Genomic DNA, 70932 nt, shown 5'->3' on the forward strand with positions numbered 1-70932 from the left:
TTGGCCTTTTTTACGAGGACTATGTTGGCGAGCCAGTCCAGGTAGGAGACCTCCCGGATGAAGCCGGCTCCGAGGAGTTTGTCCACCTCCTCGGCCGCAGCCCGTTGTCGTTCTGGGGCGGAGCCCCTTTTCTTCTGCTTCACAGGTCTGCTAGTTGGCTTCACCTGGAGCCAATGGACCATGACCTCAGGGTCAATTCCTAGCACGTCCGCGGGCGACCAGGCGAAGACGTCAGCGTTGTCCCGCAGGAAGCTGACGAGGTGGTTCCTCTCGCAGGCGCCAAGGCCGGAGCCGACCTGCACAGTTAGCTCAGGAAAATTTTCTCGTAGTGGAACTTGAACAAGAAGCTCACCGGGCTCCACTTGCTTCTTCCAAGGGGTGTCCCTCGCTTCGAGGGTTTCTATGGGTAATGAGGGGCCCGTTGGCTGAATCGTTGCCCCGTTGGTTGCTTTACTCCGTGGGCCGCCATGTAGCATTGCTTGGCAACCAGCTGGTCTCCACGGACCTCGCCTACTCCTTGGCCGGTGGGGAACCGCATGAGCAGATGGCGGGTTGAAACTACGGCTCGAAGGGCGTTTAGCCCTGGGCGCCCAAGGATGGCGTTGTAGACCGAGGGCAGACGGACCACCAAGAAGTCCGTCCTCACAGTGCTCTCCCGGGGAGCGATGCCAACTGTGACAAGGAAGCTAGCCTCACCTTCAACTGGGACTGAATCCCCAGTGAACCTAACCAGTGGGGCATTAATTCTCCGGAGATGTCCTTCTGGCAACCCCATTTTTTGGTAGGCATGATAATACAAAACGTTGGCTGAACTTCCATTGTCAACTAGGACACGCTTTACATCAAACCTATTTACAATCATAGAGATGACCACAGCATCATCATGAGGGGTCTTGACCCCTTCTAAGTCCTCGTCCGAGAACGAGATGACTTCATCAGTGCGTGGGCGCTTCGGGGGTGCTCCCTGGGCGGCCGTTCCCGCCGAGGCCCTCCCAATCATGTTGATGGTGCCGGCAATGGGTCTGTTGTCGTCCGGATTCTCGGACGGTATGGTATTCTCCGCCGGCCTCCTTTCCTCATGTCGGTTCCTCACGAACCGGTTGAGTACTCCCCGACGGATGAGTGCTTCTATCTCGTCCCGGAGCTGGAAGCAGTCCTCCGTGTCATGCCCACGGTCTCGATGGAAGCGACAGTACTTCCTGGGATTACGGGGAACTCCCATGTCTCGCATGGGAGGCGGGGGTCGAAAGAAGTCCCGACCCTCGATCTCCATCAGGATCTCGGCCCGGGGAGCATTGACAGGTGTGTAGTTCTTGTACCTCCCTGGGTACGTCCGAGGCCGTGGCGGGGACCTCGGTCGAGGAGGGGTCCTCCGCTGAGGCCGTTCCTGCTGCCGTGGTGGGCTCCTCAACCGGGGGAGATTCTTCTCTCGGCAGGGCGATTGGCTCCTTTGTCGGCCGCGTTCCTCGTGGTGCTTTTTCTGCTTCTTTGAGGCGGGCTCAATCGCTCCCCGCCTGGAGGCAACCGCTTCCTCGGCCTTGGCATACTTCCGGGCTCGGGCCAGCATCTCGGTGAAGTCGGCCGGAAAGCTCTTCTCGATGGAGAAGAGGAATCGGTAAGAGCGAGCCCCAGTCTTCAGAGCCGACATGGCTATTGACTGGTCCAGCTCGCGGACTTCCCACGTGGCGGCAGTGAAGCGGTCCAAGTACTCCTTGAGAGATTCCCCTCCTTCTGTTTGATGTCCAAGAGGGAATCCGACGTCCGTCGTTGGCGCCGGCTGGCAGCAAAATTGGTGGCGAACTGCCTGCCGAGTTGCTCAAAAGAGGATACCGTGTTCGGCTTCAGTCCAGAAAACCAAAGCCGAGCGGTCCCTCGGAGGGTTGCTGGGAAGGCCTTACAAAGTATGGCCTCCAAGGACCCTTGTAGGGCCATGAGGGCCCGATAGCTCTCCAAGTGGTCGAGAGGGTCGGTGATTCCGCTGTAGGGCTCCACCTGAGGCATTTTGAACCTCGCGGGAACCGGCTCGTCCTCGATCTGGCGGGAGAAGGGGGACTTGGTAGTGAACTCAAAGTCTTCCTCTTGCCTCGCCTTCTTGCTGTGGAGCGCCGCAATCTGGCGCTCCAGATGCTCAACCTTTCGGTCGAGCTCCCCCGCCCACGGAATTGTTGCCGTGATCTGCGCCGGTTCGCGGTGGTCTGGGGCTGACTCAGCCTCAGAAAGTTGGGGTCTCCTGTCGAAATCTTCCCCCAGTGGCTCCCTCCGGGGAGAAGTCCGTTCTTCGTTGTTGGCTCTGGAGGAGCCATGCAGATTTTGGCTTGGGAAGACCGGGCCGTTGGGGGGACACTCCGGCGGGACCTGAGTCCGCGGGGGGAGCGTTGGTAAAGCTTCCTCGCGTCGTAGGCCCTGAACGGCGGCGACCAGGGCCTGGACTTGCTGTACCAAGGCATTGAACTGTTCCGGCTGGACCTGAGGAACTGGGTCAGCCGGAGTTGGAGAATTCTGGACGGAGCGTCCAGGACTTTGCGGGGGACGCCGGGAGATGTTGGAGGCTCCCTTGCTTCTCAACTTCATGATCGCTACTCGGGCCCTTCCTCTAGTGCCAACTGTTGCTGGAAATTGGACCCGGGGGCAATCTTCGGTTGAGGGAGAGGGAGCAGCGGGTCACCACGGCGGGGCGGCGACCAGTCGGCGGGCGGCGTCCTCCGTTTGGGGTGGTCGGAGAGAGGGATCAGCAGGTTCTTATGGCGGGGCAGCGATCCGTCGGTGGGCGGCGTCCTCCGTCTGGGGTGCCTGCAGACAAGCCGGTGGCCGGGTTTTCCGGCGCCGGCCCTACCCGGCCGCCGGCCCTCCGATGCTCAAGTCAGAAGGGGGGCCAAGTGTGTAAGGAGGAGAAGAACAGTGTTTGTAGGGTGCGTAATTTTTCCAAAAAACCCCCCCACCTGAGGGGCCAAGGTTCCCTTTTATAGGCGGGGGTCGGTTTACCTATGATGTAACGGGGCGAGGCCGTAGTACGGCTCGGCATGTTGTTCAGGTCGGCGCACGATCAGGTGAATCATTGCGTTGATGTCGGCGGTGAGGTCGTCGTACGACCTGGGCTTGCACGCTATCAGACGAATTATTGCATTGGTGTCGGAGGTATGGCCGAGATCAGAGACTTATCATGGTTGACTAGACTCTGCTGGGCTAACTTGCCGTGGAGAGCTGAGAGTCCGTAGATGACAGGAGCCATGCGCATTAAATGTGGAGTAAGCCGGAGATCCGCATTAATTGTGGAGTAAGCCGGAGATCCGTATTAATTGTTGAGTGAACTGGAGGTTTACAGTAGCCATGCGCAATAAATGCCGGGGGGGGGGGGGGGGGGCGTCAGAGTATGGTCCTCGGCCGGACCTCAGAGGGGCATGGCCGTAGTAGGTGGCTGATAAGGGTAGACTTTGAACATCAGGGTTTTCCTAGGTCGGAGGTCTCGAGGTCGGATGTCTTGAGGTCGGGCGTTCCGAGGTCGGACGCCGACTTCGGCTGTCCAGGGTCGGCGATTGTGCGGCTTCTCGGGGGCATTCGTGTCATTGGGGGGGAAAAGTCTTATTCCCCCAAATATGCATGCAAGAAGAAAATCATGAGGTACGAAATACAAAATACAACGCAAACAGGGGAGGCTCAGAATAAAACATTGTCACATAGGTGCACTGGTTGCACCATAAGTGTCGTGCCAATCTGCACCCAACCGATGCTGGCATGTCATCATAGTCAAACTCTAGGGTTGCAATGGTTGCCCAAAGGCTATCCAAGTTACAACCCAAACCTAAGTAGAGCGTTAAAAAAAAATTTCATGCTCAGAGTGATCGACATAAATTTCATATATGCTATAGTATAACATTAGACACCATAACAATAAAAAAAAATAGTGCATTCATCAAAATCACCGTGGCATCAAGTCGATTGCCATAATAAATTGCTTTTTTTATTTTTATGCTAAGGCGGGTGGATTATACCAGACGAGTACGGATGCACCCAATAAAATCGAAAAACAAAATAACTCGGAGTGTCGGGGGCAACTCTCCATCTCCAGCCCACAGGGTACTACCGGAGTGACTGGCTATATAAGCAGCCACCCAGTCTGCAACCCCATTAGCTTCACAGAAAACATGCTTGGCCTAAAAGGCTCCTCCATTCCTCACCATTGCCCAGATATCTCGAAGCAAAGGGTGGGCGCAACCATTACCCCTTGGCCCTTCCGGATCCAACTCATGACTGTGGCCGAGTCCCCCTCCAAGACGATGGAACTGGCCCGTAAAACGCACCAAGAGGACGAAGGTCCGCCCAAGCGGCCCTCGGCTCTGCACCCGGAACCAATATGTCGAAGAGCTGACTGCCCCCTGCAGCTACGACCCTAGCAGACGGATCCCGAATAATAAAATCCGCGCCGCCCCTCGTACCTCTGTCCAAGATAGACCCATCGAAGTTGACTTTGAGAAAACTTAGGGGTGAGGCTCTCAGGTGAAAAACACCATACGGGATGCTGCCGAAGCAGAATGGGAATCCCAGATGTCCTGAGCTATCAAGGTCCCTTCGATAGGTATGATGTGACGGAGCTCCACCGTCTGCACATGGAAACTCTCCACCACAAGTCTCGGCGACATACTGCGTTCACTAAAGGTTTGAGCTTTCCTAGCTAGCCAAATCTGGTAGGACATGCAAATCGTTCGAGCCGCCTCCTGGCAAAGCAGTGGGGACTCCAAACATCGGCACATAGTCTGTAAAAACTGGTCCCTCCGGCCCCAAACCTCCTGCAAGATCCCTGCCACTCACTAAGTCGCCCTAGCCCATGTGCACTGAAACAAGGCATGGTCCACCGTCTCGTCCACACCACAATTTCCACATACCAAAGAAATCTTCAGTCCTCGACTACTAAGTACTGCTCTTGTCGGAAGACGGTCCCAGACCATCTTTCAGAGGAACAGTGCTATCCTCGGGTGGTGTCCCAAGCGCCAGATCCACGCACAGTCTGGCCCAGGCTCATACTGCCGCCAGAGAATGCGGGAGAGGTCTTCCACCCTGACACTAGTCCTGGTAGAGGTGCTCCAAACCCACACATTTGGACCTACGCACCCAAATAACAGGGGAGATCGGACCCTCTCCGCTAGATGCCCTTGAAAAGCTGAACCAACCTAGTCTCGTCCCATGCAGCCCCCCCGGGGATAAGGAGATCACAAATATGTAGGCCCTCTGCAACCTCGATACTAACCATAGTCGGCCAATGCCGCAAGGGGAGGGCATCTACCCATAGGTCCCCAGCCACATTAATACTACGCCCATCACCTATCAGCCATCTAGTGCGGACCAACGCAATAAGTAGGTACCTTGCAATCTCTCGCCACAGGAAGGAGCATCTCCTCTCTCGAGCCAGTGCCTCAGAGCCCACCCGCCTATAGTGGGCTGCTATGGTCCGACTCTAGATCCCCTACGGCTCCAAAAGGAATTGGACTGCATGCCGAGCAATGAGCACCTTCCGTTTCTCCAGAAGAGACAGAACTCCAAGGCCACCCTCACTGACTGGGAGGCAGATGCTCTCCCATGCCACCAAGTGCACCCGCTGACCGCCTCCATGCAAGCTCCATAAGAAGCCTTGAAGTAGCCACTCAATCTTCAGTAGCACTTTTCTCGGTACCACCATGTTTGCCATGAGATAGATGGGCATAGAGCCAAGTACGAATTTGATCAGCGTCAATCTACCCATCATAGATAGAGACGTTGCCTGCCATCCCTCCAGCCTACTCTTGACCCGTTGCACTAGCCCACACTACAGTAAAAGGGAGAAACGCCGACGATTAATTGCCGACGCTATGGAAAAGCGTCGGTAAATTCTTCTCCCGCGCTAGATTTTACCGACGCTTTTAATGAGCGTGGGTAAAATGAGGGATTAGACGACGCTTTTAAGCGTCGTCGTAGCCAAACGACGCTTTAAAGCATGGTTGTTGATGGGTAAAACGACGCTTATAAGCGTCGCCGAAGGCACCTTAAGGCCCACCGTCCCGCAGACTTGCCCTAGCTACTCCCGAGCCCCCTCTTTCTCCTCCTCTCCGGTGCTAAAGCCACCGAACCCAGCGGCCTTCGTCTTCCTCCTCTCGGCGTTTCCCTTCCTCTAGGATTCACAAGCAGCGATCTCAAACCCTTAACCCCCTTCTTTCTCTCTCCCCTCTTTCCCCGATCCCTTTTTGTCATGGCTCTCGTACAGCCATCGCCGCCGCAGATGGAGGTAGCGGCGCGACCGAATCCCGGTGAGCACCTCCAAACGTTCTCCACTTCGATCTGGTGGTTCGATTCTTGTTTTTCTCCTTCCTATCGGCTGTTTCTGATCTCTTCTTCTTTGCTCCGTTTCTTTGTTTACAGAGCTCACTCGTTTTTTTTTTCTGCTTTCTTCAACTTGTAATTGTGTGGTTATTTCCTCTATTATCTGGATATCTGCTTGTATTTTTATTCCCCCTAGAAGTTTCTGTTCGTACGTTGTTCAATGCGCTCAAGATATCTGGCATTTGAAAAATATGTGATAAATGTGTGGTTCTTGTGATTTTGATGAAGTGTTGTTGATGAGAAGTTATCGTGGAAGTGAGCACTGCTGTTTATCGAGTTTAACGCTGCACGATTTGATGACGAACTGAGTGTGAGCGTTCTTTTTTCTTTTGTTCGATGAGGTGGTAGTCGCGTGGTTGTGACCTCTATTATTTGTTTTTTCTTGAGTATGGATGACAATTTTTTAAATAAAGGCATTTTGTGCTTCCCGGTAGTAGTAGAGCTATGTGATCTTTTCACAAGATTGTTTGAAGATTGCCTAGACGTTGTCAAGTGGAACTTTGTCTTAATGAATTCTTGATTGCCTATGAATTTTAAGTTGCTTTACTTCTTCCCTCCTTTTCTCCTGAAAATGTGTCTCTATCATCAGGTTTTCTTCCTTATTCTTCTCTCCTTGTATATCTGCTGTTGCAGTTGTGAAATAATGTATGTTGTATATTTAAATTGGATACTTTGATTTGAGTCTCAGTTGTGCGATTTGGTGCACCCCTTGCCGGTTTGCCAAGGGCAAGGCCACTTTCTTGGGGGGCAGCAGGGTGGACACCCCTACTCCGGGCTTGGACTCGGAGGTTTTTGAGCACTCTCTTTTTCAAGTACGAGGCTTTTTCCGGCCCTAATTTTCAAAGTGAAAGAAAGGCACTTCGTAAAGTCATGTTCATTGCAGGTTTCCACTGCATGCATGTTTGCATGAAATTACAGAAAAATTGGAAAAAGGCGACCCTTTTTTGCCGACGCTATCCACAAGCGTCGGGAAAAAATACCCCCGTCGTCACATATCCTCACGCTTCAAAGAAGCGTCGGTGGCTACATGTGTATAAAGCATTTATGTTGTCCCACCTACACATGTGAAAATTTATGTGTATAAATTGGATATATATACATGTGTATGCATGCATTTATGTTCATAACTCACATGGATGCTCTCAGATAAGCATATAGAGGTGCCATGGATCAGGAAATCACCATATATTGAAAGGTATGCTTAACTGTTCATGTTGATATGATTTTGTCTTGTACAACTCTATTCAGATGAAAATTGAGATTGCTCAAAAATTCAGCCGGTGTCCATCTAATTGTATATAATCATTCCTTTTGTTCTCCCAAAGTTTATTCTGCTTATTAGGTTTATCCCAAGTTTAGAAGCACATATAAATGTATCTAATATCATCTATCATGGAAGAAGCCAATGGTATATAATTATGTTTGGATGAATTTACTTGGTGTTAATTGTCTCTATCTGTATTAGTTCCTTTTTGACAGCCAATCCTTCCCATTAGGAAACAAGATGGAAATCTTGAACTCTTGATTGAATCTTGGGTGAAAATATTTTGAATTTTAATCTCGTTTATAATTTAGATAGTCTGCTAATTAATTATTTAGTTGTGGATTCTGTTGAATAGAAGCTACTGCTGACTTGTTATTCTTCTGCTCAGATTGGTAGATGAGCTTGTTCTTTTGTGCAAAGAATCTGCAGTAAGAAAGAGCCGTGAAGTTATCCGCAATCACATTTTACAATTACTGTTGTTGATTCAGAAGTAAGAAAAAAATGCCCTATTTATTAATTGTTTCATTTTACAAAGCATTTCTTTATACATTTGCTTTATACACATGTGAAAATTTACTTGGGTTCTCATGCTCCAAGTAAATTTCTTGGGTTCTCCTGCTCCAATATACATTTATGACATGACACAAGAAAAGAATATGATATGGCACAAGAAGCCCACTTGTGCCTTTCCCTTCAAAGCAACTGCATTTAATGATAGGAATACACACATACAAATATATATACATACAATATATATATATTGTATGTATATGTGTGTGTATATGTACACATATATTCATAGACATGCATGCATACATAAACACGTACTTTTCATGAGTAAAAAAAAAAAAACCAATATAGCCCATTCACTGGATGTACAGATATATGAATGCTATTTATCAGAGTTATATATGTAGTCTTTTTGGGGGATGAACTATATGTTGTCATCTGCATGAGTGTGGATGAAGCAATGAGCTATATTGGCAGACTGGATAAACTATATGTTCGGTATCTTATAAAAATTTAGCACATAGATCAATCATACATTAGGGTGGAGGGGTAAAAAAACAATTCGCAGAAACCTAATTAACTTTTAAGCAAAATTGGCTTAAATAATTTATAAAGTCATTGTTACGCATTCCACATCCCCCCGAGACACTTTTAAACTCCCACAAAACTCAAACCCAGCATTGATGTTCTTTGTAACGAGCAGAAATATCAATGGTCCTGGGTTCTTAAAAGATAAATTCATAAAAGAAAAAAAAAACACTTGACAGGAAGTATACATCATATGCTAATGCCATCACCAAAGCATGAAGTAACAGAGGACGCTTGGTTAATTTATTAATTTATTTTTTTTAGGAGGTACTCTTTGTCATTTGCTGTCTAATGTTTTTAAGGGAATGCAATGAAATATAGATGATAAGGCTCTAAAGATCAATATAACTGAAAGAAGTACAAGGAATGCAACTTCAATGAAAGCAGATACAGATATGATGCTCCATTTCAAGGGATAGCTATAAATTTGTTTTTTCATCTCAAGCTCGACAAGTATTTTTTGTGCAAGACTCAAAAGATAAAAATTGGTCTCTTGTTATTAAGACGAAACCTAGGGACTTGTATGATATGGGAAAAAGGTTGCAAGAGGAGGACGATGATACTTATACTCAGTGTTTGCCTTATAATATTGTGCCAACTGATGAAGTAAATGCGCCAAGGAGTTTGATTAGGATGGATGTTGAATGAGAATGTAGTTTCATAATGGTAAGTAAAATTTATCATTTAACCAAGTATTATATTCTCTTTTATTAGCCCTTTATTTAGTATAAATTTATTATTTAACCAAATATTGATTCTTTTTTGTGCATTCCAGGTAACAATATGCCTCGAGGGAGACGATTTAGAGATGTGGAGTTCCAGCATTCTCAAGTGGGATCTACTTCTGAGCAGTCCCTGCAGTCCCAGCAGCCATGTGAGCACCAACAGCACGAGTCAGGATCTCAGCACGAGCCTCCTGCTGATTGTCCGGAGGATGAGCTCCGGATCCAGGGTAATTCGATTTAAAGTTCATATTTTATGTTCATATTTGTCTTCAACTTTTTAAGACTTTTTAATTTTAATAGATGGACAAGGGACGGTGAGGACGAGACGGGGACCCACTCAAGCAAAGGATGTGTGGAAGCTTCCTCCGGGTGAGAAGATCATCATCCGATGCAACGAATTGGGGCAGCCCATCAATAGAGCTGGAAGTCTACTATCTAGCTTTTTAGGATCGGTTGCATGCAAGGGTCAGCTGTGTCCACTCAACTATACGAAGTGGAATGACATGCTTCCTTCGTATAAGGTTGAGCTTCTTAGACTTATAGAGGTAATGAATTGAATTTATTCTTTTTAATTCGACACCTCCTGTATATTAATTTGCTTAGTATCATAATTTTATTTTAGATGTTTAATATTATTATAACATTCTGAATCTTGTTGTAGGGTAAGTTTGTACTCCCTCCAGAGAGCCATGATTGGGTGCTAAAGTCCCTCAATCGCAAATGGAAAGAATATAAAGCAAAATTGAAGACGGACTTCAAGCGCGAAGGTATGATAGAGGAGGAGGTTGTTCGTGTGACTCCTCCTGATGTATACCCTCAGCAGTGGAGGGAGCTTGTTCATTACTGGTTTTCTGAAAGAGGACAGGTCACGTATATTGTTTCAATATTTTATATTATATTTATTATTAATATAGATTGCGAATATATACATTAAATCATATTATACTGTGTGCTTTTATTTTGGCAGACATATTCTAATATTGGCAGAGCTGCACGAGCATCTCAAGCAGTTCCTCATACTTCAGGCTCGAAGAGTTATGCAAGACGTAGAAATGAATTTGTAAGTTCTTTTGAAACTATTTGATATTTTACTAACATATAGCACGTATCATGATATATAGTTTGCCAATATACTTTCCGTATGTGTAGATGGTAGAGCATGGAAGGGAGCCTGGTGAGGTAGAGTTTTATAAGATGACCCACACTCACCGAGATGGCAGCTTTGTCCGGGACGAGTCGAGAGATATAGTTGTATGTATTCATTTTTTATTTGTTCAGAATTTTCTTATTAATTTTACTTCTTTTAAAATATTAATATGATTGTTTTTTTTCTTGAGAGAGATATAGGAAAGAGCTACAACTCTTATTTCAGAGCGCGTCGGGAAATGCAAGCCTTTAACGATGCTTTTAAGCGTCGGCCTAAACCGTAGTAACCAACCCTTCTCCCCGGAGTCAGATAGAATAAACGACGCTTAAAAGCGTCGGGAAAAGCTAGAATTTAACGACGCTTTTAAGCGTCGGAGTATATTAAAAGGAACGACGCTTAAAAGCGTCGGCATAGACCAACGACGCTTTTTAAACGCGTCGGGTTAAACCCGACCCACGCCCACCTGCCCGACGTCTGAGCCACGCTTTGCGAAGCGTGGGCTTGGAATTCGCCGACGCTTATAAGCGTCGGTAGAGATAAAAAAAAGCGTCGGGAGTTATTCCTTCTTTTGTAGTGCCAGTGCACTCAGATACCCGCAGTCTCCTACTTGTGATCGGGATACCCTCATGATAAATTGCTTAAACACCCCATGAGATTCATGAATGCTGGCTTGGTTTTATAAGACCATGATATCAAGCAAATCATCATATAGAAGAGGGTAATAAGGAAGAGACGTAGTTGGGTTGAAATTAAGCAACAGCAGTTAGGGAACGGCAAGGTTAGAAGCCAGAAAAGGCTACAGCCACCACCAAGCACCGTTCGATCTAAAGATTATGATGAGCCCCTATCTATACTCACAGCCGAGACTTAAAGCATATTTCCACCACCAATCATTCGTAGGTGAGGTAGTAAGGGAAGATTTCTTGCCAATGACGGTGGGAAGGGAACCAGCTACAAAGATTCCAGCAAGCAAGCATTGGCGAGCATCAAAAAAAAAAAACCAATGCAAAGCCTCGACAACCAACATAACCAGCAGCATTATGCAGGTCACGGCAAATCGGCTAGGATGAAACAGACTACAAGACACCGCTAGGATCAACGGTAGAGAAGAGGGAGAGGAGGGCCATGGTAAAAGAGGACCAGCTAACGGAGCGGCGGATTGGGTGGCCTCGTACATGGTCAATCACTCCGGAGGCACCTTGTGGGTTGGGAAGGGGAAGCTATCTAGTGCGCTCCGGGATATATTATTTTTTGATCATTTTGGTTGTCTCCATACTAAAATTGTATGAATCATCCGCCATAGCAAAAAAAAAAAAAAAGGACCACGCAAATGATCCTAGCTATAGTAAAATGTGGAAGGGGAGTTAACCATCTAGTGGCGTTTTCAGAATGAAAATAGGGGGTGGGAAACTTAATCAACTGGTTAAAATTACTTCACTCTCCCATCCTAGAAATAACTTTAACCATGGTTAGTCTAGTAAAGTGCGTTGACTAGCTCAATTTAACTAGCCAACGAGCAAGCCTGCTTGGCTAGTTAAATAGATAACTAACTCTTGTTTAGGATTTAACCAAAGAACTGTTGGAATATTTCAAAATTCCAAGTCTACCCTTTTTTTGTCTTTTATCTTTTGTCTAGTATACTTTCTTTAGTCCCACATTGGAAAGAGATAAAACTCAAAAGGTCTTTATATAGTATTCAACCTTTTAACTTGGTGAAACAAAGAAAGTAAGTAGCTCGCTCGCACACGAGCCCAATGGTGGTCTAAGGCAAAATTGGCGAATTCGATTCGGAAACATTTAATCGGGCGCGTTGCACTCGATCATCACGCGTAGGGGGGACCCCCCTGCGGGAGGTGGGCTTTTTGCCGTTTAAAAATAAGTAACTTGGTGAAGCAAAAAAAGTAAGTAGCGCACGAGCCCAATGGAAGTCCAAGGCAAAATTGGCAAATCCGATTCGGAAACGTTTAACCGGACGCGTCGCGCTCGATCATCACGCGCAGGGAACCCCCCTGCAGGAGGTGGGCTTGAGTCTGGCTTCTTTTTGCCGTTTAATTTTTTGAATTTAAATTTTATAACTATTTTGTTTTGTCTCTCGGTAAAACGTCTCTTCCTTTCTTTTTAAACCCCATCAGATCCGAGTATTAAGATAAGCAAATCTTATCTTCCTCTCTATATTTTTTGTGTTCCCGAGAGTCTCTCTCAGTTTTCTTTCTGTGTTCTCGAGAGGATACTCTCTCTGTCTTATCTTCCTGAGCGGTTCTGACTGTTCGATAGAGTCACTGCATCTGCGAGTGTATGCTTGGAGTGATCCAGTTGTTGTATCCTGGAGGATAGGCCGCCATTACCTACTACACCGAGATTCATTCTCCGAGGAGCATGATCTATTCTTAAGGACGGTGAAATCATGCCTCAACTGATAAGTTCTTCCTTCTTTCCATCTATTATTATTTTTAACAAGGACCATATGCAGCATTAGAGTACAAGGTACAAAATTTACCCCTCCCCACATTTGTATAGCTCCCATGATTCCTGGCAGTGAATAAGAAAAAAGTTTAGACCATCTTTCCTGGATTTAGTTTGATATACATAATATAGCACTTTTTTTCTTTTTCCTTTCGCGGTATTTGCTGGGGGAGAGAAACTTTAAATAACTTATCTATTTATGAAAACCAGCCTATTAATTTTCTATATACTAATGTTTATTAGAGAATTTGATTTGGATTTGAACCCAATTATATCTTATCCAAATTCCTTATAAATCTAGGGGGCATTCAATATGGGGTGATAATCCGAAGATCAAAGATGATGCGAATGGAGGTGATGAGATCATCATATTTGATGGTATCATGGTGATCTTATATAGCAATGATCCTAAATCGCCCTTACTCTTCAAAACACCGCCTAACCTAACGATGGAAAATCCATCGTTGAGGCCGGATATCCAAAATCACCCAGGGCAATGATAGTGGGTTGAAATTTGAAGAGACAAACGCCCCTCAAGCAGAAAAGGTTAATATATTAAAATACCTAATATATTATACCAATATTATATATATTATGTTATGTTGATATTATATATGTTGTATTTATAATATATTATATTACTAATAATATTATTATTCACTAATAACTTTAAATTATAATATAAAATAAATTATTATACTTTATACTTGTATTACAAATTTATTTAATATATTACGTCTATTTGCCTTGTTTTTCTAATCAAAATAAATATTGGTATTAAAATAATAACATATTATAATTATAAATAAAAATATTGACTCTATAATAATAATTAATATATTTTTATAGGATTAATAATTTATAGAATTAATATATATTTTTTATAAAATATAATAATAATTAATATATTATTAATATATTATAATATATTTTATTTGATTAATAAATATACTTTATGAAATATATTACGAGCAGTTTTAGTATTATATGATCAATGATCTTGGATCCCCATAAAATACCAAATGGGTTACTCGTCAATATTTGGAGTTCTTTAATTACTAAAACATAATATACCAAATGCAGTAATCTTAAATTATCAGAGATCAGATTAGCACGGGATATAAATTACTAGTAATTTAAGATCACCTCGGTGATTCCATTTGGATCATCATATGCGACCCTAATGTCATCGGGTTGAAATATATCCACACATAACTCGATGCTATAGTACCTAGGCATCAATTACAAATAGCATAAGAGTGAGATCTATCAGTCCCTTCCTAGTTGTAGCTTTCTAACTTAGTCTTTATTATATTATTTTCCTCTGCTTTACTGTGTGTTTTGTGATGGTCACCTAGTCCTTTCTCTCGTGTATGATATGATTAGGGCTATAAACAATGTTAGATTTTGGCCGGGTCCATATTGTATCTGCATGTAAATCTGATTAAAAAGTAATGTGTTTAGATTCGAACTAGGATCCATCAAAATGAGTAGGATTTGGACTCACATCTAAACTCGATTAATAATCGGATTGAAGTTCAAAATTGAGTTGTTTTGATGTTTAAGTTGCACATGATTCTAATGGGCCAACTAGTCAAGGTTACTAATTTCCAACTATGAATGAACCCTTATCATAGTGGTTCTCCATATATGGTAAACTTATGGCAGATTGTAATAAGAAAGGAGCACAATATGAAAATTAAATGACTGAATTTGTAAAAAAAAAATCTGATCAATTTTTAAATGGATTTAAATTTTATATTTATGTTTACTTTGACTAGAATATAATTGAAATCTAAGTGTCAAGTTGAATTTTAGAACTGGAATAGTAGTAGGTGAGAGTTAAGAAGAATATGCATGAGAAAAGGGCGCAAACCCAAAGGTAACTCTCTATTTATAGGTTTAATGAAAATAGGGGGAGACTTGCTTTTTATAAAATTCATTTTTAAAATTTTATAACCCATCACCTTTAGCAAAACAGATATCTGGAAAACAACCAAATAACTATTTTGGTCAACAACTCGCTCATTTTGAGTTTTTTATATACTCATTTTAATAAAACTTGATAACCAAACAAATCCAAGTAAATGAATCAGCACATGAAGCAAATTCTCTTTAAATTCCTATATTTGTATATACTTCATATATGGTCTGCGTATATGTATTTGGGTTCAAAAATTGCTACTTCTAAGTTTGATCCTATAAGAAACCAGATCTTATATAGAGAATCCAACTTTGATTTTGAAAATTTAATTTTTATCCATTCCTGATTATTATAAAATAATCAAGGGAGGTTGTTGAGTTTTTTTTGGGTATTATTTACACCCTTATATATGATAAGTCCTAAATAGTAGTTTCTTTAGGATAAAAAAAAAGTCATGGCATGAAAGAACTTTCGGAGCTGGTTATGTTTGAGGCCAAATCTTTGAAGGACACATTTGATTCTGTTTATAAGGGGTTTGACTGCTGAACTTTCGCTCACATCATTGAACTGAGTGCTTTATCCTTATTTTTTAGTGATACTTGACTATCTTTTGAGGGGTTCAACCACTCTTTCCATATGAACGAGGGGTGGTAGGGGTGTAAATGGTCAGCTCGGACCAAGCCATGAGTGATCCCAACCCAATCTAGTTTTTTTTTTTAGATTCTAATATTTTTATCCAAATCTAACTCAAGAAAAGATCAGGTCGAATCAAGTTTGGTCTATAGTTAAAATTTCTGACACAACGAGTCATTCGGGTTAAGTCGGATTAGTATATAACTTGGTCTCAACCCAAAAAATTCGGATCCAGAATAGATTTGAATCGGATCCGAATCGAAATCAGATTGAATTTCTATACTTGGCATTCAACTAACTCATATTTGGAATTAGTCGAGCTACTGCAACAAACATATAGACAATGCTTTAATAATGAATAAAGAACACAGATATCAAAATATTATTCACTCGTGGAAAGGAACAATGCTTAAGCTCCCAATCAGATTATAAATTATCAAACTTCTCTTTTAAAAAAGGTTGTACTGCTTATGACTTTGCATCCTCATCCCAATCATCAGGCTTCACAACATTTAGGTCTGGAATCTTGGGCTTCTCATCCTAGTCCTCAAGTTTCTTATCGCCCGAATCGGAAATAGTCTTGGAAGGAGTAAGGCCCATTTGGGAGAGTTTTTGGAGGGCCAAAGAGTGTGGCCTTTCAAAAGCACTTTTCGATGAAATAGAAGTATTTGGTAAAAATTTTAAAAAGTTGTTTTAGCTTTTCTAGAAAGCTGAAAACAGTTTTTTGAAAGAAGTTCCATTTTGGAGCTTTTCGGAAAAGCACTTTTAGTCTTCGTCGGAAAGCTTTTTTTTTTGACCAAAATACCCGTGATAAAATATAACAATTGCACAAATTGTCCTTTTACAATTACCTTTATTATTGTATTATACTATAAATATAATATTATATTACATTATATTATAATACATTGATATATTATGTTAAATAATTTAATATTATATTAAATTATTATGCTATAGTATACAATATTATATTACTATATTATAATAATATTATATTATATGATAATAATATTATACTATATTATATATTTATGTATTAATACATATTATATTTTACTATGTTCTGTTGTATAATACTATGCAATGTCCTTTATGGTCATTTTATCATACCAAAAGTACTTTCTCAATTTGTTTACCAAACATATGTTAAAGTGGTACAACACTTTAGAAATATGGTTACCAAGCATCAAACAGCTTTTTATAAAAACTCTACTTTAGAAAGCTTTGTTTCTAAAAGCTCTACTTTTAAAAGCTCTATTGCCAACAACTCTGTCAAATAGGGCCTAAGTGCTGGGCCTGCTGATTCAAAATCATTAGCAGACAAGAAGTTTGCTTTTTTTTCTTTTCCTAACCATCAATCAAAATCCTCAAGTCATTATCAGGTTTCAAAATAGCAATATAGAATGAGAGAGTTGGAGGGAGATGGTGCTCAACAAACTTTCTTGGGATTTTCATGCTTAGGGATGAATGCACCTTATTGATGTACCCACATTTGTCAGGTCCAAACAATAATACAAGGAGCCTTATTATCAAACTTTTTTTTTTTTTTTTGGTATATCGGCAGCTTAACTAGTCTCGCGTGAGCATTGTCGTCAGAGTTAAGGAACAAAATACTCTACAGAGGTGGAGGAATAGATACAAAACAGGTCTAGAAAATCTCTCCAGAATGGTAAGCAACAAAGAAGATGAGCAAATCAGCAGCTCGATTCGCCTCTCGAAACATATGCACAACTTGGTAGGTATCGCACTCCTTCAGCAGCCTCCAGACGTCATCTAGAAGCGGGTGTCGGACACTCCCAACCTCTCTTGTAGAAATTATCAAACTTTTTGGGAGTCCATCTAGCATCTTGACGATGTGGGTACTTTTTAGGCCATAATAATTTACCGAGGTTTCGGTCGGATATCACCGTAAATTATGAAATCTAAAATTTTCTAAAAGTCAAACGGGTCGTATCCAAATTTAGTAATCCAAATTTAACCTAAAAAATAGAATAAATTTAATTTTAAAATTCGACCTAGCCCCTTGAATTTTTTAAACCACTCAGATCACGAGTCTAAGCAGGTTGGGTCGGGCGTCGTTTCAGCCTTAACAGTGGGAAAGCCCAGGAAGTTTAGTTTGCGATTTTATTTATTTTTATTTTTTGAAATTGGAAGTGTATTTATTATTCTATTATGAAAGAATACCAAGAAACATAGTCCTTCCTACTCTACTCGGAGTAGGGTGTCATAATTAGCCGTTAATACACATCACGTGCAATGCACGTGATAGACTCCGGAAGGTCGAATTAGACGGGGGCTGGGAGATTGACGTAGCCACCGTCAGGCTATTTTAGAGAAACCGATACCTTCCTTTCGCTGTTCCCTCTCTCTCGTGCGTTCTAGGGCAAACTCGTTCCCTAGTCGATCCACCGGCTCTCCGCCCCGGTTCCGTTTTCTTGCCTCCGCCTCGCCGATCCATTGCCGACATTCTCTCTTCTCTTTTGTAATTCATGGTAAGGTTTCAATTCTCTCTCTCTCTTTTGTCTTCAGTTTTGGTTAAGATCCGGTTTGTTGCGTTATTTTTCTTGTTTTGATTTGATCTTTCTTTTTTTCTTCAATTTCTGGTGGTCGTTTTGGGGTTTTTAGTTTCAGATCAGATTTCTGGGAAAAATTAGACGAGAATAGGTTTCCCAGTTTCTTTCTGTATAAATAAATTTCTCATCTATCTTGACGATCTAATTATATCGTATATCTTGTTTGTTTTATGGTGTTGTTATGGGATCAATGATATTACATTATTGATTGAGCAACTCATTGTTGACAAAGAAATCTCGCACAATTTTTTTTTCTGTTTTCTTTTTGGTTTTTGCAGAGCGCCCGGGGGGGCGGGGGGTTCGGACAATGGTCCTTAGCATCATACTGCTTGGAATCCCATATGTCTAGAAATTTTAATGTCTGCAATTTGAGCTTGTTTGCTACTTGGATATCGTACAAAGCATGCAGGTCCATGAAAGAACTGTATGCTATCAAATTTACAATAAGTTTAATCATGCAGGCGCTTGTTTCTAAAATATTACGTGGCATATGCTTCAGTAATCATTGGTAATAATGCAACTTTTTTAAAAGAAAAAATTGTCGTGCAGGGTTTGTATCGGAGAGATGAGGAAGATTATGAAGAAGAAGAATATGATGAGTATGAGGAGGAGGCTTCTGAACCAGAGGAAGAACATGAACCAGCAGCTCCAAAGCTAACTATGGAGGAACAAGAATTTCTTAAATTGAGGGCGCAACTAAAAGAGAAGATTAGACAAAGGATGAAGAAACAAAGTGCTAATGCCTCCAGTCATTTATCTCAGTCCCAGGGCAAGAAGAGGACAATAGCAAATGACAAGTGAGTGATGCACGTAACCATGCTCATGTGTTCTTTCAGCTTAGCCTTATGAAAAATTTCTTAGTTGTTTTTTGTGATTAAAGATGAATATCCTTTTCCTTTAATGGCTTGCAAAGGTGTTAGAGTGAATACTTAGATTTAGCCCAAGGACTGCGTAAGGTCAGCTACATAGCCATATGTTGATTTGCCTACTTGTCTGTTTTCTTAGCCCTCCATGCTGAATCCTTAGTCATCCTACTGAGCTCTGTAGTTTCAAACACCGCCTTTGCTTAAGGAACTTCTTTGTGATAGATTTTTACATATATGTACCAGTTGCCTGATTTACATTAGAAGTCTTCTTCAGCTTGTTAAATAATTCATCAGGATTCCGCTTGCAGTCATGTTTGTACATGAGAAGGGTGTGCATGTGTATGCCTTTTGGTCGACAGCTCATTATGGTTAACTAATGATTTGATCATTGAATTGTTAGCTTCCTCTTCATTGTCAGGTCTTTCATGCTTGAGAAGTGCTTACTCTACTCTATTAACTTGTATTGCATAGTTGATGGTATCTTTTAAGTCTTTCAGATCTTTTCTTCTAGATATTTATGGGATATTAGTAACAATTCCTTTCCTAATGTCTTTTGAATGTTCCTGTTTACCATGCTTACTTCTTCATATGCTAAATAACTGCCTTATATCTCTGGCCTTTAATAGAGAACCTATCCCATAAATCTTCTAACATAAGGTGTGGGCTTCTAGAGGATTCTTTTAGGTTCCATACTTCAAAAAATGTGTCCCATTATGTAGCTATCTTCAAGGAGGGAATGCACACATGTTTGACTTTACAATTTACATATAATGTTTTTAACTTCAGGGTATCCATTTAAGCTTCTCCACCTTTGGCCTTTGTTGTCCTTTAGCTCATCGGGTAGCTTGTTGCACTTTAAAATATCAAGTTATTTTTCTGATTATGCTTATGTTGATTACAGTGCTTGCATGCAAGACTGTCACAGGTGGCTGCCTAGGCACTTGGGCAGCCCTATTGCCTAGTGTCTGACACCTTCCTTGCCACTAGGCAGCTCTATCTCCAATTTTATTGAACACTTTAAATTTTGGCCATCTTTATGCATATATTTTATGAAGTGTATTCAATATCTAGTAAATTAATGGGTTTTGAAATTTATTTGTCAGAGAACCTTAATACTATGTTAGTTTAAGATTACGTTAATCCATCTTAGGCCTTCCCTCATTTATCTAATGCAACCATTCATCAAGCTGCAATCTCTGTAGTATACACTCTTTTCATCGTGATTGAATGGTTTGGGGTGACCAACAAAAATTGGGAACAGGTTAGGGCTATTATATTTTTTGATAATTTAATTGTTAGTTTCAGGGAATTTTAATCTCCAGGTGCTTGTCATGATAGTGTTTGAAATAAGGTTTTCTATTTTACAATCACATAATACTAACTTCTGACACCTAATACCAATTAAGTATGAGTAAGATGTTTTTGTTAGATTTATTTTAAATCTTTGGTTAAATGTGGTTGTCTTGCCATATCACCTCCTGTTTTCTTCCAGCTGGATGGCATGCCAAGGGTTGTAGTAGCTGGAACCAAATTTGGGAGAATGTTCATGGCACCTCTTTAATCATCAGCATGAATGTGACATCATAAAGGAAATGGATGAATTTTTTTTCTTTACAGATGGAGGGTGATGGCGTGCCCATTGGAAATATTATTGTTGCTCTGATCCTATATTTAAGACCTATAAATGTGTTATTGGTACTTATTTGCCTATGCCAAAACATACATTTTATGCCAAAACTGCATCTTGTGACCAATTGATGTTTATGCACAGGTCATAATTGTCTTGTATGAAGTACTGTAAAAGTTGCATGGCCTTTGGGTTGATTACACAAGAAAAGGATTCTTATTTCTAAAATTAGTATTGAATTAAACTTGAGAATTACACAGTGGATGAAATTTTCTTTAATGGTCAGTGATGCTTGGTTTGCTTTTGCTTATTATTCATCATCCCTGAACTTGGAATTATTTGATATCTGAGAAGAGTTTGCCAATGCATTGCTTTACTATTTATTTTGAGAGCAAACTTTTCTTGCAGATTTGGCTCCTTTTTTGGCCCTTCTCAGCATGTTATTGCTCCAAGAGTCATTGAAGAGAGCCGTTCGATTCGGGAAACCAAGCATATTGTTTCTAAGGTTTCAAGTTCTTCTAGCGTACGTATCGTGGGATAAAAGTTTCAGAGGTTTCGTATTTTATTACTTGTTATTTCAACTGGACAAGTTTAACATTTTTTTTGTTTCTGCAGAAAAAAAGAGATCCGACATCTTCAGAACCAAAGACATATGTACATCACCAGAAACCAACAGTTGTTAATGAGGTATAGAGGACTTGCACCATTACGAGCCTTTTTTTTATAGTGACATTGCCAAGGTATCATATGTATAATAAGATGTTTGTCTTTTTCAGGTAAAAAAGAAAGCACAGACTCTTAAAGACATGCGGGACTATTCCTTTCTACTGTCAGATGATGCTGATCTTCCTCCTGAAAGGGAGAAGCCTCCTCCACTCAGAAATGTTTCTGTTTCAAAGTGTGGTATGTTCTTCTTGTATTTTACAAGCTTCTAGATTTTGACTTGTAAACTATTAGGCATAGTTGTTCTTTTCATAGAAGATACTTATACAGGTTTCTACTCATGTGGAAGATGGTCGGTCAGCCCAAACACCATCAAGCAGGATACCTAGGAGCAAACCTGTGAGGCCAGCCTCTAATGGCAATGAATTGAAGAAAGCTTCCACCAATCGGCATATGCAGATCAAAGTGGGGTCCGTGAAGGAAGCTCATGTGAGCGGAATCAGGCCAGCTTCAACTGAATCTAGAAAAATGCTGGGTCGTGGTGCTGGAAATGGGTCCGTCCAGACTACAAAGGTTACAAGTACAGGAACTAGAGCTTTGCCCGCCAAGATTCATGCTCAAATTATGGGCACAAATAGACCTCCTATGAAGGCTACCAGTGATCCAAGTTTGAAGAACCCGTCATATACAAAGGTGCAATCTTCTGCCCAAAATCATCATCCTGGTCAGAAAAGAGTGTCCCAAGGACCTGATAACTTAATGACAGTACCCAAACTGCCATTGCATTCTTCAAAATCTCAGGTTTGCTTCTATCTCCCAGCACACAGATACATAGACACACAATAATGCATGCATACTTGATATTTTATATAGTTTGTGTACTGATATGCTGTTGTTGATACCTTCATTTCTTACATTGTGTTTTGATCATGAAGCCTTCCAAGCAAATCCTTTCACGTGGCATCCATAATGCCAGTTCAAAGAAAAGGCCTGCAAAAAGAGACTTAGATGAAGAAGAAGATATTGATGATGTTCGTGGGCTTATTAGAAAAATGTTCAGGTTCGGATTCATTTCTGAACTCTTCATAATTGTTTTCATGTACCTTCTTATCATTTAAAACTGTGAATTATTTCTCTAATATCAATCAGGTATTCTCATATATTCATATTCATATCTATTTTTATTTAGCAGATATAGATATGGATACAAATATTAAGAAATACTAAAACTTGTATCCATTTTGTACTAAATGGTTTCAGACATGGTTCGCCGTATTGGCCCGAACCGGGCGTAGGGCATACCATATCGGTTCGGTACTAGTATCCGGTACGGATAGCGTACCGATACTCGATATGCCGAAAAGACCATATCCTATGCCATACCGACATAGTGCTTGTGTGGCACCGGTATGGGGACTAGTATCGAGACGACGAACCTTAGTTTCAGATATGAATGTGGATATCAGTCATATCCATATTTTTTCTTCACTTTTACAGATATAAATCAGATGTTTCAGGCAAAAATCAACAAGGGCAATAGCATTAGAGCTATACTATTATGAAAGATTAGAAAGTTACCTGAGTTGCAAGTATCAACCGAAAACACGACGCGATACTAATGCAAAAAAGATAATATTACCAATTAATGATCATAACGTACTAAATTAATTGTTAAATAGGCCAGGGAATTTAATGATATAACAACAACAAACAGGTGGGGGGGGGGGAGGAAATCCACGAGCAGAATGTAGAGCTACATTAGCAGCTAGAAAGCTGGCTATCCAAAGTGAACTCAGCCTTCTTGTTTTTACAGCAAACCAAAAATCCTTCTGAGCAAAAGAAGTCGATAGATCAAGGGAAAAGACAAATAAAAGAACATAAAGGTTGAACAGAAATCAGACACTTAAGCCCCATATCATGAATCCAAGAAAAAATTCATATAAGATTCATTGTCTTCACCTATCAAAACAAAATAAAAGTTTAGAGCCTTAACCCAGTGCTGCTAATGTAGCAGCTTCAACAGCAACATTCAAAGGGACAGCAGGGTCCAATCATAAGGATATATTAGAATCATTGTTAAGGATGACCAAGAGGTATTCCTTAAACATTTTGAAGCAAGCCTTATGTGATAGCTTCTTTGTGGAGTAGATCTCCACCAAAAGATGATTTATAACATAAATGTAGGGGACATTTTAGTTCTAGAAGTGGGGCTGGTGAGCGTGGCAGTAGTTAGAGCAGTGAGGTCTGGGTGGTTGGCCTTCTTATTGAGAATGAGGGAGAGAGGACTGAAGAGAACAAAGAACAGAGATAGAGGGATTGGAGGAGGTCAAGCTAGGTAGCAATGGTGCTTGGTGTTAGGAGCTTGTCTCTCACCACTTAGGGTAGAAGAAATGAATATGGGGAGTTCAGTGAAAGAGGTGAGAGAGGACTGAACAGAAGAAAGAACAGATATAGAGGGATTGGAGGTGGTCGAGCTAGACAGCAATGGTGCTTGGTGTTAGGGGCCTGTCTCTCACCGCTTAAGGCAGAAGGAATGAATGTGGGGCAAGGTCAAGGTGTGGTAAGGTCAAGGTCGGGGATTTTGGGGCTTGCAGTCTCGATGTGGAAGGAACTAGGTCAGAGGTTGAGAAGAGAAAGGAGAAGACATCAGTACACGAGAGGGTTCAGAGCCCAGGAAAGTTTTTTTTTCTTTTAAATTTACGTAACTTACCAGAGATCTGGATTTTAATCTGGAAATAAACCTAAAATTCTGGATGTGTCTTTATCTGTTACCAAAGTTTTTCAGAAATCTGTATCCAGGTCTCTATCCAAGATAAGTCGGATATGCATTTTCTATATCCAATCTGATCCGCTTTGGATATGGAATGGTGTTGAACTTTATCCTACCCATTTTCTGCAACAGCTGGTTCAGTAATTTAAGGGAATCATCAGGAGAGAATCATTGACAGAACAATGGCTCGAAATAGAAAATTGAAAAATCTTTCACATGTACCAGAATTTCAGGAAGAATAATGGAATTATCACAAATCCGTGCATATGTTTGGAACCTCCTATAAGAATTCGGTTAATCGTTGCCTTTCTGGATGAGATACTGCCATTTAACACATTACTTATTATGGGGATAAGATTTAAGGAACCATAAAATTAAAAGTTGAACAGGAAATCAGCATTTGGGCTTCTTAGCAAATTCAGAAATTCTTTTAAGAATTGTATAATTGCAGCCGACTCTTCCATACTTACATCAGAATTTAGGATGAATTCCTCAAATCCCTCCTATGTTATGGAAAACTAGATATGTTTGGAATCTCTTGTAAGATTCAGTTTGCCGTTATTGTTGTGGATGAAAAACTGCCATTTGACAATTTAATTGTTATAGGGATAAGATTCAAGTTGAGGAACCACATTAATAGGAAATCAGCATTTGGGCTTATAATGACATTTGCATGTCTATTTTGTATGCAGGTATGATCCTAACAAATATGCTGGGAATGATGAGGACGACAGTGACATGGAGGTCGGTTTTGATCGCATCCAGGAGGAAGAATGGATAAGGTATGGATCTTTTCTCGGCCATAAGAACTTTCTTAAAATCTGTCTGAATGGATCTAATTAAAAGAGAACCTTGCAAGGTGAAGTTAGGGGCCTAACCCAGCTATTTGGGATGTCTGTCTTCATTCTGTTATGCCATTTACATTTTTGGAGAAAGACATATAATAAGGTTGACCTGATAAGACAAATCTCAATGCCATGATGCCTTATTTTTGTTTGGTTCAGGCACTGGCAGAACCAGTGGTGAAGTTTAGAGCCATGTGAATATTCTTAGAGAGACTGCAGTTTCCTCGAGCTAAATTTTTGTTTTAGTGCATGCAGTCTATCTGCATTTTGGATAGAAACTCTCATGTTCTGCTATGTAACAATTTAATGAATTCCTGTGTGCAGTTCCAATATTGGTAGAAGGGAGGATGAAGAGCAGCTTCGCCTCATCGAGCAAGAGGAGAGAGAAGAGAGACGGAGGAAGATGATGAGAAAAAAACCGAAGCTACACTAGTAGTAGTGTAAAGTGAAACATTATCTTTTGTGGTTACTCGGTTGCTCAATTCCGTCATTTGGTACTTGTAAAAGTAATGAGGTATCAAAGACCGAATAGCTTTAGTTGGGTTTATAAATTTTCAATTATGAGAAGATCATTCAATTATCCTGTTGTTTTGTCAGTCATTTTTTTGGTTTAGCATCATTTGAATGTTTTGCAAATGTAACTAATCTGCTCTGGGACCGAAACTTTAATGTGTGGCCTTAGTCTGCTGCTTGTGTCCATGGTATGTTGCTCCATGCCCTTGCTATCTGATCAGTGGGTATTCCGGTTTCTGAGCTCCTTTGGATCTGACGACAAATGTACATCCGAGCATGTTAGAAATTTAATCCTCGACTTGATGCACGGTTATACTCAGTATGTCTATTCTGCTGATGCTAGATCCTGGGTCTTTCAACCTCTGAACTTTGTTTGTAATTTACCCTTTTTTTCACCTTCAATGTTTCGAAATAATGAATACAAATCAAAATTAATAAACTCCAGTAAATTTGACATTCCATTCTGTCTTCCATCTTGTTTATTTACCATCTGAAAACGTTTATCTAGCCCAAGAATTCCTCCCAGGCTACGATGAGACCTCCAAATAGAATCCTGTGTTCTGTTATGACGCTCCCTAACTCTTTCAAAGGTGGATGGAGCCACCATTTGGCGTCTAATTTATCTAAAGGGGAAATTAGAGATATAAGGAGAAATCTGTTGCTTTTAAGATAATTGGGACTGCAAACTGGGCTCTGGTCTGGGGATTTTAACCCCCCACATATTTTGGTGGTGGAAATTTTGTGGTATTCAGATTAAGATAATCTGAATGTTTCAGCAACGTCGGCGATATAATGAATACTGGCTGAATGGCAGCTATGAGCATGTTGTGGACCGGGTTTCAGGTCTTTGTTGCTGCCATTCATGGGACATCTGGATTTGAATGTTTGTGATGGTCTCTGAAGTATTTCATTTTCGTCATGGATATGAAGAACACCATTTGTACGCCAACTATTTGTTTTTTTGTTGACACAGCATAGAGTTTAGGCCTCTTTCGCCGTTGGACGCCCTAATCGACTTCTCCGGGACATTGACACGGTAAATTGCAGATCTTGGTATGGACTCGTGACTTGCGTTCAGCCCCCGCCAACCCTGGATTTTATGATCTTGATAAAATTAGCTTTCTCATTCCCTCATTAGGTTGGGCAGTTTGTTTTGTGTGGTCTTTTTTTTTTTTTGGTACATCCAGATAAAAAGATCTTAACTAACAGAAAAACAACAAGATCAATAGCTATTCCAGATTTTATATTGATTTATCTTGAAATCATCTTTCTGTTAAATATTCTTTCTTTAATTACTTACGTGTTTTGACTAATCCAACTGTAGAAAAGGAGATACACTGACATTGAAAGCGTCAGGTTTTTCTTTATCTTATTTCATCAGGTGGCTTCATTTAAACGGCAACAAGGAATCTTCCCCATATCTTTGGACTTGTCAATTTGAAAGAACCGTTCCACCTAATCTGTTGGAGCATTCGGGATAACTTCTGAGTGGCGTGGCATGAAAGTTCCATTGGATTCGAAATATCTCCAGACTTTGATGGATGACTTTTAATCCATGACCTTCCAACCAAAGCAAACTTATAATGCTGACTTTTGCAACCCGATGCCATTTTGCTTGTTAGTGATAAGTACGCATGTGAAAGTGCTTGTTCATTCCCTTCCAGGTCTCAAGAAAAAGCGACTGGGAGCCAATGACACCTCTCCAGTTTCCACCACCGCTGCTCCCTCTCTTTCTTTTTTTTTTTCTAAAACATTTCCATTATCTCTGTAAATTGTCAAGAAATCGATAGAGTTGCACCTGATAGAGGATTTGAGTTAGCAGCTTCCATGCTAAAAAGCATGGGTCTCTCCAAATATGCTTGTCTTGAAACAATTCCCACACCTTAAGAAGGAATACAAACGAAATGACCCAAATGTACAGATGGTCAGTGGACTTCAGTAAATTTCGGGCTTTTCCCAAGTGTTGCCGAAACCTGAGCTTGGTTTGTGAGTTTGTTTCTTTTAGGCAGGGATTATAGTTGGGAACCAAGTGAAACCTTGTTCCAGGAGTAAGAAAGCTGATTTTCTTCTGAACTTTTTTTTTTTTCTTTCTACGATGGACGTTTCACACCATTCTAATGTGAATATATCCAAAAGAGTTAGAAAATAGCAGACCCGAAAAGTCCTCGAAGTCAGCGTCGCATTGGTCCATAGCACCCCACTGGATTCTGAACCTCTACTATGAACTAGAGCTGGGTATTTCACAAAGGTAGACTTATCTGAGACATTCTTCCATATCTGGTCTTGCATAAATGTGCTCATCTTTTTACCGGTCCCGGTGCACCAGCTAATGAGAGTACAAAACTAGTTCAAACTCAATATATACGTATGTACATGCAAACTCCCATGTTAAGTATACGCATAATACTTATGTTCTCTAAGGACTTAAAATATGACCTGGTTGTATTTAGTTTGCACTGGTCCCGGCAGGCCCGGTGAAGGGACTAGTTCAAACTCGACATATACGTGAAACTCCTAAGAGGCTAGTGGTCATATTTAGTCCGAACTAGTCCCGGCAAGCCGGTTGAAGAGACTAGTTCAAACAGCATAATGAGCAAACTTTTACATAATTGTTATGTCATAAAGGGACTTTAATGTAAGTATGCTTATGTCGGGTTCCAACTAGTCCCAGCATGCGCCGTGCCGAGAGTAAAAAATTTGAAAAAAGCAATTTTACAAGAAAACTCCTTAAACTATAATATTACTAATAAATCCTTCTCTTTGGAACTTGCATCAGTACCCAAACCTTAATACTTCGATTGGAAGCGATCCTGCGGGTTTATCCAGCTTCCTTTGTTAATGGGCTCCGGTTCTCTTCTCCTCTTTTAACCTAGGGTTTCTATTTCCCTAACTCCTTATCCTCTTCTGGATGGGGTTTCATATGTTCTTGAAAATGCCAATTAAGACTTCGAAGGGTTTATCTCTTCATTTATTTACATCGCATTAGAAGTTGGAAATTCTTCACACCCATAACATTTTAAGCTCCATATCTTGGAATAGGTATTAGATTTCTCCAAAGATAAAAATAATAAAAACAGCAAAAGTGAAAAAGGAGAGGAAACAAATACATGAAATGGATAATGAGACTTGTGTTGTTTCTTAAGAAAAATCATAGGATCTTTTATCTCTGAAATTAACTTTTACTACAAAATTAGAGAAAGAAAATGTGCTGACTATTATTGAAAGTATAAGCCATTTCTCTCTTCTTTGACTTGGTAGCCTCACTCTAGCAGCACCAATGAAATTTCTTATCTAGTGAAGAATTAACATCCGCAAGCAACACATTTCTTACCTAGTAGATTTTCTGGGAGGAAGAAAAACTTTTTTTTGACTTAGTTAGAAACATCAAGATCAAGATCGCTTTGGGTGAGATTCTACGAAAGTTATCATAACATTAAATCAATGTTGATTTCACTTTCCTTGCATTATTGAGGACAATTATGCACAAGAAAGTGTGTGTTTCTTTTGGGCCACGCAAATCATACTGTTAATTTATTTAATAAGTTTGTTCTTTTTTTATTAAAAAGATAAAGATCCTTTGGTTTTTTTAATCAAGCATGTCTCTCATGTGTAACAAAGCAGAAATACTGATTTGGGGCCAATGATGTTCTTGCAGTACACCGATCTATTACTCTCATGTTAGTGTAGCTTGCAAATAATCTAATCATCATATATTCGAATAAAAGACACACAAAAAGATATGAACTTAAAAATGAATGCATATTGGAACAAGCATAAAAGACGATTAACAAAAAGGCAAACGGACAAGATATATAAACTATCTTATTATTGAAGCACAAAGCCAGTAGATGTTGAATTTTATTACCCGATTAGTGTTGTTATAATCTACCACACCCTCCAATAATCTTTTCGCTTAATATAACTATAAGGACTAGTGCGGGCGTGCGTTTAGTCCTACATCGGTTATTCGCTATGTAGATCTTGAGTACTTATACAGGATCAAAGAATCCAAATAATATCCTTCCAGCTAGCCGTTTTGGATGAGATCCTGAATCGTTACAAATGGTATCAGAGTGAACTCGGCCCATAACCTACACGTAGATTAGGAGGCATTGCAGCACAGGTCAATGGTGGTTGACCATGGGCCTATCGTAGTACATGTGATTAGATTTAAATGGATTTGAACTCTTAACCTGACGAAAACGTCAGGCATAAATGGAGGGGGTATATAAAGACCCGTGCGGATGTGTGTTTAGTTCCATAATCAGTTATTTGTCGAGAAGATCTTAGGCACTTATACAGGATTAAAGAACCCAAATAATACCTTTCGGTTAGCCATTTTGGGCGAAATCCTAGGTTGTCACAATAACAAAGTTGGGAGCACATCGGTAGTAACATAGTGAAAGAATTGTGCATGCCAAACACTTGTTCGAGCTACAGTATATAGAAGATTACAAGTTATGAACTCATGGTCTGTTATATTCGACTTGGTTGAGGCGAATTTTGTATTAACTATTTGGAAATATGAATCTATGCCGCAAAATATTTTTCCCAATTTCAAATGAAGCTATTGGAGATGGACATTTCTAGGACACATATGTTTATCTGAGACTGAAGAGTTACCCATGTTTCTTCTCACGTGCATTCATGCACCCAATGCCAGTGCGAGTGATTAGGGGCATGGCCTCCTTTTGACACTTGAAAGATGCTTCATTAAAATGATAGCAAGAGATATGCTTTCGTATTTAAAGCTCGGGCCTACCATCTATACTAATCCATTCATACTACTTCCTGTCACGATCCGGACCCGGATCCGTGACACGGCCGCCCTATTGCCGACTACTGCTCACAATAGCACGAAGCCTCATATACGAATAACAAGGTAGTCAAGTTTCATATATATAACATTACCAGTATAACTTACTGGGCGATCAAAAGTACAGAGCTTCTATAATATTTTATGTATACAAAAGTATATTTATCCAAAAATGAAACCCTGATGCAGAAAGTGTCTCTTGCCGCTATCACTAATGGTAGTCTGAAAAAAAATATGAATAAATTGGTATGAGTTACACGGTTTAGTAAGTAATCATGCATAATTTTACTGGATCAAGTGTAATACTAAACATTTTTAAGTAGGATTTGAGAAGCTAACATGTGCATCAAATAACAACTTTTCATAATAAAATATTCATACTAAGCCGGTAAATCGGTGTATACAGCAACATATCTTTTCATGAGAATGCATCGTAAAACTTTATGCCGGTAATTTATGCTTAAAATCTACATTCTTAAATTTTTAGCTACAACCGTACTTAACTCTCACGATAAGGATCGTTATGCCTAGATATTCTTACCCATTGGCGGGGCCCATATGCTCAGTTATTCTTACCCACTGGCGGAGGCCATCCATAGCATCTCAGAGTCCATAAGTAGTACTTTTCACAAATCATACTCATAAGTAGAGTGAAAACTCATTGATAGCATCTTAAACAACTAATCTTATGTTCATGCCACAAATACTATTTTTAATGTAATCATAACATTATAATTCATGTAGTGCATAATTTAGAATGCATAAATAACACTTTATAATTTCTATAAACAAAGCATTTTCATGATCTATAAAACAATAAGATTAGGGCAGATTACCTACACTAATTTGTTCAAAATTCCTTCAAATTGGTTAATCGGCTCTTTGATCACCTATCATGTCAAAAAGGACACTTATTTAGTAAGTATCCCCTAATTCTAAATTAATCCGTCATTAAGACCCTACCCAGGGGTTTTGCTTGAATTCGAGTCATATGGGAAACTTACATTGAAATCCTCTTAAAATTTCTTGCTTATTGGACTTTTAGGACGTAGGATTTTTACTTATTTTGCAAGCCTTTAGCCTAATTTCATGTAATTTGAGTCACAAGGCTTCCGAGCTCAATTTTAGGCTAGTCCCAGCTCAATTTAACCCACTATTGGAATGCTTGAGCTTGGTTTAAAATCAAATCGAGCCCACATAGACCAATTTGGTCTTAAATTACAGGACCGGGCCTGGTTCAGAATTAGGTCTAGTCCTTTTTGCGTCAAATTGGTCTTCTGATTAGGTCATCGGGCTCAGTCCAAGGTCTAATTGGGTCTAAGTTTGGTCTAGGGTCAAATATGGGCCCAAAAGAGTATTGGGCCCAGTTGATTTTTGAGCCCAGGTATTATATTCTCCCCCCCTAAATAAATTTCGTCCTTGAAATTAATATACCTCAGTCCTCGAAAAGCTGTGGATAACTTCTGCGCATCTCATCTTCAAGTTTCTAGGTAGCCTCCCTTTTTGAGTGATTGGTCCACTGGACTTTAACATAAGGGATGGTGTGCCTCCGAAAAATCTGTTCTTTTCTATCAACGATATGCAGAGAAACCTCTTCATAAGTCAAATCTTTATTTATTTGCGAAGGTTCGTATCGTATCACACAACATGGCTAGGATCTGAGATGTATCTCCGTGGAAGGGAGACATGAAAGACATCATGTATGCTTGACAACTTTGGGGGTAAGGCTAATTTGTAAGCAACCTAGCCCACTCCGGCAAGAACCCCAAATGGATCAATGTAACGAAGACTCAAATTGCCGTGTCGTCCAAATCTGGTGACACCTTTTGAGGAAGAGACTTTTAAAAAGACAAAGTTTCCCTCCAAAAATTCTAATTCCCTTCTTCCTCTGTTAGCCCAACTTTTCTGCCTATCCTAGGCAACCTAAAGCCTTTGCTTGATCAAAAGCACTTTGTCTTTGGCATTCTGAACCAACTCAGGACCCAGTAACTTCTGTTCCTCGACATCGTCTCAATGCAGAGGTGATCGGTATTTTCTCCTTTATAAAGCTTCATATGGGGCCATCTGGATGCTGGAATAGTAACTGTTATTGCAAGCAAACTCCACCAGAAATATGTGATCATCCCAGCACCCACCTAAGTCAACAGTGCAGGCTCTCAACATGTCCTCCAGGGTCTGGATCGTCCGCTTTGACTGACCATCAGTCTGAGGGTGATAGGATGTACTGAGCCTCAATTCAATATGCATGGCTCTCTGAAAGCTTTCCTAGAATCTAGATACAAATCGAGGGTCGCGATCAAATATGATGCTCACTGGTACTCCATGCAGGCGTACTATTTTGTCGATATATTTATGAGCTAGTATGTCCAATGAAGTACCAACTCTGAAGGATAGAAAGTGAGTTGACTTTGTAAGGCGATCTATAATTACCCACACAACATCATTCTTTCTCACTATTCTCGGGAGCCTGTAACGAAGTCCATAGTGATGTGCTCCCACTTCCATTCTGAAATTTCTAGTGGTTCAAGTAACCCAGCGGGCCTTTGATATTCTTCTTTCACCTGCTGACAAGTCAAGCATCGAGCCACATATTCAGCTATCTCTCTTCATACCATTCCACTAGAAATGTTCTCGTAAATCTTTGTACATTTTGGTACTGATAGGGTGAACAAAAAAACGAGATTGATGAGCTCCTTCTAAGATTTCTTTCTTGAGGTCAACATCAGTTGGAACACATAGCCGGCTACCAAATGTCAGGGTACCATTAGGGTGGATCTGGAGTTTGGGTCACAACCCTTTCTCCACTTCATCTCTAAGCTGACGTATATGTGCATCTAACTGCTGAGCAACCTTTATTCTGTCAATCAGCGTTGGCCGCACTCTCAAAGTGGCCAGTAGACTCCTTGTAGTTTGTGTAACCACTTCAACCCGCATTCTGTCAAGATCCTTTTGAATCTGTGGTTGAGTGGTGAGTAATGCAGTGGAGCCCACTGCTGACTTTCTGCTCAGAGCAACAACCACAACATTGGCCTTCCCTGGATGGTACTTAATGCTAAGGTCATAGTCTCTTCAATAGTTCCAGCCATCTTCTCTGTCTCATATTTAACTTCTTTTGTGTGAATATGTATTTCAGGCTCTTATGATCTGTATATACTTTACAGTGCTCACCATATAAATAGTGTCTCCAAATCTTTAGGACGAAGACCACTGCCGCTAGCTCCAAGTCATGAGTCGGATAATTTTGCTCATAAGGTTTCAGTTGTTTGGAGGAATAGGCCACCACCTTGCCATTTTGCATGAGTACATAGCCTAGCCCATTCTTGGAAACATTACTGTAAATAGTGAATTCTCGACTAGTGGATGACAAAGTTAGAATTGGAGCAGATACCAACCTCTATTTCAGCTCCTGGAATCTTTTCTCGCAATTGTCGTACCAAATAAACAGCTCGTTTCTTAGTTAAACGAGCCAAAAGGGTGGCGATCCAGGAGAATCCTTCCACAACCCGTCGGTAATAATCGGCCAGTCCCAAGAAGCTTCTAATCTCTTTGATGTTGGTCGGACGAGACCAATCCACCATCGCTTCTATCTTCTTGGAATCCACTGCCACTCCATCCTTAGAGATTACATGCCCGAGAAATGCCACATTGCTTAGCCAGAATTCACACTTGTTCAGCTTGGCATACAACCTTTTCTCTCGGAGAGTCTGTAGTACTACTCTCAAGTGGTCTACATGCTCCTCCTTGCTCCTTGAGTAGATCAGTATATCATCAATGAAGACGATCACAAATTGATCCAAATTCTGCTTAAAGACTCTGTTCATTAAGTCCATGAAAGCAGCTGGAGCGTTGGTCAGTCGAAAGGCATAACCAAAAATTCATAGTGCCCGTACCTGGTTCGAAATGCGGTCTTTGGTACGTCATCAGCTTTTATCTTCAATTGGTGATATCCAGACCGCAAGTCTACCTTAGAGAAAACTTAAGCACCTTGCAGCTGATCGAATAGGTCGTTTATCCAGGGCAGACGATATTTGTTCTTTATTGTTACCTTGTTCAATTCCCGGTGATCAACACACAGCCACATACTCCCATCTTTTTTTTCACAAATAGGACAGGAGGTCCCCACATAGACACACTAGGCTGGATAAACTTCTTGTCCAGGAGTTCCTGTAGCTGGATCTTTAAATCCCTCAGCTCGGCAAAGGCCATTCGATAAGGAGCTTTGGAAATAGGTCCTACTCTTGGCGCGAGATCGATGGTAAATTCGACCTCTCGATCAGGGGGTAATTCCGGTAATTCATCTAAAAAAACATCCGGATATTTTCTGACTACTAGTATATCTTCCAGTTTGGTCTCCTCTCGGGTATCCGTTACACATGCTAAATAAGCCTTACACCCTTTCCTTAATGCCTTTACGGCATTCAAGGCAAAAATAAAATGTAATGCTGATTGACATTGCAAGGGTGCTTCACCTTGGAAGAAGAACTCTGGTTCTTCAGGTATCCGAAATACCACTCTTTTACTGTAGAGTTAATTTGAGAGTGGTACTGAGACATCCAATCCATTTCCAAAATAATGTCAAAGTCTTGCATGTCAAGTTGTATAAGATTTATCACTAGCTCTCTTACCCCTATACGAATTATACAATTCTTGTATATAGTGTCAACAATTATTATTTTCTGAAGGGGTGTAGCAACATGCAGTGGTTCTTCTAGTTTCTCAGGTGTGCAGTGTAATTGTCTTAAAAAACTAACTGAAACAAAAAAAATGTGTAAAGCCAGAATCAAACAAAATAGAAGCATCAATCGAGTTGACTGGTAGTGTACCTGTCACCACCCGGTCGCTAGCATTGGCATCCTGATGGGTCAGTGCAAAGACTCGAGGATTGTTCCTTGGCCTCTGGTCCCTAGGTACAAGAGGTCGGAGCTCATTCCTCCTCTTATTCAGGCAGTCGCGTGCCAAGTGTCCAGTCTGCCCGCAACTAAAACATGCCCCTACTCTCCTTAGACAAGGCCCACTATGGGATTTGCCACAGCAGGCACAGACCCTAAACTGCTTCTTCTGAATCAGCGTGCTCCTGAAATTTCTTGGCTTGCCACTCTGTCTCCCAGCTGGTCTAGGTCTCTTCAGGTCAGCCCTTTCCCTATCATATCTTCTCAATTCAGCCTCCACTTTCAGGGCTCTGTCCAAAATATCCCGGTAACTGGTGAATAAATGTGAGGATGTCCGGGACCTGATCCCATATCTCAGCCCTTGTTCGAACTGGTTAGCCTTACTCCTCTCGTCCTCCATGAACTGAGGGCAGAATCGGCCTAGCTCATTGAACTTGTTGGCATAATCCAGAACAGTCATATGTTCGGACTGAGTCAGCGATAAAAACTCATTCTGCTTTGTCTGCTTGACTGAGTCCGGAAAGTACCGAGTATAAAATAACCCTTTAAACTCTCTCCAGGTCATTCTATTGACCTCATATGCTATCTCCATGGAGGACCACCAAAACTCCGCATTTCCCCTCAACATAGGAATAGCTAGTCTAACTTTTACTTCTTCGGGAAATTCGAGTGCCTGATACATCTTCTCCATTTCCCGAATCCAAGTCTCAGCGGTCAAGGGGTCTGATCCACCGTCAAACATCGGTGGGTTCAGCCTACGAAACCTCTCGTAATAGGAAACCATCGGCTGTACAGGTTGGGCAGTCAACTGTATCTGTTGCTGTTGCTGAAGCAACTGTGCCATTAACTGGTACACTCCTGTCAGGTCTGCCTGGGTTGCTACGGAGTGTGGAGTAGTTTATGTAGTTAATTGGCTGCTAGGGTCTGGAGAAGGCGCTCTCATTTCTCTTTCATCCTCCATATTGTTTGCGACTACCTAGCAGTCAAGAATTTAAAATGAGATTAACATAAATTATTTTCTTCAAGTAATATATTTATAACAATCTTAACTACCCATTATCCAAAATTTTTAAGGTTATAATCTTGTTTAACCTAGAGCTCTGATACCACCAAATATCACGACTTAAACCCGAATCTGTGACACGGTCGCGCTATTATCGACTACTGCTCACAATAGCACAAAGCCTCATATACGAATAACCGGGTAGTCAAGTTTCATATGTATAACATTACTAGTATAACTTACTGGGTAATCAAAAGTACAAAATTTCTATAACATTTTATGTAGACAAAAGTATATTTATCCAAAAATAAAACTCTGGTGCAAAAAGTGTCTCTTGCCACTATCACTGACGGTGGCCTGAAAGAAAATATGAATAAATTGGTATGAGCTACACGGCTCAGTAAGTATTCATATATAATCTTACCGGATCAAGTGTAATACTAAACATTTTTAAGTAAGATTTGAGAAGCTAACATGTGCATTAAATAACAACTTTTCATAATAAAATATTCATACTGAGCCCGTAAATCGGTGTATGTACTAACATATCTTTTCATGAGAATGCATCGTAAAACTATATGCCGGTAATTCAGGTTTAAAATCTACACTCTTATATTTTTAGCTACGGCCGTACTTAACTCCTACGACAAGAATCGTTATGCCTAGTTATTCTTACCCACTGGCGGGGGCCATCCATAGCATCTGAGAGCCCATAACTAGTACTTTTTTACAAATCATACTCATAAGTAGAGTGAAAACTCATTAATAGCATCTTAAACAACTAATCTTATGTTCATGCCATAAATACTATTTTTAATATAATCATAACATTATAATTCATGAAGTGCATAATTTAGAATGCATAAATAACACTTTATAATTTCTATAAGCAAAGCATTTTCATGATCTATAAAACAATAAGATTAGGGCAGATTACTTACACTTTAATTCGTTCAAAATTCCTTTAAGCTGGTTAATCGGCTCTTTGATCACCTATCATGTCAAAAAGGACACTTATTTAGTAAGTATCTCCATATTCCTATAATTAATCAGTCATTAAGACCCTACCTAGGGGTTTTGCTTGAATTCGAGTCGTATGGGGAACTTAGATTGAAATCCTCTTAAAATTTCTTGCTTATTGGACTTTTAGGATGTAGGGTTTTTGTTTATTTTGCAAGCCCTTAGCCTAATTTCATATAATTTGAGTCACAAGGCTTCCGAGCTCAATTTTAGGCTAGTCCCAGCTCAACTTAACCCGCTATTAGAATGCTTAAGCTTGGTTTAAAATCAAATCGAGCCCACATAGACCAATTTGGTCTCTAATTACAGGATTGGGCTTGGTTCAGGATTAGGTCTAGTCCTTTCTAGATCAAATTGGTCTTCTGATTGGGTCATTGGGCTCAGTCTAAGGTCTAATTGGGTCTAACTTTGGTTCAGGGTTAATTTAAATTATTTGGGCTTGAATCAGGGCCGACCCGCGACTAATTTGGTCTCTAAACAGTTGATTTGGGCTTGGATTAGGGCCGGCCCGAGTCCACTAAATCCAATTTGATCCATTATTTTAAAATATTTTGGGCTCGGCCCAAAGCCAGCTCGAGTCCAATCAGTGCACAGTCTAATTTAATTGGGTTCAGACCCAATTAAACGTTTACTCAACCTAATTAAATTTTATTTAGCTTAATCAATTTAAATCCCAATCTGATTAAACTCAATTGAATTTAGATCAAATCCAACCCGAACTAATCCAAATCTATTTAATTTCTTTAAATCGGATTGGATTGGTTCGAATTTGAATGCAACCCGTTAACCCAAACCCAACCCGTTAACCCATTCCCTCCTCCTCCTCCTCCCCCTCCCCCTCCAGAAGCCTCTCCCGAACCCTCTTTCCACCAAGGTGGTAGCCTAGTGGTACTGGGCAGCAATTCTAACCACAAGGTCCTAAGTTCGAATCGTTGCGGCGACGATTAAATTGTGGACCGGAGCTCACTACTTTGGCCACTGCTTGGACTTGTGGTGTAGGACCGCTCTTGAACCGCTAGTAGCCGGGGTGGTGCCGGGTGTGACGTACTCACACGTGGGACTCGAGCCAGAGCTCAGAGGAGTAGCTGAGCCGGGCCTATGGGTGGGGAGGGTATGAGTAAAACCGGTCGGGGTGCCCAACACACGGCCATTTCTGCCCGCATCGAACATTCTCCTGGCGGGGCGGGGGCCCTGGGGCTGCTACGCGGGGGTGGGCTTGTCCCTTCCTCCCCCCTACCCCTTTTCTTTAGCGAGAAAAAAAAAAAAAAAAAAAAAAAAAAACCCTCTTTCCACCCTAATCTCCTCCCCTTCCCATCTCAAGGAAGAGGAGGCGGCTCGGGAGAGGCCGAGCAGCACCCCCCTTCCCCCCCCTTCCTTTTCCCCGGCCGGCCTGTGGCACCCGGACTGGCCTACGGCCGCGCGGGCGGCTCACGGCCGCGACGGGTGGCCTGCGGCCGAGGTCGCGGCCGGCGCCGGCGCTCGCGATCGGCGGCTAGGTGAGTCCTTCTTCTTCTTTCTTGTTTTTTTTTCTTTCTTCGAACTGGAGGAGGCCGATCCTGGGGGTCAGGCCACGGCCGGCGGCGTCCGCGGCTGACTCCTGCGGCCGTGTCCGTGGCCGTGCTCGCGGCCGGCCTGCGGCCTATACCTGCGGCCGAGCCGAGGCCGGCGGCGTTCACGCCGTCGGCGACGTCCCCGGCTGCGCATGGGTAACCCCCTCCCCCTTCTTCAGTTCTTCCCCTCCCTCTTCTTCTTCTTTTCTTTTCTTTCTTTCTTTCTTTCTTTCTTTCTTTCTTTTAATTCACATACTAAACAAATTGAGAGGAGGTAGCCGGAAGGGATTTACCTTGATTCCGAAAGAGGTTGCAGTGTCCCGTGCTCCGGTGCCTCCACTCCAACACCTCCTTTGCCGGTTCACAGGTTCCTAAGGTCCTGAGGGAGAACCAGATACGGTAGAGAGGTTTAATTAGGCATTCTTAAGCGGTGTAACCCCTTTAGCTAGGGCGAGGTGTCACCCTCAGCTTCCCCCACGTGAAGGGCGCCCTCCTCTGATTCCCATCTGGCCCTAGTCACCTCCATCCCGAGAACATGACGTGGCACTCATTGAGCTGCTAAATATGGGCTCCAATTGGCCCACTACGTATCCTGGCCCTATGCTCAAATATGGGCCCAAAAGGGTATTGGGCCCAGTTGATTTTTGGGCCCAGGTATTGCACTTCCTGTACTCATTGATGCATCCAACGCTATTGCAAGTGATATTGTGGCATTGCCTCCTTTTGACACTTCAATGATGCTTCATGAAAAATGATATTAACATAAACGCTTTTGATGGGAATTGTTGGACCTCATGGAACATGCGATGTTGTTGTATATTTATGTTAGAAAGCTTTTGAATTTCTTTTTCTAATAAAGAGGGTCCACCATTTTTTTCTTCTTCTTTATAAAGAGTCTTGCTTTGATGGATTAGGTTGTGTTATTTTTTAGTTCAGAAAATATATCGCTTCTGTCAGTATTTACAGAGTCATGGACACTATAATTTTATACGTCATTAGGACATCATCATTGATGGAAGCCTAGTTTCATTTTTTGAAGATCAAAACTAATTTTCCTGGCTCATGGAGAGTAGAGTTCATGATGTTCAACATTAACAGACTAGATAAATAAACACCACTCAAAATCTATATTCTCTCGGGATTTTTCTCAAGAGTAGAACACCACTGGAAATTTATATTACTTCGAGATTTTTCTCAAGAATAGACATCAACTTTTGTCCTCTTGGCCCAAGTGGATGATCCTACAGAATAGGTAGATGATCAAAGGTAGCGACCTTTGAAATTGGCAGCTAGCTATTCATTACATAAATTTTCAAATAGCTTTCAAAATTCCTCCATTCACTCTTCATCTTTGCTAGCCTCACTTAAGCTGCAGATGGTGCAGGGATGTAGTTAATTGTGGGCTCTGGCATGCCTGCCATGATCGGTGTAGGCTTTGAGAAGGCCTCTCCCTCTGAAACCATGTCCTCTGCCTTGAAATCAAGTGACTCATCGTTGTAGATATCCCACCATTTTTCCACTAGCATTTTGATATCCTCCCTATCCATGTTAGCTTCTTTCCCAGTGTACCTCCATGGCTTTGAACCCTGATAACATAAGAACTTCATGAGGAATGGTGATAGTAGACATCAACAATTGATGCAATTCTCTGTAACAATTTGATACACGAGAGAAGGGATGAATGACAAAGGACTTACTGCAGCACAATAGTGGACCACCTTCACCTTGTCAAGCTCAACGTTTTCTGGGTGGCGCCACAGCATGGCCAGGACCAGATTGTAAGCAAGAGGGATTGGCCTGTAGGTCTTCTCAAAGAACATGTTCAAGAAATCCTACAACAGGAAGAGATGATAAAGATGTGGGTAACTTAAATTTTCTTATCTGCTTATTTCTGAAAAAGAGAATAGATGTGAGAAGCATATGGAGGAGCTTGTATGCGTTATGTGACTCTTATGTTACTTCTAGTTCATCATATGCTTATTAACTATCCCAAAGATAGTATTGATAGTGAATCACAACCACTACCATCTGTGTCATGGTCCTTATTATAACCCTGAATTTCAAGAACTACTGCATTATAATAAGGAGAAATAAGCTACACCTTATAAATAAGATATGGCCAATCTTTAACACAAAGAAATAATAGTCAATTTAGAGGACCACCTTTGGTTTGTCCGATTCGATGACCTCAGGATTCTTGATTTTTCTTTGAAATGCTCCAGCTGAATTTTATATGGTTGTTCATGGACGTGAGGGCTTGCAAGTAGGCCCTTCTCTATCCAGAGATTGGTGGACCAAGAATATGGATCTAGGGCTCCAAACAGAACCATTAGCATCTGGGATTCTAATTCTAGTCAAACATATTGCAGCTAGCTAAGAGGGACTTGTGCCAGCTTTGTTTAGTCTATTTTTAATTAAGATGCAAGGAGTTAATTAGCTTGAGCCATTCCTATGATCTGATAAAAGTTTCTATCTTTGAAATCTGTTGCTCTCATCTATCTTATCAAAATTGCGATATTAACTCAGTTTTACAAACTGCCGATACTTAAGGATGACTATAGTGACAAAAGTAATAGTTACATCGTCATATGTAGCCATACATAGTATCAACATATGAACATGGGTTATTTTATTTTCATGTACTTTTTTACTTCTTATAATTTCTTTTGATTAGTTGACTTCTGTCCAGCTTCAACATCATAATTTCTGTCTCTAACATACTGTTTCTTTCATCAAATTATGGACAAATATCCTATTTATATCTGTTTTTAAAAATTTATATTAGCGCTGAATTTGTTCCTTTTTGAGAATAAGAATTTCAGAACAAACAGCTTTGAGAAGATGTTACCCATAGGCTCACCTGCTCAGCAAAAGGAGTTGGTGGTGTGAACTTAAGAGTCTCAAGAAGGTTCTCATAGGTTAGATGATTGGGCTCGAATACGAACATGCCGGCATTGAAGTAGAGTGGAGGAGGAGCTCCCATCTCGGCAGGCCATGCCACCTTTTCGGGGCACTGCTGGCAATAGCCAATAGAGTACTGGCGAGAGTGGCTCCATGTCTTCTCACAGAAGCAGTCCATCACAGCATAGAAGTAGCCATCGGGCATGTCAAAGAGGTGGTCTATGTTATCGAACACTTGGATATCCGCATCAAGATAGATCATCTTGCTGTACTCCTCAAACTACATGCAACAATACACCCCAATAAAACTACCGTCAGTGCTTAAATATGCCAACTTACCGAGTCTCCAGTTTATGTACATATGAATCCACAAATAAATTGAAGGAAATGTTATATGTTTCTCATAGGTCATTCTCTACTAGCTCAGTCAGGTCTGAATGATCTGCATAGAAATTTTTTACGTATGTTGTTGCTGTTGCGTGTTGCACAGGTCATTCTCTACTGGAGCAATCAATCAGTTATACTGATAATGGTAATTAACTTTGAAAAGTATGCAAAATATGGGCTATGTCTCACTCCAAATGAAATGAAATCAGATTAGTATTTTTAATTTCTATAACCCGCTCTATATATCTAAAAGAAACCCTATGTATGTGACATCTAAACTAGAATTATATATTACAAACCAAGCCAAATAACAGTAGTATTTGCTGACTTTGGGTCAGCCGCTTGCTAGCTTGATGATCCAACTCGGCTGATACTTTGGGTGAAACAAATAAATTCTAGAATCCATGTTCGTCCTTATTCTTATTCACACGTATTACTTCCAAGTATATATATGTGTGTGTGTGTGTGTGTGTGTGTGTGTGTGTGTGTGTGTGTGTGTGGTATAATTAACTGACGAGCTAACTCGGCCAGCTCACCCATCTAGCAGACAAATAAGAATTAAGAGTACTGACTTAGATCCCCGAGATCTAAAACAGCACCTAACACTACGTGCATGGCTAACAAACAATGGATCCATGCAAATATACCCCAGAAAAGGAACAGTACTTACGTTCCAGATGCGTAGCTTGGAGTAGTTGATGACGTAGTAGGCCATGGCGAACTGGGTCTGGTTCTCCGGTGGGTACACGGGCTCGATCTCCCGGACGATGCAGCCCTGCTCCCGGAGGAGCTGGCGGTGCGCCGCGGGCACGTCGGGCAGCACCGCCACGACAAGGGGGTACGCGCTGCTCACCTTCCTCAGCCCCTTGGCCAGCCCCACCACCCCCTTCACATAGTCGCCGTCGCCGGCGAGGAACGTCACATAGGCCCGCCTCGATCCCAAGCAGCCCCATGGCTCCCCACGGTACATGCTAACGTCGGCAGGAACGCCGGGGGCCATGGAACCAAGCTTATCGGAAGCTAAAACTAATTAACAATATGGGCAAGGGGTTTGGTGGAAAAATGTATCAAGGACTTCTCTCCGGCCGTTCACCGATAGCTAGCCGCTGCTTGCCGGCACGTTCGGACTCGTGGCCGCTTAAATAGACCTCAAATGGTGGTGAGATGGGGGTGAAATGATGCACAAATGAAACCCAAATGAAGGTTCTCGTGTCCTTCGTTGTTATTTTATCTTTGGGTGGTAGTAGTCTGATAAACGTGAGGTTGTGGTGGGGACTTGGCAAAGGAATGAAGGAGATGCCACAGGCCGATGATAAGGGGTCATCGATGAAATGAACGGCTGGGATTCATTTGGGTGACGTGGTTTAGGATATATGGTTGCGGGGGGCTTAGGATCTAATCTAATATTTTAGTGCGAGTTAAGTGGGAGCTGGCCATTTTCCTCGGATGTAGTAATTAAGGAGGAGGCCCAAGGGAGGATTTCAAGGAAGTCCAGTGGTCTCTTTGCTAAAGTATGGAGAGGGCTCCTGAGGTCCGACTCTTCAGAAAAGAAAAGTGACATGGTTTTAATTAATTCTATTTCTTTCTTAGCCCCTCAATTTTCACGTTTCTGCTTTTGTTAGCATCGTGACACGCTTAATGGCTGTCCGTGCGATGGTTTCTTTATTTCATAGTGACATGTACTAATTTTTTATTCAGGAGACCATCTCGTGTGATACTTAAGCATAGATAATTCTTGGCACGTTGCATGATATGCTATATTCTAATGAAATTATATAGACAAAAGTTTCATGAAAAAATAACATAATGGACACCATTTTTTTTTACTTTTCACACACTCCCTGTCCTTTTATTTAATATACTCCAGCCTCCATGTAAGAAATGGGTGATTACTAGAGATTCCATGGATGACATGTCTTAGATGTTAGTCATCCATTCATATTATTGAAAGATTGGAGTATATCATAAAGCTCAAGTAGAAATCTAAAAGAAAAAAGAGAGAGCGACTTCTAAATATTTCCGTGTACTAGAATGATGGAGTGTACCAATATTATTCAAGAAAGTTATTTTCGCTGTGTGATGATGAAAGCATATCATGCATCAGGGTTTTGCATATGCATTCCACCAATCTAGACCGCGGAAAGAAACAATCTATAGATGAAGATGTGAATAAGTTGACCTTTCCCAAGTACGAAAGAAGGGTAACGCAGTCGGGGTGGATTGCTGTAATTTTTTTTTCTCTTACTGATGATAATGGTGGCTGAATCTATTCTCTTTTTTTTTTCCTCTCTTTTTTTTCTTCTTTTTCCTTTGGTAATGACAATGGAGGCTAGGTCTTCACGTGGATCGAAGGGAGAAGAAAGGTGGATTGAAGATAATCTTGATTTGGGCTTGAATGGATTAGACTCAATCAAAGGAATTGGTGCCAATTGAAGGGTGGTGGCTGAATTTGTTTTGGACTTTGAGTCTAATATGGTGAATCTAAAAATATATGGATGGCGTGGCTACTTAGGAAGAGTCCTAATTGAGTTAGAACTCAACGGAATATGGCTAGGTGGCAGCGAATAAATGGGATAACTATGGAATATTGAAGAGGAGTCACACCCCTTCAACATCCCAATTCTAGGTAGAATAGGAGAACATCTCAGTCCCCTAATCTCGCCCCTCCTTTTTTTTTCGCGTCTCACCAAGAAAATGGGTCTCTTCTTTTCGTGATCTCTCTCTCACAAATCTTTGCATTTTTTTTTCAAATAATTCTGATATGATTTCATTCATCAAAACCTCCTCTTATAAAGAGAGAGAGAGGTTGGCATAATTAAAAGTTACAATCAAATTTACTTAGACTCATATTTAGATAAGGACATCTTTTAAAATTCAAATCTAATGATAAACTATCTAAACAACTTGCCAACTAAAGGTTGGACAAGTGTCACCCCTTCTTGGTGCGCGGATTGGAGTTTTAGGAGAGAAAACTCCACCCGTACACAAATCCTACTTCATTTAGGACTTCTCCCTTGCGGCATAGAGTTAATCCTAGTGTCATTAGGACTCCATCCCATGGGACACATGGAGCAATCCCATATAACTAAAGGCCCAATCAACACTTGGAATCAACCTAATTAGGCGTTGAAGACTCTAATCAATAGTGAACTAATTTTACTTTTTACAAGGGCTTAATCCACCACAACTTGGACTCAATGTCACTCACATAAGGACTCAATCCTCTCTCACATGGACTCAATCTTAATCACATGGACTCAATCCTCTCACACAAGGATACAATTTCTAAATTAAATCAAGACCCTTCAATGCCCTGGACTCAATTAAATTTAGGCGTTGGGATAATTAAACCAAATGTGACTTGACCCAATCCTTACATAACATGGACTCTTTTGATGTCACTTGGCATTCAATTACAAGGACTCAATTGAAGATTCAATTTAGCAAACTTACAACTCATATTAGGACTCAATCATAAACATAAATCAGCAAATTGCAAACCCAAAACAAGAACTCAAATAAACCCAAAATAAAAGGACTCAATGTGGTCTAATTGACCAAAATAAAATAGATTCAATCCAATGTAATTAAATGCTGGAAATTATGAACCCAATGTGTTTTCGAGCACTCCTAAGCAAAGATCCAAACTCGACGTACATCTATTATGACTTGGGCTCATGCTCCTGCATCAATTCCTTCCTGCTAGGAAAGAACTCGACTATGTCGAGTTGAGGCTGAATTGATGATTCCTAGCCTAAGTGAATTTGGTCTACTGCATGGGCGCGGGTTGCTTGGCACGAGATGTGTGACATGGCTGGCCGCTACGCACTCTGATATGGGTGCACACGCTCGGCTGGTGCGCACGAAGCTGATGCATGGCAAGGTCTGATCCACAGTTGAAGAGGGCGCTCACTGTGCTATTGGGGTGGGACCAATTACATGCTCCTCTGAATTTTCAAAATCGGCCTCCTTGGGATCCAATGCGAACATGACCTCGGTTTCATGGATAACCTCCTCAGAAATTTTAGATCCGACTTCCTTTGTAGCTAATGCGATCATGGCTCCAGTTTCATAGCTGACCTCCATGCTTGTTTCTATTTGGAACGGAAGCTCGTTTTCATCATGGCTATAATTTGCTCCAGCATCAGAATTTTCTGCTTCAGCAACTCATCCTTTGTTGCGGCCATCAAGTAAGGACACTTGGTCGCCCTCTGAATGTTCAGGTTTGATGCTACTGTCCACTGAAGTTGCAACAACCTCTGCATCGTATTCTGAAATTTCAGAACTAGCACCCTTAGCCATTGATGCGAGCAGGGCTTCATCCGCAGGGGTTTCTTCTTCGTCTCCTTCGTTTCCTTCATCATCAGCGGGTTGAGGAAAAGGAGGGACTTCAGAAGGCTCTATGATCTCATCTTCCTCACATACCAACGCGAAACATTAGTCTCTAGTGGGGAAAACGATGGCGAAACGGCCTCGACCGCCGCATTTGTAGCATTCTACAGGGTTCCCACTTTGCGGCATAGGTCGTGGCATAGGTCCATTACCCTTTTCATTGGCCCTTGTAGCACCTTTATCTTGATATGAACTTCGAATAGTAGAGGTTTCAGATGTAAAAATTGGGGCGTTACCTCGAGGAAAAGGGACTTCTCGGTTGCTGCAATTTAGAGGCCATCGCACGATCAGTGTTTGTGTAGGGCGTCGTTGTTGCTGCTGTGACTCCATGCGAAGCGCGAGTTGGTACGCCTCCTCCTTCTGTCGTATAAGATCCATTCGATGGAGGATTTCATCCAGCTTCTTATCTTTTTGGCTACGAAGTCGTAGTCGTGCCTCCGTACGATCCATCTCTTCTTCTTCTCGTTGTTGAGACCGCCAATCGGTGTTGTAAGCATGGTGATGTTGAGATCGCCAATCAGTGTTGTAAGTATGGTGCTATTGAAATCACCAATCAGTGTTGTAAGCACGGTCGGTCCACATATTCATGGTGAACAAAGGATTTGCTCTGGTTGGTGAAGGATCCTTTGCTCTGATACCAATTGACGCAGTCGAAGTGGATTGCTGTAATTTTTTTTCTCTTACTGATGATGATGGTGGCTGAATCTATTCTTTTTTTTTCTCTTTTTTTCTTCTTTTTCCTCTGGTAATGGCAATGGAGGCTAGGTCTTCAAATGGATCGACGGGAGAAGAAAGGTGGATTGAAGATAATCTTGATTTGGGCTCAAATGGATTAGACCCGATCAAAGGAATTGGTGCCAATTGAAGGGTGGCGGCTGAATTTGTTTTGGATTTTGAGTCTAATATGGTGGATCTAAAAATATGTGGATGGCGTGGCTACTTAGGAGGAGTCTTAATTGGGTTAGAACTCAAGGAAATATGGCTAGGTGGCAGCAAAAAAAAGGGATAACTATGGAATATTAAAGAGGAGTCACACCCCTTCAATATCCCAATTCTAGGCGGAATAGGAGAACGTCTCACTCCCCAAATCTCACCCCCCCCCCCCCCCCCCCCCCTTTTTTTGGAGTCTCTCCTTTTTGTGATCGTTCTCTCACAAATCTTTGAATTTTTTTTTCAAATAATTCTGATGTGATTTCATTCACCAAAACCTTCTCTTATAAAGACAGAGAGGTTGGCATAATTAGAAGTTACAATCAGATTTACTTGGACTCATATTCAAATAAAGACATCTTTTAAAATTCAAATCTAATGATAAACTGCCTAAACAACTTGCCAACTAAAAGTTGGACAAGTGTCACCCCTTCTTGGTGTGCAGATTGGAGTTTTGGGATAGAAAACTTCAACCGTACACAAGTCCTACTTCATTTAGGACTTCTCCCTTGCCGCATGGAGTTAATCCTAGTGTCATTAGGACTCTATCCCATGGGACACGTGGAGCAATCCTACATAACTAAAGACCCAATCAACACTTGGAATCAATCTAATTAGGCGTTGAAGACTCTAATCAATTGTGACTAATTTTACTTTTTACAAGAACTCAATCTCACCACAACTTGGACTCAATGTCACTCATATAAGTACTCAATCCTCTCTCACATGGACTCAATCCTCTCACACAAGGACACAGCTCCTAAATTAAATCAAGACCCTTCAATGCCTTAGACTCAATTAAATTTAGGCATTGGGACAACTAAACCCAATATGACTTGACCCAATCCTTACATAACATAGACTCTTTTGATGCCACTTGGCATTTAATTACAAGGATTCAATTGAAGACTCAATTCAGCAAACTTACAACTCATTTTAGGACTCAATCATAAAGATAAATCAACAAATTGCAAACCCAAACCAAGAACTCAAGTAAACCCAAAATAAAAGGACTCAATGTGGCCTAATTGACCAAAATAAAATAGACTCAATCCAATGTAATTAAATGCTGGAAATTATGACGTACATCCATTATGACTTGAGCTCGTGCTTCTGCATCAAAGGGTCTGAAACAAAATAAATACATGGATCCTAAACAAGGTAGTTAGTGTAAAAGACTCCCAATCTGATGAAAATGAATAAACTTGGTTTTCTGATTAAGGATAAGCATGATTATTGATAAAAAAGATAGAAGTCTATGAGAAAGAAAAACAAACGCAAAGAGAGGTTCCTATGTGGGTAGGATTGTGTGCAAGGTAGAAGAATGCTGGCTACCAAAAACTCTTGTGATGTTATATAGTCAAGTGTAGTCACTGCTTCCGGTCGATGGCTCAATGGGTTGAGCAAATCCAGGCCTCAAGGCCTTCACGCATGTAAATATGTTTATATCGACCTAGGCAAAGAAAAACAAAAGAGGATGAAAAAGAAAGAACAAGAAAAATTTAGCAATAGTTTTGGAGACAGTTTTAAGAAGGGCATAAAATTTCCATATTTAGATATTTTTATCTTTGCGAATCATCCTAAAAAAATTGACTATTATTTTCTTTGAAATTATACTTTAGACACAATTTAAATTTTCTACTACATACATACATTTTCCAAATGATTCGGAAGAATCATCGGATATAAGGTGGATCACTTTGGATACTACAAAAAAGTCTAAACAAGTTCTAGGAGCAAAATCTCCATAGATCATAACTTGCCCATATAACATATTATTGACTTTTTTAATTTAATTTCATGTATTTTTTCGAGATCCGATGTTGCATCCACCCCTACAAGTTTTGGTGCACCCAACAATCAGGAGCAAATTCTACCATTTGGATCTCAAAAGGGGTCGGTTGAAGCAAAAACTTTCTTTTTAAGCAAGATATTATTTTGACTGAGCATATCTCACAACCTATGAAGAATTAAATAAAACAGATGAAGAAAAAATTGATATAGAAATCAAAATTCATCTCTTATAAAATTTTAAGTTTTTATTTTTATTTCTACTGACCTCTTATTTTTATTTTGGAACTGCTGTAATATCTTTGAACTAAAGGACGAATCCGGTCTAGATTATATGAGGACGGATCTCACTAATACAAGCGAAATTTTTATTACTTAGCTTATAAATTATTAAATGAAAAAAAAGAAAATCTAAGCCATACTTTTGTCAATTATCTTATTCTCTATTGTTCTATTCTATAGATCCGAGTTCAAGGGTGTTGAAGAAACTTCTTCTTTCTTGATGATCATATTGGTGAAAATACAAATCGAGCAAACAATATATATTTTTCACAATATCTCTTGTAATGCGGAGATAGAAAATAATTACTTGCTATCGGTCCTCCCTTTATTTAGGCATCGTCGTCATCATCATAATTATCATCATCATATAATCAACCAGTCTACATCTTATCAAGTGCTTTCATGTAATTATTCCTAGAGATTATCTTTTACTAGATTGACAGTGCACATTTTCCTTTTGGTAGTTAAAAGAGGCTGGAAAGGTAAAACAACCTTGTTCTTTGACATACTTTTCTGTTTAGTTAGAATAAAATTCTAATCTCTTGGAGAGGTGCTGCTGGACTCTGAATTGGGACCCCCAATTAGGATTCATGGTGGTCCCTGGCATGCTATATATTCTTGCTTTAATAAACAAACCTTTTTTTATTAAATATTTATTTAGTTACTTTAGCACAACACAGATATCTCTACTAGGGTATATAATCCCCTCCACTTAAGTTCTCCAACTTCATAAAAAAATTAAAGAAAAAAAAGCAATAAATAAATAAATAAATAAATGCGAAAGATAAGGAAAATGGAAATGAAAAATAAAAAAATCCCAACGACCAATTTAGAACGAGCCAACAAGATAAAGACTGACCTCACAATAATTGCAAGGACGGAGCTTTTTCGTTTTTTTGGTTCTGTAGAATGTTCGAGAAATTCATATTTCTGCATCAAGCCCTTGTCCTGATGATGAGTTTTTAGTACTCGTAATCTCATGCTGACACATGGCGTCGTCCAATTGAGCCCTCTAGTATGCCATCGCCTGCAGATGCGCCACTTGGCATCCAAGTAGAGTTTCATAAAAAAATTTAAAAAAAAAAGGGGAAAAGGGAAAAATCTGAGATCCACCAACGAAAAATCTTGATGCCTTCCAGCCAAAGGTGAAAGCATAAACCAAGATTTTGACTCCGCTGGTTGCTGGGCAAAAATGTGGCCGACGTTAGACCATACATAGGTTCGTTCTTTGTTTTGCTTTGCTCTGGAGCCCACAGACCAGGAGCTTGGGAGAGGGATTGGCCGTGGAAGGAGGTGAAGTATCCCGACCTTTCACGGCACGGTTCGACAGGATTGTTGCCTTCAAAGGCTTGGCTTCTGTCAGCTGAAGGATGAAAAGGACCACCAGCAAACGGACACGAGTAAGAAGCTGCCACACCTTGAAAACGTCTGGTTGGCCAGCGTTGCTCCTAACGACGTGTCACAGCCTTCACCAAGGCCTCAGGTTCAAATAGTTACATGGAAAAAAGCTATGTCAAGCAAAGATAGCTAGAGATTATTATACAGGAAACCTAAAACAACCGATCCTCAATTCTACGTTCAGAGATGTGGTTGTGGGGGAACAGCACCTTTTAGAAACTCCACATTTTCATTCCCCTTCATAGATGAGCTCCACAGAGGACTCATATATGACAATGGAAGACTGGTTCACACGGTGGGTGAGCAATCCCACACGATGATTCAGCTAGCATCAAACCCTGACCGGTATGGACAACATATAAGAAACCGGCTTGGCACCATCTTTTTCACAAATAGATCAGTAAAATCCTGCAAAAATTTCCCAGTCCCGATAGCAGGGAGAATAGTTTTGACCCAGTATGCTGAAACCCAAAATTTTCACCATCATAAAGATGTAACCAGAAATGGCAACCATAACTAGCTTTATAGTTGGTTCACATTCTTAATACTCCTCGGGATAATAAATTCAGATTTACAGGCAGACTCAAGCCCATCAGCAGCCATTCTTATTATGGAACAGCCAGAAGGACCAGCTGTTTGTCATAACTAATACACAATCTCAAACATCAAATTTACTTTTAAGCATCAGCTGCCTTCTCATCTGGTACAGACTCAGAATCTTGTTGAGCCATCCTGGTTTTCTTTGCTTCATAATCCTTTATGGCAGCCTTGATAGCATCTTCGGCGAGCATACTGCAGTGGAGTTTCACTGGTGGAAGTGAGAGATGTTTTGCAATTTCCCTGCAATATAAGGCAAAATTATATGTAAGAGAAGGTCCATGTCATCTCAAATAAAATCTTCTTTTTTAAGCAAGTACCTAATTATTGCATGCAATACTCTTGTCTGCCTCTTAGCATATGGGGAACACCAACCAGCAACATATATATGGCACAGCTGAATTGTTCAAAATTTGAACTGCCAATGCGTCTCATAATAACAAATACCCAACATTGCACCAAAGCTATTTTCTAAAAATGATTGATTAAAGTGTACAATGGTCATCTCAGGTTTAAAATTGCAGAGCAATGATTCCTATTTGTCTAAAGTGTATAATAGTCATCTCAGTCTAAAGCTTTTCATGTTAGATAGCTGTTTCAACTTCATTGTCTGGTTAAGATATGGTCCAGGATCCAAACTTCGAACGGTGAGAGAAACATGAAAGAGAATGTAGGATACAACATCACACAACAATTTCCTCCCTTATTCAGTATTTTGTTTGGAAGAGCAAGGCAAGAAGAACATCTAAAAGCAAAACAGGTCCGTCCGCATTCTACAGAACCCAGTATCCAAGTCATCTGAACTCCCACTAGTACTGCTTAAAGTAGAATTTTCTTCATAAACCCTAGCCAGTGCAATACATTTGAGACAATGTAATACTAAGAACCTCTGGTGTTTCCATGTCAATATGTCCATGCTACACAGATTGGGGTACACGAATTGGATTTAAGTGCATATCTGTCTATGTCCCTGAATGAGTGCATGTCCAAGTGTCAGATCCTTCAATAACATTTTTTTTTGCAATAAACCTATATGGTTTTTATATGAATACGCATGTTTAAGGGTCAAAGCAAATATTTAAGGCCAAACCAAAGGGTCCAGGCATCATAGTGTGTTTGAACTGCGCACCCTGATTCTCCCCTCCTTGGCCTCTCTCAGGACTCAGTCCCCCAAAACTCCACAAAATAGTATTGTACAAAAGTTGTTCTATCGCGTACTTATAATCGTTCACCACCACCACCCCACAAAAAAAAGCCCCGAACCTTTAATCATGTCTGAGTTCCTTCTATCTTATCTGAACCTACCTGCTAAAACTGTTTCCAGGCCTATGCTCCTTGCTGCATTGGCTTCTGCATTTCACTGCACAAGTGTGCCCACATCTTTCATGTAAGGCATCGCCGCACAACCAAGTCTTGATTGTGCATATATATACATAATGAAGCAATCTAACAAAAGACAAAAATACTTCCATACATAGTAACAATATGAGATACAATAGGGAAGGATAGGAGATGCTTGGCAGGAGGCAAAGAAAGAGAAATGAGGAGGTGAAACACTAAGTATGTGAATCACTTGCACTCTTCCAAATATTGTATACACTGGATGTCATTTAGCATTCCACAATTGAAGATCTTAATCTGCAAGAAGAGAATTGGTAAGCACCTACAAGCCCAGTACAAAATATCCCAAACTTGCCCTTCAAAACTAAGACTTGCGTCATGAAAACCTTAGACAGCTAGACAGCACCCAGGAGCCTTGGACTAAATCACAAGCAGATAATAATAGCAATGGATTTCTTTTTTCCTTTTTTTTTGTGTCTGAATTGGCTCTCAAGACTTACACTTATTGACCCCACCAATAAATTTTTCCTATTAGTTCAAATACTCTTTCTGGCCTCAACCCAAGAGACGAGTGTTACAAAGGCTGGTATCTTTGTACCGCAATCACATCCAGCAGCCTTGCACAATAGATGAGACATCATATACATTTATGGCAGGAGGCCTGATACAATCATGTACATTGATGGCCATGATTACAAGATTGTTTGGATTGGAGAGGATCCATGTGATTATCTCTCGAATATCTTGATTAGAACTCTCTACAATCTTTTAAAATTTCAGAATTTAACACAATAGAAATAAAACTTCCCACCCACTCTGGTCCAAATCTTTAAAACTAATCTTAAAGATTCATTTCAAAAGAGTCAATTGCTCCATCCTTGCCGATGCTTCCCCTCTAACATGAAGTGTGTAGCTTAGCAAGTTGCAATTTATAAAGATATTTTCGAAAATTAGTTAGCATGATCTACTCCTTCAGTTCAACAAAAATAAATAATCTTTCATTGATTTTTAATATATTTTAATATCTTTTATTTTTTTATATATATTATTAATTGAAGATAAAATGAACATGGCAGAGAAATTCTGGCTCTGCCCCTGCATGATGCAACATATGGTGACTTGGTCTTCATGCAAGGAAAAAAGGCATAAGTTGACGGCATGTATGGCCAGCACTATATGGTTGCATTAATATTTTTAGTAATTTGAAAATTATGTTTCCCCCTTCAATAGTCTTCATGCACTGGAACGAATGGGGCAGGGATAAATATTAGCAAGTACTAAAAGTCTTTAGCTTAGTTGCCTACAGGCCAAATGCAGGTCCGAAATCATTTACATTTAAGAAAGTCAGTAGTTTGTAATGACAAAGTTTTCAATTGATTATGAGCCTTATTTTAACTCAAACTCTGTACACAAAGTCCTGACATCACCAAGTAGAGATCATTCTCAAATCAGACTGCATGGCTGCAGGCTTATTTTAGCCTTCAAGAATCTCTAATAAGGGACTATGTACTGTTGGAAAAAATATTGGACACCTCGACTTTGGGCCAAACCTATGTCTTTTACCTCAGACATAAGCTGAGGAGAACAACCTCGGCCCCATCAAACCAACTGAAGTGGGCTACCTTGGCCGGCCGAGGAGCCAAACAGCTAAGGAGCCATTAGCAGAAGAGAATAATCAATACATGTCGACAAGAACTGACAATCCCAACAATTTATCACTCTGGCAGCCCGCAGTCGCGGTAGTGCCACGGCCTGCGCCCCACCAACGCTACCCGCCACCCACACAAACTGGCACTCATGCCTCGGCAGTACTACTAGCCGTTATCTAGCTATCATTGCACGCCACGTCATGCCAGATGACGACAAAATAGGCTCTCCTATATAAAGAGGCAGCCTAAGGGACCTCAAGTGCGCATGCAATGTTATTCATAGAGACGATACCTTGCTAAAATTTTCTCTCTTCCATACTATTGTCATGTTATTCTGACTTAGACATTGGAGAGCCCCCCACTGGAAACTCTCCGGCAAGCGAACCTCTTGCAAACCATCTCCGGAGGAACCCAGCACCCAACACATCAACCGGCTTGTTCAACCCACCTCCAGCCGACCTCAGGGTCATCCGAGCTGCACTCCCACCTTGGTCCGGATTCGGCGGCAACATGTACAATGACAAATTCATTAATATGATGACTTAAATTTAATTAATAAGTCTCTCCATGGTCAATTCCATGTTCATAAATCACACCAGAGAGCTTCTCTTAGTCAATAATATGGAAAGGGTTCTATTGATTATCACAATATACAATACAAAGCCTACAAGCCAACTAATCCAAAACACTCACATGCAGATTTTTCCAATTCTGTTCTTTCCATCCAAAGGCCTCTCTCAAAAGCTCATCAACCCTCCCTTCCTATTTTCTCCCGCCACCCCTGGATGCGGACAGTGACAGACCTCCAAAACCCACCCATCCAGCTCCCTTCAACCCAAAAACAAAAAATAAAACTGTTTCTGCCCTCCCTGCCCTTTCACTCTTTTCCAACCTCATCCTCTCTCATCATGGCTGAAGATAACCATCATCGCCTTACAGTTCCATTACCCCAGCTCTGCTAGTGGTCATGCTCCACTGGATCTCCCACAAGCAGGATGTATGTCATGGGATGATGAGGCTATCCATCACCCAAGTCACTTACAAGTACACAAGCCACATACCCATGTCCGCACAATCCTACGAGACCATGACAGGTCACCCTGGATCCAAACCCCAAAAGTGAATCTAGCTCTCAACTTCAAGTAGGAAGCTGACATAAGATCCAGAACTAATTCCAAATCCACCATAGACCTTGAGCTTGGCCAGCTCAAGCCTCTGAAATCTATGATTCCAATGGCCTCCCTTCAGTATTAAGCTTAGATCAATCAAATCATTGCCACTCACTGGAGGTTGGAGTTCACATTTCTGAACACCACTTGATGCCTGGTGACAAGATGAAATGTACTGAGCACGGGAATCAGCGTGATGTTGGAGTCTACAGAAAGATTCAATGAGGATAAGAGTAACCTTCAGTGAGGAGATTCTAGGCCAATTAGCCTTCAAGATATGTCCTTTATACACAAGGTGACCAATTAGGCTTTCCCTATGTGATCATAAGAGGAGGCCCCTAAATTATTTTTGTCCAAACTCCATATCTAGTCTCCTACTCTTATCCTGCCTGTTCACTCTTCTCTGTTACAACCTTCCACTGACCACATTATGTGAATTAAATCACACACTACACAAAACAAGAACTAATTTGTAATTCTGCATCAATCAACATTATCCAATAGTCCATACAGATTTACAATGTAATTCTGCACACAGAAATGTCAGATTTCCAAATAAGAAAGTGTAGTAATTGATAACAAAATTTCATCTGAAGGCTTCAGATTAGACAATATCTAGAGTTCTACTTCTTTTGAATAGAAAATAACCATAAAATCAACCATTATGCAAGTTTTCAAGTATGATAGCATCTTATACAGATGCCCATAAAATCGATGCCATCTTGCCTTCTACAAAGCTTAAAAGATGTGGAACAGGACAAAAAAATTTACATGCATGACCATGACATATCATGTGAAAGTCAACCATGACATTTTATGAAAAAAAAAAACAATACTGCTAATGAACGAAACATGAAACATTCAGAACTTGCTTACGAATTACATTTTGTTTTTCCACTATCACATCTCCATTATACCATAAAAATTGATGAATAAGCAGTCATTTGAAGTGACCAACAAGGATTTAGACATAGTCAATAAGGCTCAGAAAACACCAAGTTTTTTTCTGGTCCATTTTTCCCCCAAAAAAAAACTAATTGAGTTCTTTGGGCAAACAAAAATTTCTAATTCGATTTCTACTAAACATTATGGTGACATCTATATCATCCCCCAACAAATTGGAAATGTTGCTCAATGACAAACAAAAGGCTAAAGAAGAGAACTAGAGAAGGCATGATATTCTCCATCAAGCTAATAATAACTCTTCTCTACAATTGGATACCATCTGACTGCTTCCATCAATTTGTTAAGTAGTTATAACCATGGTATGCGAACCTTGGTTATAACATTAAAAAATGAGCATTCTGTAGCATATGCCTTACACATACCACAAGGCAAACCTGACCATTCTATCAGGAGAGATATCTCCAGCTATTTAAGGAAACAAGAGTCAGGACTGTTTCCACATTATAATACTTAGCATTCCAAAACATTAAATTCATGAAGTTCCTTTAGGCTGTCTTTGGTAATTAGGTGCCGTTTGGGTTAGTAAATACATTAACATGGCTAGTTAACATTATCTCTTTTAAGAAGGTGCTGTTTGGCAATTATTACTAGCAGGTTAGCAAATAGTATTGTTTCATTCAGAAGGCAAGAGGTAAGTGATTGAGGGCTAACCTTTTATGAAATCAACAAAACTGGGCTTGATCATGTGTGTGAAAATGGAAAGTGTCAAAACAGCTTGTTCTTAATGTCAACTAATAACAAAATGGGGCATCTAGCCAAATATGATGCCTAAATAATATGCATTCAACATTACAATCATTTATTTTCAATCAACCAATGCAACTTATGAATAACATCCTCTCTCATTACTTTTTGGACTATTTCTAGTGAGGGGAATGATGGCTGGAGCTAGATTAATGGCAATGTAGCTAGTAGAGCTTGTCCTAAAATTTTGATGTTGCAACAAAAAAGAAGAGAAGCAAAATGGCACAGGAACCAAGTAAAAAGCTCAGGTACCCCTTCACACAGTATACATGGCTGTAAATTAATTATATATGTTGCAATAGCAGGAGCAGGGGCAACCCTATGCATCCTCTCTCCCCTCATAACAAGGGTACATGATAAATTACTAGCTACAAGTACCAAAATGTTAAACCTACAACAACAAAGTCAATTTTGGATCTCTATTATGAGATGCGGTTGTACACAGTGAGTTCAAGATACTTATATATCCTTTGTTTGTTATGGCAAAAATAATATCCCACGTACCACTAAGAAATAAATGAAAGGAGATGTGAAGCAATGAAACAATGCAAATAGATCGAAGGAAACCCACATCATAAAGGGTAAAGCTGACTAAAGCTTAGTGCATAAGAAAAAGAACAACAAGGAATGATACATGAGTTAAAAATATAACATAAAAAAGCAGCATTGAATGAAAACAGTTACTTACGTGTTCTTGATGGATAGTACTTCCTCCATTGGCTTCCCTTTTACCCATTCAGTAGCTGCAACGAAGCGAAATCAAAGACTATAAGCAAAACTTATTGACTCAATGAAGACAACGGAAAGATGGATAAACATATGCATCCCATACTGGGAGTAAAAACCCTACATAAAATAATGTTCCAAGCCTTTGACAAGACGAAGCATTTACTGATGTTTTAAGCTAATAATACCATGCCACATAAAATTTTATGGAATATTTTCAAATAAACCTCATACAAGGGCCCAAAAAAAGAAATTGACCTACCAAAAAAACAGTGCAGCTGACACAAAGAATATGCTGAAAGGCATAAAGTGGATAAATGTTCTATGGAATTGCGAATTGTATTCCATCACACCTAGTCCAGTGACATATCATAATCCACAATCAGGTAGAATGTGGCCTGGCTCAACAGGAAATTGTAAGCACTGTAACATTTTGACAAAAAAAACATCCAGCTAGGCAAGCTATTTTGTCACCATTTTAGTTAGGAAGCTACAGTATTGGAAAGATGCAATTTAAGTCCTACAAATTCTGCTTATTTAAGAACTCAATCGCTTTTCCTTCAACAAATTCTGAAAATTCAGTAGATCGTCTCTTAGATTTTCCCACATCAAAAATCAGATACGCTAATTCGACCGAATTTGACCTAATTTCTCATATCAAAAGCCTATTCCTGTTAAATACAACAGGATATGATCATAAAATCAACAGTAATTTCTCCTCAGTGCAGTCACGCTACTGGTGAACATTATCAAATTCCAGATTCCACAATTCCCACAAAATTTCGTGTCAATCAGAATCTCCTTCAGCATCGATTCAGGAAAACAAACCTTTTATCAAAAAAACCATTAATTAGAGAGATAATTAAAGCTGCTGCGTCAGGAATCAATCAAACGATAGTTTTCAAAAATTGGGAGAAAAACAAAAAGGCGAGGACAAAGAACCGACCAACAGAGGAGGAGGCGATGGCGGAGCCGCAGCCGAAGGTCTTGAAGCAGGCGTCAACGATCTTGCCGGATTCCTTGTCGACCTTGATCTGGAGCTTCATCACGTCACCGCAGGCCGGGGCGCCCACGAGCCCCGTCCCCACATTCGGGTCGTTCTTGTCGAAGGACCCCACGTTCCGGGGGTTATTGTAGTGATCGACCACCCTCTCGTGGTACCCCCTCACCACCACAGCCGCCGCCCCGGAGCCGGCGGCGGCCCCGGGAAGGGCCGGGGCCCGATGTCCTAAGCCTAACCCTAGCAGCCTCTTCGCTCCAACCCTAAGCATCCCGATTCCCTTTCTCTTTTCCCTATCCTCCTCTCTCTCTCGATTGAATTTTTTTGAAGGGAATTTCTCGATTGATTCGTCTTCGTATTCCGAAACGATTGGATATGAGGATAAGAAAATAATAAAAAACTCGAATGGAGACGCAGAGGGATGGAACGAGATAAGAAGAGGAAGGGAAGAAAAGACGGTGGGAAAGCAGGGTGAAGAGATCCGCTGAGGAACGGAACATAGAACGTACAATCGAAGAATTAATTAACAACCACGTAACCAAATAGAGTTAGTTTGGATGTCTTATATTAGAGTTTTTTTATTTGTTGGTGACGTGGCAAACGAAAGTTTGGTTTGCGGGAGAGTTTTTTGCCTTGATGTCTTTCAGCTGATTTTGATTCTGAGGAGATTGCGGCGATTCGATTAATGACGTGACAGATTTGTCGAAGAGGATGGAGTGTTCTAAAAATTAATTTTTTGGACCAAGAGATTGTATGTTTGAGATATAATTTCTACTGTCATCGCATTTGTAAATAAGAAATAGTCTTGACTACGTGGATGCTTCCCCCTGGTACGCTCTGTTCTCATATCTCCTCCCCACTCTCTTTCTCATCGGATTTCAAATTTTTCTTTAACATTTTATCCAAAAAAATAATGATTTGGAGAAGAAAAAAAAATACAAGAACGTGAGTGGTTCAAAATAATTGAACCATATCTTAATTTTTTTTAATTTTCTTACTTCAATCAAATACATGAAAATCTTTCTTTTGTTTTTTATTGTTTTACTTTTTTTTGTTAAATTTTCGCAACCATCAAACAGAGCCTAGCAATGGAGAATAAAAAAATACGCATAACTGGAAAGAGGAATATATTTGCCTAATTTGGATAATGAACTTGCACCATTTTAAAATTGGATGATCATAACCTTATATTTTGCAATGGTTCAATTTTACTTGCTCAAAAAGATCAAATTCTAGTCAACTCGACAATAAATATAATTACCAGCAGCATATTATTATTGAAAATGAAAGAAAATATCAGTACATCAAAACACAATGCCTGATATAGTGTTTCATTAAGGTCTCCTGGGAAACTTTGAGAAGTCTGGGCGCCGTCGCTCGATATAAGCTGTTTTTCCTTCATTTGCCTCTTCTGTGCCATAAAAGAGGAGTGTCGCATTGCCACCCAGCTCCTGCACAAATAAATTATTCTAGTCAACATGGCAGTTATCATGAGGAAGTTAAAGCTACATGGATGCACAAATGAGTGAAAATATCAAATTTGATTGCTCTAGCAACAAGAGCCGTAGCCTAAGATTGCTCTAGCACCTTCGTAGTTTGGCTGGATGTATGTAACTAGGAGTTAAAAAGTTAGATCATTTGATTTTTCAGAGGTGGCTGGTGGAATGCATGGAGAAAACACATACATGAATGAATTTTAAAATTTTCTTCACCATTCAACATTGTGTCTATATAAACAATACCTGGAGACCAGCATGGCCATCATCTACTGCATTAAGAGCAGATTTAAGCACCCGTATTGCTGTTGGGCTGTTCCTTAAGATCTCGCGGCACCACTTCAGTGTTTCCATTTCTAATTTCTCAAGCTGTAGAGAAAGCACAAATTTGTCATCCCCCTATCTTTCTACAATCAAAAAATAAATGAATTACATGGTAACTGTAGCACTTCTAAAATGCCCGACCATGTTTTTACCAGGTTAAATGGTTGTTTCCCTGACTTGATTGATGTCATGAGAACCCAATTTCGACTGATAAAAGCAATGTATTTTTGTTTGACAGCCACATTGTCACAAATTCTGAATCACATACTTTGTTGATGTACTAGGTTACTTCTTAGAAAAGAGTGGATAATATGATAGCAAATCAACCCTTAAACTTGTTTTTCATAAAATTTAAATCATATATAATTGTGTGGAATACCAGGATACTTCTCTTAAGATAGTTTATGGTATGACAGTAATTTAGCTACTTGAACCTAAAATTTACTTGTTTGTGGCCAGATTTTGTTTTGTATTTCAGTACATCGACAGTAGAAAAACCACAAGAATATGTATTTCAAGTTTGAAAGTCCACATACTTTATGTGAATTTATTAAAATCACAAGAAAAATGTTTGCAACAATAAAGATGCTGAAGTGGATTTGTGGTAAAAAAAAGAAGGAAAATACTCCAAATGAATATGGTCAGGTAGAGCTCGGAAGTCATGTCAACAAAGGACAAGGACATGGAAAACAAATTGGTGATGGTGAGCATGTTCATAAGGCCAAACTGGACCATTTTTAAGTGTTGACTTCAATTAGTGAGGAATAATCAGGAAAGAGGAAGCATAAGAGATCATGGATTGAAGTTGTGAGAAGATTTGAAAAATTTGAACAGATTTATCTCCCATGTGAAGAACCAATGCTAAAGAATTAATACAAGTGTCCAAATGGATAATGTTTCAGTCATAATTACAAGAATGACCTGTCCTAGAACAATTAAAGAGAAAATGGATAAGTGGGGAGGGTAGTGACAGATACACGCAGCACTCAATTAGCTCTCAAGAATTTCATGTTTTCTAAAATTTTTAAAAAGCAACGCAAAAAAATGATCTGCTATCGATTTATCATATATTAAACTCACCGGCACTACAACATTCACAAGTCCCATTTTCTCTGCTTCACAAGCATTGTAGAATCATGACAGGAACCACATCTCACGTGCTTTCTTGGGGCCAACCTGGTTTGCCATGAAATCATGAAGTAGAATATGCGGGCAATCAGATTAGATACAATTACCACATGATTTTAATTTTAATATTTAAAAATAGATTTATAACAAGCAAACCTGCCATAAAAAAAAGGTGTTGTTCCATGACGTGAAACAAATGCTCCTCGAAGGAACTAGCAAAACACCCCAAGAGGGGATTCTCTAAAATACATCCCTTTAACTTCTCCTTGGAAGAAGTAGGCATACATCATTAAAAACATCTACCTCAGATGGTTAGCTTACCAAGCGGGACATGATGGAAGACCCATAGCCAGCATCAAAACTTCCCAAATGCAACAGTTAGCAAGGAAAGAAGAAAATTGTAAAGCTAAGATGATTTAGGCAGCTCAAGCTAAATCACACCCCAGAATGCCTAGAGTATATTTTTGCATGTCACTTATCATCATAGAAGTTGTTAAGTGAGAAAGGTAGGGAAAGATATTCACATTACGCCTTACAAACAGAATAAAATAAGGGTTTGGGTTGTATCTTTCACGTGAAAGAATGATTGATCTTCTTTCGCGACATCAACCGTTGGATCATGCCTCGCACTGCTCTCAAAGCACTCCAAACTCTCTCTTTCATCTGCCTGCACAGATCTCGTAGTGGCTATTGCACGATCCAACGGTGCACATCACAAAAAAAGGAGTCATTCTTTCGCACAAAAGATACAACCTGAACCCATAAAATAATAATGAAAAGTCAAGTTGTCTTGGGAATAGAATAAGCACCTTTGGACCAGTCTGCCCAAAAACTGCATTATCTGCTGCAACTGTTAGGTCACAAACCATGTGTAATACATGTCCACCACCAACAGCATAACCCGCTACCTAATTTTAACTAAGAAAGCAAGTTAATGTCCAAACAAAATGATTTAAACAGTGAACAAGCAAATTGCAAGTAAAAAATGTACCATAGCTATAACTGGCTTAGGAAGACGACGAATTTGGACCTGCACAAGAAAATGACACATAGGCTTAGGTTTTTAAAAAAAAACAATGTACAAAGACGATGCTAGAAACTTGATTGCGCATTATGAAAACTTGAATTTGCAATATTGCCGTGGAAAATATGTTCACCATTTTTATGTGGAAATCTCATTATAATCAGTATATGAACTTATTAAGAACATCAGTCTCATGATACCTACAAATTATCCAGGATCCACATAGCAAAATCAGTCACCACCTTCTTATCCAACCATGTCGTAACTCCACTCTTATACAAAATAAGTACATAGGTCCTATTAACAAAAGTTTATCATATTATATGATCAACGGGTAACAATTTTCACTAAAGTTCAACTATAGGAAAGCAACCATGTCACAGCTTCATGATGCCCATGAACAGAGTACAACAGCCCAATAACATGATATACATCATCTGTTCATGCATGAAGTAATTGTCATGATTGTTGCACATCAATAGTTCTACCCACTCCTTTGTCTTGATATACATGGTGCATGGTACCTTGAGCAATATCATCATAGGCACTGGTAAGAGTCAGAAAAGTCATAAAGATGTACCTGGAAATCCAAAACATTAAGACGACCAAAACTTTCAAAATCAGCATATCCATCAGAGCTTCTAAGTGCCTGGTCACCACCACTACAAAAGGCCTTTGTTCCCTATTAAAAGCAAACCATTTAAACTTCAAAATATTTGCATTGAAATAGTAAAATAGGAAACCATGTTTGCACAAACTATTTGACAATTTTCAAGAATAAAGTCTGTTGTGGAATTCTCATTTTTATGTCTTCATACAGAAAGATGGAAATGCTGAAACTTGCAGTAGAAACAAGTAACAATAGCTCACTGACTACTTTAAGGTTTTTCTTTTTTTGGGAATAAACATCTCAGTAAATTATCTTGCCTCTTTATAAGAAAGGTATGTGCCAATATTAAAGGTTACTGATACTTTCATTGAGCTTTCATAACCATCAGAAACTTTTAAGTGTCATATAGCGTGTCATCAGGCGAAAGAGCATTGCTAAAAATGATGCTTCGATAAAAAATATATATACTCATAAAAATACGATGTGATATACCTTCCCTGTTAAAATGATGACTCCCACAGAGCTATCATCCCTAGCATCATTAAATGCATGAATAAGCTCTTTAACAGTATGTGGCCTAAAAGCATTCCTTCTCTCTGGGCGATTGATCGTAATCTGCATTAGTAAAAGACAGTTACCTATTAAGTCGAATATTCAGGTTTGCAATCTTCGACAAAAATATCATAAACACACCAAACATGCATTCATATATGTAACTGTGTATGTACCTTTACCCATATATAAACAAATATTTATGTATATATGTAAGTATATATTGTCTAACTGTCAAGCAGTTGTATGAATTATCTAGTGTTAAAAAAAAGAGGGAGAGCAACTGTATGAAATATCTAGAGATTCCGGGAAAAAAAAAGATCAAAGGGTACTAGACTTCATACATGTTCAATGGGTAGTTTATTGTATGTACGATTTCATTCTGCAGATATGCATTTTGTATCATAAAATATTGTGCATGGGTACCATCCAGACATTCTTGCAGCGCTGTCTCATGGGTATAAACTGCTTGCGACTCTGAATAAAAATTATTTTGGACATCAGTGAATAGTACCATATTTGATTTTTCAGTAACTTTTTTGAGTAAATGTTTTGAGAAAGTTTAAATTTATCTTAACCTCCTAAAGCAGAGGTAACTAGAAAACTGCCAGAAAACTTTGGTGAATCATCCGACTTCTACTCATTTCCAATTTAGGCCTTTCTTTAATATTTCACTTCCAAATTCCTAGCAGAGACGCATACATTGCCATGCATCTTCTGCATAATGGTGATGTTAAGCTCTTCACCATGAAAACCAGGACCAACTGCTAACTCTTAAACCTACACAACAAGCTAGGCTGGAACTAATAAATAAAATTAATATTACCAATAGTGCATTTCTTGAAATACCTCATGTACTCATCTTCACAAGGCAGGTTAAGAGTTTGTGATGTAGTCTCAGGACTCCATCTTATATATAGTTTATGTTTTTTGTTGATTCTGTATTTTCCATCCAAAGCCATGTTTAGGCTTGGATTTTCAATCGAGTCATGTACTAGTATTGCCAAGCAAAAAAGGTCCACCTAGGTGTGATAGGAAGCCTAACCCAACTCCAAACCACCACACTTAATTGCTTAAGCCTTAGCCTTTCTTCAATGCCCACAATCATCACTCATCTATAGGAACGAAGGAGGATGGATGATAGTCTTGGACATAAAATTGTGTATGTATGGAAGAAGGAGGAAAAAAAGTTAGAAGAGAACAAAAAAGATACAATATAAATCTACATAAATACGCAGAAATCTGCAGAAAACAGCACAGAAAAAAAAGAAAAAAAACACTGTTCATGGGAACAATAACCCGACTCGTTACTATTCATGGAATAGTAATCTGACCCATTACTGTTCACGGAACAGTAACCCGACTTGGTTACTATTCACGGAACAGTAACTCGGCCTATAAAAAAAGAAGAAGAAATCCTAAAAAGGTGAGTGCCACCGTGAGCAAAGTTCTAAGAGACCATTTTTCCTTCATCTTTCATCCTGCTTCTTGATCTATTTCTTCTTGGAGCCACCTTCTTGACCCCATCATCCTTCATCTCGATACCTTAGTGGAGCGCGGCCTGAAGATTCTCATTAGATTGAAGGGACTAAACTTGCAGAGGTAACTATCCGACTAGTTCTACCACCATCTTTTGCCCAACCCTCGTTTCTTCGTCTATCAATTATTATTTCCATCCATCATCATCACCATCGTTGTCATCTATCACATCTTTGGAATCCGATTTTACTGACAGTATTTGTTTTATTATTTTGTTGTAGTTATTTTCAGTTCGTTGCACTAGTTATATTTCATTGATTAGGCTTCATTATATCTATCATGTTCTGTCTTGCTTTCACATACCTTTATGATGATCTTTTGGGATGATGAGTATTTGCTGAAGTGTCTAATCAGTTGCACCATAGTTGATTATTATGAAATCAATCTATATATATAGTAATCGATTATAGGTTGCATCTTGGCGATGCATAAAATTATCCTAGAATTACTCGACTACAATGGAAAGACAAGACAAAAAGGGGGGAAATAATATTAACAAGGTGTGATGTCATGCAGTAAAAATTGCAATTTTAGCTAAAGAAGGTTTTTTTTTAAAATAATCATTGACTGCAAACCACAACACTAAAGTGATTCCAGATGCATTGCTGCATGAAACAATTAAATCTTTAATCGTGCAGTAAACATTGCATTTTACCTAAAGAATGTTTTTTTTTATCAATAATTACCCGAAACCACGACATTAAGGTGATATCAGATATTATTTTTCACGAAATTACAAAAGATTCAAAGCATAGAAACCACCAATTAATCTTAATCCACCAAATTACCTTAGCAATCCCCTCTCCAACAGCTTTCTCGTAGATAATGTCGGTAAATTCCTTTCCGGTTTCATTGCACACTGCTCTCCACGAGGCCTCATTCACTGGGACTTCTCCGTGGATGCGATGGTAGCTATCATCCGCTGAAGCTACAAAGGTCCTTAACCGAGGGGGGCGATAAGGGGAAGGAAGAGGGCGGAAGTGGTTGGTGAGGTTTTCTATTCTTCTTTCTAGGGTTTTGAGATCCTTACCTGAGGTGTTCGCCATGGGAGGAGCTCTGGAGGGCGGGGCTAAAGCTCGGGTTTCGGCGGGCGGGACGGAAGGATGGAAAGGCCTTGGCGGTTTTATTGGGCTAGCTGTGTCTTCTGGATAATGCTACGTGAAGATAGATACGAGTTTGGAAATTTACAAGGGAAAAAGCTCCGGCCTCGGTGTAAAAATTGGCCGCTAGGGAAGGTGATTTTGGCAAGAGAGTATGAACCAAACATCCATTTGGAACCCCCCGTCATCCAGATTCCAGAATGCCTAGATTATCGCCGGTTAAGCAGGTCGGTTTCCTCTTTTTCATCACAGCTTAATATGCGATCAAAGTAGGGCGGGTCGGATTATATCTGACTCCAATTATCTCTATATCCCATTCGAATCGGATTTGGATTTTTTTTTTTTTTATTCCATCGAATCAGGATACGGATCTAAATAATCAATTCAAAAATCTCCCAGATATAGAAATTCGGATTAGGATTAACCTGGTTTACTCGGATTCGGATCCGGATATTCATATAATAAGCGCATTAATCCTTTTAACCTAAATGGTTGATGCACTTAATAACCTAATTCAATTAGCCATTTAGCCTTCCGCGGTTCGCACTTTTCCTTCGAACTCACTCTACACTCCTCAATTAGTTCGGAACCCGTCCCTCTTTCCTCTTTGAGCATCTAGGGTTTTGAAGAATCGAAGATCGTCTACTTCCTAATTTCTATCTGGCGACTACAATCGGCAAGGGTCGTGAGATTCATTGGAGATGCCATAGCTCCTCTCCAGTTTGGTAACGAGCAACGAAGTGGTAGTGTGAAGCGGTTAGCGGTGTCAATCGATCTAGTGCACTTTTAAATCTAGGTAGGAAAATCTGAATGTTTGGTTTATTCCTCAAATACTCATCTGTACCATACTATTGACCTATCGTTTGATGTGGGAAGCAGGTTTCTTTGCTTCAAGAAATCCCTAGCTTCACGGGCCAATGCCTCTTTAGATTCCGATAACAAATTTCCACCTATTCTCTATTTCAGTTGATATATCTTTTTTTTCCAGTTGATTTATCATCTTGTTCTTCTTGTTAATTTGTTATCCGGTTGATGCATTCTACTTATTTGTCAAAATGTCTTAATGTTTGGTGCCTCACGTTGAGTTGCAGAGGTATTTGCTTTAAAATAAGAGAAAAAAGAAATCCATTGTTTAAATAGAGAAAACTGGATATGCTAATGTTTATTACTAAAGATATATATGTCTTTTATATGCTTCATATGCTTGATAAATGCTTCAATTGTCAATAATGCACTATTTCATCTAAATTTTATTAAATAGTTGATTGGATGCAAGGATCGTTAGATTTTGGTGTCTCATACTTTCAACAATTTGCATTTTACATGCATGTGCTTATAATTTTTTAAAATATATCACGTGCATTACATAGGAAAAATAGTTACGACTATATTACAAGTCCTAAAAATATAAATCAGTCCACACGTACATTGCATGTGTTACAGCAGTACCAATCTTTTCCTGGAAAGAACAACCAACAACGTTTGCGGTTTACACTCTTTCTCCGACACTCTCCCTCTGCGGTCTTCCTTAGTACTTCCACCCAAGATTGGTTTGGTTTATCTGTAGGAGTCAGGCTCCACTTTATAACGTAATAAATAGAATTACAAAATAATTTTTGGCTCCATCACCAGTTTTGCATGCAGCCATTAGAAAATATTTACATGATCACTTTTTAAAGTGACCCGATAAAGATCGGTCCTCAGCTTGGACTCGGTCTACTTGTTGGCTCACACTGCTATGTCAGCCCCGAGGTTGCAGAAGTCTGGGCATTTGTTCTCCGCTGATGAAGAGAGAGGCTATGATAGCCAGACATGTTACCAGTTCTTGCTTGAGCTGAATAGCCTGTGGAGCTTCTTGATAAGGGCTAATTATGATGACCAGGCCATGGCGCCAAATTTCCAGACTAACAGGCACATATCCTTTATATGACGGGGGTGACTACCTAGATTAGGTGGGTAGTCGGTTGTGGCCCACCTTGGTCAATATAAAGAGTTCGAGCCTTAGGGTGTGCGATTTTTTCAATCCGGAGGAGAGGAGATGGGATGCATTGAAGGTTCATCACTTTTTTTTGAGATCGATTGGCAAGGAGGATCCTAGTTGTGTCGGTTCCTAGGGGGAGGACCTGATAGAAGGATCTGGAGTTCGACGAGCAAATCCAAGGTGAGAGCCAGTGACCTTGGAGAGTTGTACAGAGTTAAGGCATCTCGGTCAATGGATGGCGGCTGGCTTTGAAGGCTTCATGTTCACCCTTATGTTGCTTTGTTTCTCTAGAAGGTTGCATGGGGTTGCCCCCCGACCAGGGAGTTTTGAACAGACGGGGTGTGAGACTCCACCCCACCTGTGATAGGTGCTGAAATGTAGAGGAGTCCATTGAGCATGTGCTGTTTTGTTGCCTGAGTGTAGTCCAAGTGTGGCAGCTGGTCGAAGGCGACTGAGGTTTCTTGCAATCTCCGATCTCAGTCGCAGCCTTCCTCGCTTACTTGGAGGGGTCCCTCAATAGACCTGTCACTGTAGCGCTATCTATGTTGCTTATCACATATGGCTGGACAAGAATGCTAGGATGTTTTAGGAACAGAGGCAGAATCTTAGGTTATGGTTGATAGGGTGCTTCTTTGAACAGATGAGTTCCCTCAGGCTCAAACAATCGAAGGATCTAGGATTGCCAGAAAATCTGGAGGCCACATTCAACTCTTGGAGTGACTCGAACGATAATCATCTCCTGGGAGCCCCTATCCCTGAGCTTTCTCAAGATGAACTTCGATGGTAGTATGTCTGAGGATAGAGAAAGAGGAGGTGCTAGATTTGTAATCAGAGATACTAATTCTAGATTAATTGTAGCGAGAGGCAGTCAATTTTACAACACTTCTATCTTTGGAGCCAAGCTCAGAGCTGCTTGGTAAGGGATCACCCATGCACAGGTCACTTTGGGGGCAAGTCATATTCACCAGAAAGGAGACTCGACAATTGTGATTGGATGGATCTAGGGCCACACCAGGGCAAGTGATGAGCACCTGCTATTGCAGGATATCTACAACCTATTAAGGGACTGTGTAGCTTTCCAAGTCATCCATACTTACTGAGAGGCGAACAAGACAGTTGATTAGGTCACCTCATGTATTGCGCATCACTCTGATAGCTAGATTTATGATAGCTATGACTTTGCTCCACCCCCTCTTCGTTACTTTCTTTTTTTGATTTTATTGGATGTAGTCATACTAGAACAGTATAATGTATCCAGCTTACCAAAAAAAAGAGAGTCATTAGGGAAAAATGTAAATAATATTGGACCATGACTTCATTCGTTGGAAGAGTGCGACAAGAGGAAGAGTTTGGGATTTGGGGTTTCTTAATTTTTAAGCCAAGGGATGGTTTTTAATTGGGAAAAGTTGAGAACTTTTTAGGGTAGGGTGGTTGAGGCCTACATTAAGTGTCTTTTGAATGGGTGCAATCTATTGCACTCGTGAGCCAATTAATCTTTATTAGATGTAGTCATGGTAGGTGGGTGAGGGAGACTAAAGTAGGAGCAAATGTAGCCAGTGTTGATTCTTTTTATGATTATCTCTATAGCGCATTTAATGTACTAAACTTGTAACAGTCATGGCAACTTCTAATGGGATGCCTGTGGTCACATTCAAAATCTTGTATGGCTCTTAGCAAAAGCCTTTTCCTTCGAGGAAGCACATATATAGATACAAATATAGATATATCAATATCTGACCCATATTCAATCCATTTTTAGTCTTAGATCAAAGTTGGTCTGTAGGACTGTTTGATGGTCTCGTGTAGGTTTCTACGTTCGATTATCTTAGTGGTGAACCAATATCTTAATTTATCTTGAACGATATAAGAAGTAAAAAAAATAGAGGAATAGAAATTTTGAAATCCTCTTACTGATATGATAAATTCAGATTAAAAATATATAAATATGAATTTTAATTTATTGGTTAAAAATGTATTTAAAAATAAAATAGCTATTAAAAATACTAGCTAACATGAATGTATCATATCAGCCACAGTGTTGGATTTTATCGATTTATACTTATAGAGTCAAGATATTTAGATATATCATACCAAGAGATGCCTGATACCAACACAAACTGAGATTTCGTTAAGGTGAAAATCTTGTCCGATGTCATCTTATCATG

At 40.2% G+C, this 70932-nt stretch overlaps 4 protein-coding genes, 1 long non-coding RNA gene and 1 pseudogene across 16 annotated transcripts; 2 read left to right on the forward strand and 4 right to left on the reverse strand.

The window, feature by feature from the left end:
* Positions 1-6023: 6023 nt before the first annotated feature.
* Positions 6024-25612, forward strand: LOC103723456 (uncharacterized). 6 transcript variants are annotated; one of them, XM_088704775.1, is made up of 17 exons: positions 6032-6275; positions 7037-7543; positions 8001-8102; positions 9032-9376; positions 9486-9662; positions 9736-9980; positions 10097-10300; positions 10403-10495; positions 10585-10686; positions 18728-18975; positions 21080-21194; positions 21287-21358; positions 21448-21574; positions 21684-22135; positions 22270-22394; positions 24797-24886; positions 25274-25612. In XM_088704775.1, the coding sequence occupies exons 5-17, from the start codon at positions 9494-9496 to the stop codon at positions 25380-25382; spliced, it is 2151 nt and encodes a 716-aa protein (XP_088560901.1). In that variant the 5' UTR covers positions 6032-6275; positions 7037-7543; positions 8001-8102; positions 9032-9376; positions 9486-9493; the 3' UTR covers positions 25383-25612. The 6 variants fall into 6 exon arrangements, with proteins under 6 accessions (XP_088560902.1, XP_088560901.1, XP_088560905.1 ...); XM_088704776.2 differs by lacking the exon at positions 7037-7543 and having other exon boundaries at positions 6024-6275; XM_088704779.1 differs by lacking the exon at positions 9032-9376 and having other exon boundaries at positions 6050-6275.
* A 4719-nt stretch (positions 25613-30331) lies between these two features.
* On the reverse strand, positions 30332-39744 carry LOC120110495 (uncharacterized). 6 transcript variants are annotated; one of them, XM_088704818.1, is made up of 4 exons: positions 39034-39744; positions 37112-37163; positions 35102-36143; positions 30332-30500 (listed from the first exon to the last, which is right to left on the reverse strand). In XM_088704818.1, exons 3-4 carry the CDS (start codon positions 36009-36011, stop codon positions 30490-30492), a joined length of 921 nt encoding a protein of 306 aa, XP_088560944.1. In that variant the 5' UTR covers positions 36012-36143; positions 37112-37163; positions 39034-39744; the 3' UTR covers positions 30332-30489. The 6 variants fall into 6 exon arrangements, with proteins under 6 accessions (XP_088560944.1, XP_088560925.1, XP_088560940.1 ...); XM_088704799.1 differs by lacking the exon at positions 30332-30500 and adding an exon at positions 33378-35028 and having other exon boundaries at positions 35102-36139; XM_088704814.1 differs by lacking the exon at positions 30332-30500 and adding an exon at positions 33378-34576.
* LOC120110496 (uncharacterized) lies at positions 38039-42062 on the forward strand. Its single transcript, XR_005511515.3, has 2 exons — positions 38039-38686; positions 41555-42062. It is a non-coding gene; the product is annotated as an uncharacterized LOC120110496 (long non-coding RNA).
* Positions 39882-43144, reverse strand: LOC103723459 (galactinol synthase 1-like). The gene is made up of 4 exons (XM_008814369.5): positions 42699-43144; positions 41601-41921; positions 40438-40572; positions 39882-40326 (listed from the first exon to the last, which is right to left on the reverse strand). The coding sequence occupies exons 1-4, from the start codon at positions 43026-43028 to the stop codon at positions 40105-40107; spliced, it is 1008 nt and encodes a 335-aa protein (XP_008812591.1). The 5' UTR covers positions 43029-43144; the 3' UTR covers positions 39882-40104.
* Positions 43145-51315: 8171 nt separating this feature from the next.
* LOC103723460 (iron-sulfur cluster assembly protein 1-like) lies at positions 51316-59521 on the reverse strand. Its single transcript, XM_008814371.5, has 3 exons — positions 58960-59521; positions 57976-58030; positions 51316-51661 (listed from the first exon to the last, which is right to left on the reverse strand). Exons 1-3 carry the CDS (start codon positions 59282-59284, stop codon positions 51499-51501), a joined length of 543 nt encoding a protein of 180 aa, XP_008812593.1. The 5' UTR covers positions 59285-59521; the 3' UTR covers positions 51316-51498.
* On the reverse strand, positions 57976-67046 carry LOC103723461 (1,4-dihydroxy-2-naphthoyl-CoA synthase, peroxisomal-like; annotated as a pseudogene). The gene is made up of 10 exons (XR_015968990.1): positions 66475-67046; positions 64088-64210; positions 63566-63667; positions 62953-62991; positions 62768-62869; positions 62283-62327; positions 61914-62009; positions 60756-60878; positions 60332-60464; positions 57976-58030 (listed from the first exon to the last, which is right to left on the reverse strand). The product of XR_015968990.1 is annotated as a 1,4-dihydroxy-2-naphthoyl-CoA synthase, peroxisomal-like (transcript).
* Between the last annotated feature and the right edge of the window lie 3886 nt (positions 67047-70932).

Source organism: Phoenix dactylifera, chromosome 1, assembly GCF_051530095.1.
Source record: "Phoenix dactylifera cultivar Ajwa chromosome 1, Ajwa_hap1_PhDact_Kaust_v1.1, whole genome shotgun sequence".
Taxonomy (NCBI): domain Eukaryota; kingdom Viridiplantae; phylum Streptophyta; class Magnoliopsida; order Arecales; family Arecaceae; genus Phoenix; species Phoenix dactylifera.

Excerpts from the sequence above, each read along its gene's own strand:
- LOC120110495 (XM_088704810.1), bottom strand. The coding sequence starts at position 36,011 with ATGGCACAGTTGCTTCAGCAACAGCAACAGATACAGTTGACTGCCCAA. Across the intron at positions 35,029-35,101 it reads TAGCGACCGGGTGGTGACAG|TTAGTTTTTTAAGACAATTA; the intron begins GTACACTACCAG and ends TTTTTGTTTCAG.
- LOC103723456 (XM_088704776.2), top strand. The coding sequence starts at position 9,494 with ATGCCTCGAGGGAGACGATTTAGAGATGTGGAGTTCCAGCATTCTCAA. Across the intron at positions 9,663-9,735 it reads GGATGAGCTCCGGATCCAGG|ATGGACAAGGGACGGTGAGG; the intron begins GTAATTCGATTT and ends TAATTTTAATAG. Across the intron at positions 9,981-10,096 it reads AGCTTCTTAGACTTATAGAG|GGTAAGTTTGTACTCCCTCC; the intron begins GTAATGAATTGA and ends ATCTTGTTGTAG.
- LOC103723459 (XM_008814369.5), bottom strand. The coding sequence starts at position 43,028 with ATGGCCCCCGGCGTTCCTGCCGACGTTAGCATGTACCGTGGGGAGCCA. Across the intron at positions 40,573-41,600 it reads CAACTCCTTTTGCTGAGCAG|GATTTCTTGAACATGTTCTT; the intron begins GTGAGCCTATGG and ends TTCCTGTTGTAG. Across the intron at positions 40,327-40,437 it reads TGGTCCACTATTGTGCTGCA|GGTTCAAAGCCATGGAGGTA; the intron begins GTAAGTCCTTTG and ends TTATGTTATCAG.
- LOC103723460 (XM_008814371.5), bottom strand. The coding sequence starts at position 59,284 with ATGCTTAGGGTTGGAGCGAAGAGGCTGCTAGGGTTAGGCTTAGGACAT. Across the intron at positions 58,031-58,959 it reads CATCGCCTCCTCCTCTGTTG|CTACTGAATGGGTAAAAGGG; the intron begins GTCGGTTCTTTG and ends GCTTCGTTGCAG. Across the intron at positions 51,662-57,975 it reads GTACTATCCATCAAGAACAC|GGAAATTGCAAAACATCTCT; the intron begins GTAAGTAACTGT and ends CTTATATTGCAG.